The sequence below is a fragment of the Juglans microcarpa x Juglans regia genome, chromosome 3D (genome assembly GCF_004785595.1).
Source record: "Juglans microcarpa x Juglans regia isolate MS1-56 chromosome 3D, Jm3101_v1.0, whole genome shotgun sequence".
In the NCBI taxonomy this organism is placed as follows: Eukaryota; Viridiplantae; Streptophyta; class Magnoliopsida; order Fagales; family Juglandaceae; genus Juglans; species Juglans microcarpa x Juglans regia.
Window position 1 is genome coordinate 28,122,322 of NC_054598.1, and position 60,948 is coordinate 28,183,269.

At 38.8% G+C, this 60,948-nt stretch overlaps 2 protein-coding genes across 3 annotated transcripts; both read right to left on the minus strand.

The window, feature by feature from the left end:
* Positions 1-28,458: 28,458 nt before the first annotated feature.
* On the minus strand, positions 28,459-29,493 carry LOC121255189. Its single transcript, XM_041155467.1, has one exon. The coding sequence runs from the start codon at positions 29,491-29,493 to the stop codon at positions 28,459-28,461; it is 1,035 nt and encodes a 344-aa protein (XP_041011401.1).
* Positions 29,494-37,379: 7,886 nt separating this feature from the next.
* Positions 37,380-60,261, minus strand: LOC121253929 (protein ESMERALDA 1). 2 transcript variants are annotated; one of them, XM_041153849.1, is made up of 10 exons: positions 59,599-60,259; positions 58,639-58,708; positions 55,672-55,739; positions 55,488-55,576; positions 49,061-49,258; positions 44,562-44,766; positions 44,275-44,442; positions 39,010-39,177; positions 38,729-38,919; positions 37,380-38,117 (listed from the first exon to the last, which is right to left on the minus strand). In XM_041153849.1, exons 1-10 carry the CDS (start codon positions 59,965-59,967, stop codon positions 37,970-37,972), a joined length of 1,674 nt encoding a protein of 557 aa, XP_041009783.1. In that variant the 5' UTR covers positions 59,968-60,259; the 3' UTR covers positions 37,380-37,969. The 2 variants fall into 2 exon arrangements, with proteins under 2 accessions (XP_041009783.1, XP_041009784.1); XM_041153850.1 differs by lacking the exon at positions 37,380-38,117 and having other exon boundaries at positions 38,788-38,928; positions 59,599-60,261.
* Between the last annotated feature and the right edge of the window lie 687 nt (positions 60,262-60,948).

Sequence of the window (60,948 nt, forward strand, 5' to 3'; positions counted from 1 at the left end):
TTTAATTTAGATCTAAAAAAAGTAACTTTCACAGGTATTTTTTTCTTCTTTTTGTCCTTCCTAGTGGGAGGCTGAGGTGAAGTGGGGGGAGGGGGGGGGGGACCACACTTTTCCTAACGAAATTGTGGTGGGACGAGGGTACGTACACAACAGGAGAGTGGTTACATAGCAGTGATGCAGAAGAGCACGGTGGGGTGCGGAGGAGTAGTATTCATTGAGCTGCTTGACATGGAGGAAACTGCAGAGGCAGTCTTAGGTGTGAAGGTGAAGAAGAGCCTTCCATGATGAATGACCTAAGGGAACAATGGGGGAGGTTTTGTCTGACAGAGGAGGAAGGGGATGCTATAGCCATTGATGATGATGTCAATGAGGAAAAATGTTTCAAAGGTGACTGCAGTGTAGTAGGAAAGCTTTGTCTGGAAAGGAATATCGGCAGGATGGTTCTTGAGGATACAATGGAGAAAGTCTGAAGAGTTAGCCAGCATGCTAAGTTCGTTAAGCTAGGTGGTAACATGTTTACCATAACTTTTGCTAACCAAGCAAACAAGCAGCGTGTTTGGAGTGGAAGACCATGGCTATTTGATTCACATCTAATAGCTTTGAAACTGTTTGATGAATACACACCCCCACAAAGAATGAGGTTTGAGAAGGAAAGTTTCTAGGTCCAAATGCATAATATGTCTCTCGCATGCATGAATGAAGAACATGGTAAACAGATAGGGAAAACAATAGGATGAGTAGAAGAGGTGGACATGAAAGAAAATGGGAGTGGGTGGGGCAAGTTTCTAAGGGTCCTTATCAACATTGATCTTATGAAACCTTTAGCAAGAGTTAGGACAATCACGATGAAAGGTGAAAAGTTATAGATCCCAATTAAGTATGAAAAATTGCCCAGATTCTGCTTTGAATGTGGCTGCTTATTACATGGCACAAAGGGATGTCTTGGGAAGGTGGGTGAGAAGATGCAATATGGAGTGTGGTTAAGGGCTGAAACAAAAATGGGGTCTAAGTCGAAAATTAAGCAGATGGCTTAGATAGCAAGTGGAGAGTAGAGAGTAAGGGAGCTGGGTGGGTAAGGGTAGACCAGAACAAGGTAGAGGGAGAGGATACTAAAAAGGATGAGGGAGAGCAAAACAATGAATAGGGGTTCAATGATAGGGAGAATATAGAGTTTGCAGATAGGAGAGAGGAAGAAAGCAATGAAGGAAGGAGTAGTTACACTAAAGGCACAACTGATAAAGGAATGGAAGGGGTAGATGGAAGGTTGGTGGAAGTAAGTGGGGAAGATAGGTTTTTGGAGCTAAAAGAGACTGTGAAAATAGTCACATCTGATAAGGGCCAGGAAAAGTTTAATACTCGGATGAATGGAGGGTGGAAAAGGAGAGATAAAGAGAAAGGGGAGGATACAAACAAGGGTGGAGGGTATATCACTTGAAAAAGAAAAAAGGAAAAGGTGATGAGGGGAGAAACAGTACTAAAAAATATAAAAAAAAGGGAAGTTGTGTAGTGAAGGATCAGAGGACATCTCTCAACAACTATTGGCGGAGGCTAGTCACCAGCCTCGGTATTCCCAGTGAAAATCTTAAGTTGGAACTACCGAGAGCTTGGGAACCCTCGAACAATTCACGATCTCTACCAAATGGTGGAGGAGAAGAAACCCGATGTTGTTTTCTTAATGGAAACTAGACTAAAAGCTGTCAAGTGTAATGGTTTGAAGGAGAGACTTAAGTGTGAAAGATGTTTTGTGGTAGAACCAGTGGAACAAAAATTTAGCACTTTTATGGAGCATTAGGGTCCAGTTAGAAGATTCAACCCACAAAGATAGATAAATGCATGGATATCAGGTGAGGTGGATAGTTCGAGGTGGTTGTTGACCTATTATTATGGTCATCCTGAAACTCACAAAAGGGCTGAAACTTGGGATTTACTTTCATCTCTAAATCTAAGAGGCTCTCAAGGGTGGTGTGTGCTAGGAGATTTCAATGAAATTTCAACTCAAGATGAGAAGGAAGGGGCAGACCTAGACAAGATAAACTTATGGAGAACTTTAGAAGGGTATTAGAGAAGGGGAACTTGTCAGGGCAGCAAGTTCACATGGAGCAACAGGCACATGGATGTTTTTTTCACTAAAGAAAGGCTTGACAGGATAATAGCTAACCCATCCTGGGTTTAACTGTTTAAGGAGTGCTGGGTGGAAGTGTTAACTCGCAATAGTTCTGATCACAGGCCAATTTTGTTGACAATGAACAGAAGGGACATAATCATATGGAAGGCATGTAAAATCTTTACATATGAAGCAAGTTGGTTTAAAGAAAAGGGATGTGAAGAAGTAATTCAAGAGGCATGGAGGAAAAATGAAGGAAGGAGAGGGCTACAAAAATCCATAACAAAATAGCTGGAAAGCTACAAAGGGGCACTTATGGAATGAAGTAAGCATTTCAAAATGGATAGAAGCCAGGAAATATAGGTAAAATTTGAGGCACTAAAGAGGTTACAAGATGAAGAGAGTAGTCATAATTCAGCTGAGATAAAGAAGCTACAAAAAGAAGTTGGAGCTTTGCTTGAGAAGGAGGATATCAAGTGGAAACAAAGAGCTAAAGGAAACTGGTATGCATTGGGGGACAAAAACACAAAGTATTTCCATGCATGTGCAAACTAGAGGAGGCATAACAACAACATTAAACAGATTAAGGATGGGCAAGGGATGATCTATAAAGGTCAGGATGGAATTGATAGGGTTTTCAAGTGTTACTTTGAGAACCTATTCTCTTCAACTCAGCCAAGTACAAAAGAAATGGAAGACTATTTGAAACATATAGAACCTCGAGTTACAAGGGAAGTAAATGGCAAATTGCTCAAGCCATTATGCAAGGTGGAGATTGAGGAAGCTATTAAGAGCATGGCACCATTGAAGTCATCAAGTCCCGATGGTTTTGGAGCTTGTTTCTACCAAAACCATTGGGGAACAATTGGAGATGATGTGTGTGCAGCTGTGCTTGACCACCTAAATGGTAACACTCCTTTCCAACCTATTAATTTCACCTATATTGCTCTAATCCCCAAGAAGAAAGACCCAAAAGTAGTTACTAAGTTCAGGCCCATTAGTCTTTGCAACGTTTTCTATAAAATTGTTTCCAAAGTACTAGTTAACAGATTCAAAGGAGTACTGACAGAAATCATCTCAGGCAATCAAAGTGCTTTCATACCTGGAAGAATTATTACTGACAACATCATCATTGCTTATGAGGTCTTGCATACCATGAAGGTTGGGAAGAAGGGGAAGAAAGTGAATATGGTCATTAAGCTTGACATGTCAAAAGCTTATGACAGAATAGAGTGGCCTTTTATGAAAGCAGTTATGAAGAGCTTGGTTTCTGTGATGAATGGACAGAACTATTCATGAGTTGTATCACCTCAGTTTAATACTTTGTGCTAATCAATGGAAAGCCACGAGCAAAAATTCTTCCTTCGAGGGGCTTGAGACAAAGGGACCCATTATGTCCTTATTTATTCATAATGTGTGTTGAAGGACTAAGTTCACTGTTTAACCATTTAGATTTGATTGAGAATACCAAAAGGGTCACAATTGTGACAGGGGGAATAGAGTAAATCATTTTCCTTTTGCAGATAATTGCATTTTATTTGGGAGAGCTTGTGTTGAGGAATGGAGGAGATTGCAAGAATTGTTACTAAGGTATGAAAGAACTTCTGGCCAATTTCTAAATAAAGATAAGAGAGAAGTTTTCTTTAGTTCAAACACTCCTTTGGCAGACAGGAATCTAATTCTAAGTGAAGGGGGGTCCCTGGTACAAGGCAGCTGTGAAAAATACCTAAGATTACCCACCATGGTTGGTGAATCTAAGTATAATACTTTTAGATGTCTCAAGGAGAGAGTGTGGCAGAAAATTAATATCTGGAAGAATTGCTTCCTGTCGGGAGCAGGCAAGGAGATTTTGATCAAGGCAGTACTTCAAGCAATCCCTTCTTACACAATGAGTGTGTTTAAGTTGCCCAAAAAACTTTGCAAGGAGATCAATATTATGCTCTCTAAATTCTGGTGGGGAAATCAACAGAAAAGCAATGGGATTCAATGGAGGAGTTGGAAAAAATGAGGAAAGCTAAGGGTAAGGGAGGTTTGGGGTTTAGAGACTTAGCCAATTTTAACTTAGCTCTCTTTGCTAAACAGACTTGGAGATTGTTACAAAGTCCTCACTCATTGGTTGCCAAGATCTACAAAGAGAAATATTTCAGGAACACCTCTATTACAGAAGCAAGCTTGGAGAATGCCACCTCTCTTATATGGAGTGTTTGGAGTTCATTAGGGTTACTGAAGGAGGGGTTAAGATGGAAAGTTGGGAATGGAGCAAAAATCAGTATTTGGGGACAAAAATGGTTGCAAACCCCTTCAACTTTTTGTGTCCAATCCCCTATTTCGAAACTAGAAGCAAATGCAAAGTTTATAGACCTGATTGATGATGAATTAAAGGAATGGAATGAAGACATAATCAAGTCAGTATTCAACAAAGAAGAAGCTGAGCACATATGTAGTATCCCTATTAGTACAATGGGGGTGGGGGACAAACTGATATGGGGTCCCTCCAGAAAATGTGTTTTTTCAGTTAAAAATGCATACTTTTTGGAAGAAAATAGAAAGAAGGCAGTGGTGGGAGAGTCTTCAAGGGAGGCTGAGATGGATAGTAGGTGGAAGACCATAGAGGACATGAAAATTCCTAGAAAGGTAAAGTTTTTTATGTGGAAGGCAGGGAATAACCTCATTGCTACCAGAGGTAACCTTTGTACAAAAAAAGTTATTGAAACCCCTTTATGCCCCATCTGCTTGAGAGGTGATGAGACTGTTATGCATGTTCTTTGGCATTGTCCTGTTGCTAGTGATGTGTGGGCTGAGTCTCATAGAGCAATTCAGAAATGGTGTGCTAATGAAACTGACTTGCTAAAGCTATGGGAGGATCTGTCGGGGAAGCTTAATAAGAATGAATTAGAGGAAGGTGTAGTCATCATGACGGGTGTGTGGATGCGAAGGAACATATTCATTTTTGAAAATAAATTTTCTAGCCAGAGTAGTGTCATCAAAACTACCAAAGAATGTTTGGAAGAATACCATTCAGTAGAGGAGGGGACAGCAGATACCGGCATGCCTAACCATCGAACTTCAACTGAAGTTACCTAGAAATGGTTACCACCAGGAGCAAATAGCTTCCAAGCCAATTGGGATGCAACATGTGATATCAAATATAGGCAAATGGGGATAGGAGTCATCATTAGAGATGAAAATGGGGAAGTCATAGCAGCTTACTATGGAGCAAGAGGTAATATGAATCAACCAGTAATAGCAGAGGGCACTCAGAAAAGCCATGGAACTTTGCAGTGATTTGGGACTCAATAAAGTGACATTTGAAAGGGATGCTCAGAACATTGTTAAAGTTGTTTATAACCCAGGTGAAGATTTGTCTTGCTATGGAAGTATCATTGAAGACTCAATGTCATTTTTATTTACTTGGTCCAATTGGGCAATTCAATATACACACAGAAACACAAACACAGTAGCACACAATTTGGCTAATGTAGCTATACAATCAAATGTAGAGCAAGTATGGATAGAAGAGGCTCCAACTTGTATTTCTTCCTGTTTACATAAGACATGGAAGGCTTTGTAGACACTGTTCTATGAATGAATGAAAGAATGAGGTATTATTTTCAAAAAAAAAAAAAAAAAGGCCTAAATAATCATGTGTGGTGCATTCTTTTCAAACGTTGTGCATCCTTGACATCTTGCAAGTCGAGTGTATAAAAGTCACCCCATTCCGACAAAAAAATGCACTCAAAATAAAAAGACATTAACAAATTATACAACAAATACGACTTTTTAGAGTTAATTATAAAATTAGTACTTGGGTTTTCATATTGTACAAATCGAGACCTAGATTTTTCAACATTTGTAAAATTAATACCATAATTTCAAAAAAATTGTAATTAAGTATCTGTGGCAATCTCTTGATAGAAAACTAATAGAAGATTTTCACGTGGCATACTAATGCCTCGTATCAGTCTTTATAGGTCTAACATGTGACATCTGTATGCCACGTCAGCAAATCAATGACGGGCACGTTGCACACTAATGACACGTGGCAATCTCATATTAGTTTTCCAATAGGAGATTGATTATCATACCCAATTGCATATTTTTTAAAGTTTAAATATAAATTTTAAAAAAAAAATTGAAGACCTAGATCTCAATTTGTAAAAAAATATAGTAAGAACTCAAGTACTAATTTTGTAATTAGACACACTACAACTTGTAGATCACTAATTCACTCTTCTAAAACATCATTAAATAGTAAAATAGTTTGTCATGTATCAAGAGGAAGTGGTGATAGAGAAAGTGAGGGAGAAGCTGGTCAGAAGGTTGTAAAAGCCCACTTAAAAAAATCACTTTAGGACTTGAGTTTAGCACCTAAGATCCTAGCTAGTTTAAGATGTGATTATTTTTATTTTATTTAGTTTTAGTTGGCTTGAGGTTCACATATTGGGATTAGTTAGAATTAATAGAAGAACTTAGAGTTTTTAATATTATTATTATTATTATTAGGATGACGACCAAGAGGCCAATAGTGGTATGACACATGGTCTCGTTTGTTTTCACAATCATTCTCGTCTCATCTCATCTAATCATTACAACTTTTCCGAATTTCCACACAATAAAATAAACAATACAACTTTTTTAAATCTCAAAACAAAAATAATTTTTTTTAAAAATAAATTCTAACAATACTTTATTCAACTTTCAACTTTTATTTCAACTCATCTCATCTCACTTCATCTCATCTGCAAAAACAAACGAGGTTAATCAAAGTTGGATAGATGTAGAAATAGCCTAAGAGTGTTTTATTTAAGGCCCTAATTTACTAAAAATGAGATGGGCTAAGAATATGTACCATAAGCCCTAGACCCATTTGGAAATTATAAGGTTCTAGGCTTTTTCTTGAAAAACCTTAGAAATTAGGCCTAATATGTGAAGGGCATGAAGCCATTGGGCCTAACTTAATGAGAGCAAAGGCCATTGGCCCAACCTACGAAAGACTTAAGATTGGCATCAAACTTAGGCTGCGTTTGAATGTTGAATTGAATTGAGTTTTTCATGAATAGTGGTAAGTTGAAATGGTAGAGTGAATTTTGTGGGGTCCACCTAAGATGAGTTTAAATGTATTTAGATGTTAAGATAAGTTTAGATATATTTATGAAAAGTTAAAAAAGGTTGTGAGTCTCACGTGTAAAAAGGTTTTGAGCTGAAATGAGTTTAATAATTTAAGAGTCGAGTGTTTAGATGTTAGATTCAATTTAAAATTAGACTGAACTGAGTTGATCTCAGCTGAGTTTGTTAACCAAACGGGGCCTTAGTAGACCTTTGAGTCCATAGGTAAGCCCCACAAATATGGACATAGGGTCCATATAATAACTCTTACCAAAGCCAATATCCAAAACCTACACAAATGGCCTAACAAGCTGAACCCATGAAGCCCAACAAGCCCTGCCTTTTATTTCATCCTTTCAAATGAGGCCCACATACACCATATCATTAGTTTCTCTTGAGCTCAAAATGAACCACACGCCCGTAGGGTTCCTAACCAACCATGGTTAAGCTTCTAACTTGAGTTAAGAAATACTATTCATCCCACACATGAATAGTAATCTCAAAACCATGAGTTTTGCATAGTTTTCTTTAAATTATTTTTGTCACATTTATGATCTGAAATTTTTGGTTGTTATTATTAATTTGCATTGTTCTTAGACTAACCTAGAAGGTTAGGATTGACCCAACACATGTCAATTGGAATCAAGCCATGTCAATGCCCAAATAACCACCAATCGGCACCTAGGTGCACCACCATGTGTACTTCATCAAACTAGCCCCTAGGCCAAGTCATTTCCACCAAATTTCCAAGGGCAATTCCACTATTCATACATCACCACATCACTCAAGGGTTAGACTTGGCATTGGATGCAATGGCTCTAAGAAACCAAACCAAAACCCAACTAATTCCTTTGGAGGTGTAGTTGAGTCCCAACCGAATGCCCTTAGTTTCTTCATGGATTTTTTGCTCCTTATTGAGCCACCTCCACATGCCACCACCCCTACCCTCCAATGCCTAAGAGTTCCCTCAAATCACTCATGAGCTTGTTGACCATTTATTCCCTAAAGAAATGCCAAACCGATTGGCAATGATAGTACGTTCCGCATGTCACTCAGCTACCCTCATATCTTTGCTTCCCTTCCATTTTCTGCTCATGATTGATCACATTGCAGCCAATCAAGCCTTCTTTCCTAACCTATAAAGGCTTTAAATGAAGATCATCATACCTGCAAAATAGATCACAAAGATGAGACAAACAAATAAGCAAAAACCGGTCAAGCTTGGAAGACCTCACCCGTCAGCTAGCATGATTCCCTTTTGGAATTGTGATTTGATTTTTTTACTATTATTTCTAAACCAAGCCAGCCCCTGCACCCATAGACACATTACAGCACCTCGCCTTGATGAAATCATGAACTTATAGGGCACTATTCACCTGCACAACGATGACAAAAGCTGGATTTTTGTACCTCCACACTCCACCACCCATCTCCACTAATCTCAAGCCTCACCATTGGTGTGCCTCTCAGCCCTCCAATGAACCCTATAATTACCCCCCCCCTTCACCCCTCAGTTCCTCACACCACTCCTCAAAGTATTCCTCTATCATTCTTGTGAGTCATTCCCTCTTAGTGTGAGAATAGAGTGAAACCGAGTGGATTTGAGAGTGTTCTTGAAGTGAGTTGCGTTTGGGAGATCAAAGGGCCACGATTGTTTAACTAATCTTGCCCCATATTTTGTTAAGTATTAGAATGACATGTTAGGTTTTAATTTATGGCATGAGAATGAGGTTTTGATTGGGTTTAATTAAGGTTTAGCATGAAAGATACAAACCGAGTTAGATTTGGGGTTTTGATGAAATAAATTGCTTTGGGTTGAATTTTTAGCCATGGCATGTCGTAATATGATTTTATATGATTTACTGATTCTTGGAATAAACTTTGAAGGTTTAAATTTGAGGTTGAAAGCATGCCATGATAGGTTATAAATTCAAATCTTGTGTTGATCATCTAGCATGCATTGGTTTTACTTGATTTAAGTTAATTTGTGGAGTTTTTCTTAAATTACTTAGGCTTGAATAATGAGCATTTATAAAAACCTTTTGATTGGGATAAGATTGGAAATGCATAATTTAGTTAGGTTTTAAAACATTTCTTGGTAAAAAAAAAAAAGCTAAAAACATCATGCATATGCTTAATGGATAGTTTAGTAGTAATTTGGCCTTAATCGATACTTAAGTGTTGGGATGAATTTGTATGACCTGAAGCTAAGTTTTTAAATTGTCCCTAACCTTATATTTATAGTTGCCACTTGATGAAATCTGATCATACATGCATCAATAGAGGTTTTAAACTTGAAATCAAATATAGGCCTTAAGAGAGTTGGGTATGTTTGGCATAGTTTTAACTTGAATCTTGCAATTCTAAGGGTATAGATGATTTTAGAACATAGAAATATGAGATTTGTAAACTTTGGTTAATTTTGGGGCTCGATTGCAAATAGTAAAAACTTAAGACCGTAGTGGCAATTTTGGAAAGTTTAAGGACAGTTTTGTAAATACTAATTTTTTAACCCTTTTAATTATGAACATTTTTCTTAGTGGTTCAAATCCTAACTTAAAATAACATTGATTACAACTGCATTGATCCTCTAACTTCGGAAAGTTTGTAAGTTTGCATCTAATTTATACTTTGATAATTTATTTATGATTTATTGATAAATGCCACATTCATGATATAAATGTCATTTTGAATATGAAACATCATGTTATATGATACATTGAATATTGGTTACTTGCTTACATAACATGTGTAATTTCAACCATTTTAGCATATTATATGAAATTTTCATTTTCACATAAAGCATACTTTACGAGCACATGTTGAAAAATATTTTCAAGCATTGCATGAAAAGAAATTTTGTTATGAGCCCAAAGGCTAGGATGGAGAATTATCCTAGTGAAAACTAGAACTCCTCTATCCACTCTATAGTGAGTAAAAATGGAGTAGTAACCCTTGGGTTGAGAAAGAACGGTCAACGGGTTTCAAATTGATTCTTTTTAAAGAATCCTAAAGTGAAGTCAAATTTATGGCAGTTAAGACTGGTGGGTGCGTATGTATGATGTTGTGATGTTACAATAATGATATTATGATGAAATGTTATATTACTAATGCATTGAGAACGAGTCTGCAGACAAAGTAGTTGCAACATGAGTTGTACTACGGTCACCAGCAGATACTCACAATACATATGGGGAACTGTGATAATATCATACGTTATGATGTTAATGTAATGTTAATGATGGCTTTAATGATGATGAAAGGTTATATTTTTTAAAGATGAATTGGAAAATGCTCTCTATAAGAAAATGTGCATCACAATGTTTTTCGTGTGACTTGAAAGAAATTTTGAAAAGCTGGATGGGAGAATAATAGAAATTTCCCTGCATGCATACATGTCATATTTATCATCTGTCATGCATAATTTATCTTTGTGCATGTTGGTTGTTAACTTACTAAGATTTCAAAGAATCTCATTGTGGTTGTCCCACTACCATTCCCCCTGGAATGGTAGAAGTTGTTTCAGGATAGGAGGAGACCGACCAAGATGGACCAATGGATACGATTGGTTGATGAGGAGCCAGACCTAGAGCGGAGATTAGATTTGATTATGATGTTCATAGCACTAACTTTTCATACCTTAGAGCGTATGAAGAGTTGATCTAACTGTTGAAACTTGGTTTTAAGTACTTATATTAACGATGTGTTGTCCTTTAGTCCGAACTTATGATGGTTATTAAAGCAATTTAGATGTTTAGTTCATTCTGGCATGAATTTTATTTTAGTCACCTTTATTCCTCCATGATTTTTGCATACTACTAGTTGCATACAAGGATGCATTACATATTAAATGTCATGAACGAGGATATGTAACCATGTGTTTCATGTCCCGATGCTCCAAGTCTCCGTCACATCCCAAATGGTGATTTGGAGGCATCATAGGGCGGAATAAGAGCAATTACGTCTCTGGGTAAAACCACATGTCCTTAGGAATGATATGATAGAGTGTAGGTTTGAATCTTTGGTTTGGATAGGTGTGAATCTTGAAGCTGGAGCTAGATTTGATATACGTGCCTCTTAGGATGTGGACGATTGAAGCGAAATGGCACGTGACAGAAAGGAAAGAAACCTCGAAGGATCCAATGTTCGTAGAGAACAAGAACACCCGTTGGATGGAGGACACAACATAGTGGATGCAATTCGCCAAATGACGGAAACAATGAAGCAACAGCAATAGATTATCCTGAGGCAGAACCAACAACAGCTACGCGCTCAAGCAGAAAGGCTGGAGCGGGTGGAAAACAAAGGTTACTCGTATAAGAAGTTTCTAATATATAGATACCCTAATTTCATAGGAATCAAATTATCCATGAAGGCCAACAAGTGGCTACTCAATCTCGATAGGGCCTTTGAGATCTGTGGTTGTACTGAGGAGCAGAAGGTGCAGTATGCAGGACATCTGCTACAAGAGGAGGCCGATCTCTGGTGGGATACCAAAAGACAGCTGCTGATAAGAGAACTAGGAGACATCGCAGCTTTGACCTTGGAAAGTTTCAAGGAGGAGTTTGACAATTGATTCTTCCCAAAATCGATGAAACAATAGAAGGCCCAAGAATTTGCCACTCTAGTGCATGGAAACTTCATGATTGAACAATACCTTGCAAAGTTCATGGAGCTAGGAAGGTTTGCTCCACACCTGATCGCCACTGAGAAGATGTAGGCACAGAAGTTTCAAGGAGGACTACAACCCCGGATTCACAGTTACGTTGCCGGATTTTGCATTAGTAACTTCCAGGAGTTAGTTAATTGGCCGCTATAACGGAAGCAAGCAATGAAGCATTATAGTCCAAATTAGCCTAGAACAGAAGAGGGCTTCTCCCTTCACTGCAGGAGGGAATAATGCCAAAAGGAAGATAATACAAGGAGCCAACAAGTTCAAAGGTATCATGTCAGCCCCACGTACTACTTGTAAGAAGTGTGGGAATATCTGGCATTCATAGTAGAAGATTCTGGTAGAAATAAGGAAATTCAGGGGATACCCATAGTTTAGGATTATCCTGAGTTGTTCATTGACGACCTACCAGGTTTACCCTCCGAAAGAGAAACAGAATTCATAATAGAGCTAGAACCTACTACAACCTATATTCATGGAGCCCTTACCGTATGGCCTCGTTAGAGTTAAAGGAATTAAAGGAACAGATAGAGGAACTTCTGGAGAAAGGATTTATTCGCCCTAGTTTGTCACCTTGGGATGCGCCAATTCTATTCGTAAAGAAGAAGGATAGGTCATTAAGAATGTGTATGGATTATAGAGAATTGAACAAGGTAACAATAAAGAACAAGTATTTGTTATCGTGTGTCAATGACCTATTAGATCAATTGCAAGGTGAATCGATGTTCTCCAAGATAGATTTAAGGTTGGGGTACTATCATCTCAAGATTCAGGAACATGACATCCCTAAGATGGTGTTTCGAACTAGATATGGGCACTACGAATTCTTAGTAATGCCCTTTGGTCTAACTAATACTCCTGCCGCATTCATGGATATGATGAATAGAGTATTCAAGCCCTACCTGGATAGCTTTGTTGTCATTTTCATTGACGACATACTGATCTACTCTAGAAGCAAGGAAGAGCATAAGCAACATCTCTGCTTGGCATTAGAAACATTAAGGCCCATAGTGAGATGAGATGAGATGGTTTTAGATTAAAGTTGAAAGTTGAATAATATTGTTAGAATATTATTTTTTAATATTATTATTATTTTGAAAATTGAAAAAATTGAATTGTTTATCATATTTTGTGTGAGAATTTGAGAAATTTGTAATGACGAGATGACTTGAGATGAGATGATATGAAATACTTTCATTATCCAAACAAGGCCAATCGTATGCCAAATTCATCAAGTGTTAATTTTGGCTTAAGGAGGTGAAATTTTTAGGGCCTGTAATCTCGAGCGAAGGAGTAGCGGTTGATCCAAGCAAGATCGAAGTTGTAGTGAATTGGAAGCATCTGACAAATGTGCATGAGATTCAGAGTTTCCTAAGATTAGCCGGTTACTATCGAAGGTTCGTAGAGGATTTCTCTAAGCTATCAAGACCGCTCACTACCTTAACCAAGAAGAATGCCAAGTATGTCTGGACGGAGAAATGTGAGCAAAGATTTCTCAAGCTCAAGGAAAGGCTCACAACCGCACCGGTGTTAGCACTAGAAATTTGAAAATTTGAAAAAGTTGTAATGATGAGATGAGATGAGACGAAACGAAAAGAAACGAAACACTTTCACTATCCAAACAGGGAGTTTCAGTTATGTTTGAGGTATTTTAATTATTGATCCTCTTTTTTATTGGATTGCAATTATCGATCCCTTATACTTGATGCTATCTGATGTTATGACCAAACCCTAATGGAAGGAGGTGTTAGAAGTTTGGTACGAAAACTCAAATTTAAGAGAATACTTAGACTCATATTAAGAGAGGAGAAAAGACTTTTTAGGACAAAGGTGTGCCCTGGCATGCTTTAGGGATTCGTATAGGACTCATATGCTTTATGTTTAAATGTTTGTTTCACTAAAACACACTTCAGAGATGGCACCCACAACCTAGAGCCAGGCATATCACAAGGAATCCTCAGACTCTTACTAGAGAACTCAAAAGCCCTTGTTGTCTCAACTACACGCTTCTTTGAGGCCATTGCCAACGGTCAAGTCATGGGTGCTAGGAATGTTACGGGGATATCCCCCAACAAAGATGGAAAGACTGATGTTATGGATGTCGAGAAATGGATTGGTATATATCGACGCATCTAAAGCAGGGCTTGGATGCATGCTCATGCAAGAAGAATGAGTTGTTGCCAATGCTTCACATCCATTGAACAACCATGAGAAAAACTACCACACCCACGACTTAGAACTAGCTGCTATAGTTTTCGCCTTGAAGATTTGGAGACACTACTTGTATGGAGAAATTTGTGAGATCTATATCGACCATAAGTGAGTTAAGTACTTATTCATCTAAAAGAATCTAAATATGAGGCAAAGAAAGTGGTTGGAAACAATTAGCGACTACCAGTGTGAAATCAAGTCTCACCCTAGAAAGGCTAATGTTGTGGCAGACATGCTAAGTCGTAAAGCACAAAAGGGTGATTCTTTAGAATCCACCTCGAAGATGGAGTCACTTCTACATAGTATGAGAAGTTTGTTAATTAAAGATCCCCATCCTGATGCAACTCTCAGTGCAATACAAGAGATTATACCTATAGAATGAGAGGAAGTGAATAAGCAACAGATGGAAGATCCCAAATAGTCAAAAATCAGGTAGAATATTGAAAAGAAAGAAGGACCAAAAGGGTTCACAATTAGGAATGATGGGTTGTTATACTATTAGGACCGAAAGGTAATCCCAATTGATCCTAAGATCAAAGAGAACATATTGAGGGAAGTGCATCAAACTTCGTAAACCAATTCATCAGGGAAGTAGAAGGATGTATCAAGATCTGAAGTGACATTTTTGGTGGGAAGGTATGAAGAAGAATGTGGCCGAATATGTAAATAAATGTTGTGTTTGTAAAGTAGTCAAAGTAGAGCATCAAAAACCCGTTGGTGAGTTACAACCACATCCAATCCTAGAATGGAAATGTGAGGATATTTCAATGAACTTTGTGGTCAAATTACCAATGACGTCAATGGGTAATAACTTTATTTGGGTCATGGTGAATCGCTTAACAAAAGGTGCTCATTTTTTTCCAGTAAAGAATACTAACCCTATGGAGAAGTTAACTCTGTTGTTTGTAGCAAAAATAGTATGACTACATGGAGTTCCAAAAACAATTGTATCAGTTAGGGATACACATTTTACCTCTCATTTTTTGCAAGGTCTTTAGGACGCAATGTGCACCAAGTTGAAATTCAGTAGTGCCTATCATCCTCAAATTGATGGGCAAATTGAACGAACGATCCAGACTCTAGAAGACATGTTGAAAGCCTATGTCCTACAAGGGAAGGGCGACTAGGTAAAGCACTTGCCACTAATAGAATTATAAGCTATAATAATAGCTTCCAGGCCACCATTCAGATGGCGCCATATGAAAGTTTGTATGGAAGAAAATGTAGATCTCTCTTATACTGGGATGAAGTGGGAGAAGGAAAAATTTATAGTATGGAGATTCTACAAGAAATGAAGAAACAAATTTTGTTAATAAAAGAAAGGATGAAAGCTACTCAAGATAGACAGAAGAGTTATACCAAACGTCGGAGGATGAGCATTTTGTTCGAAATTGGTGACTGGGTCTATGTCAAAGTATCGCCAATGAAAGGGGTAGTTCGATTCGGGAAGAAGGGTAAGCTAAGTCTAAGATAGGTGAGACCGTATGAAATATTAGAAAAAGTGGGATCAATTGCATATAGACTTGATCTTCCTGCTGAATTCCAAGGAATCCATGACGTATTTCATGTATCTTCTCTTAAGAAAAGTTTTGGAAAGCAAACGCTAGCAATCGTAGGTGCGGAAGATATTTCATTATAACCCAACCTAACTTATGAGGAAATTCCTGTTCAAATTACTGATTGGAAGGAGAAGGAACTCAAGAATCAGAAAATTCCTCTGGTTAAGGTGCTTTGGTGGAATCATGACATTTAAGAAGCTACATGGGAGAAAGAAGACGATATGAAGACCAAATACCCTTACTTGTTTGGATTGTAATTTGTGTGGCATCAAATCGCATCATAACATCCACATTTATTCATGCACTCATGGCATCCATTTCTTTTGCACATGAAACACGAACTCCCTCGTTATTTATAGCATCACCATGGCCGGAAATGGAAGAGCTGCACAACGATTCTCCATGATACCTAGTCGAGTTTGGAGACTTAGATCCGAGCGCCAAAGAAGAAGACTGAACCATATGGTTGATACCTATTGGACCCAGCAAGAAAGACTTGAGTATCATCGGACTCATATTTTACATCACGATAGGAGAGGCAACATCAAGAAAAGGAGAGCCCTACCCCATGAAAGGCATCAACCTTTTGACCCCACTAGATGGATTGGTGAGACTAGGACCCGTTGAATAGCTCGAAGTAAGTCTATTTAGGCATTAGAGTTTCGCCAAGCAGAGCAAGAGTGACTGTATCCTACTCCCCCTTCCACTGATACTTCAAAGATGTCTGATTCTTCGATGAGTGAGTGTGCGACCGATAAGAAGGTATTCTAGAAGTCAAAAGCATTGAAATTGTGCAACGGAGGGCGATTGAGAAGCGAGTGAACGCCTATTATGTTTCCACTAACTAAGATCCGATTTCGAGGTTGAAATCTTCTTTTAAGGGGGGAGGATGTAACACCTTGCTTAAAAATCACTTTAGGACTTGAGTTTAGCACCTAAGATCCTAACTAGCTTAAGATGTGATTATTTTTATTTTATTATTATTATTTTAGTTGGCTTGAGATTCACACATTGGGATTTGTTAGAATTATTGGAAGAACTTAGTGTTTTTAAAATTATTTTTTTTAGGATGACTACCAAGAGGCCAATAGTGGTATGACACATGGCATATTGATGGGTTAAGCTAAAAGGCTAAGTGTTGGATGGATGTAGAAATAGCCCAAGAGTGTTTTGTTTAGGGCCTTAATTCACTAAGAATGAGATGGGCTAAGAATAGGCACCATAAGCCCTAGACCCATTTGGAAATTAGAAAGTTCTAGGCCTTTCTTGAAGAACCTTAGAAATTAGGCCCAATATGTGATCGGTAGAAGCCATTGGGCCTAACTTAATGAGAGCAAAGGCCAACGGCCCAACCTAAGAAAGATCAAAGATTGAGACCCAACTTAGTAGACATTTGAGTCCATAGTTAGGCCCCACAAATCCAGACATAAGGTCCACATAATTACTGACACGAAAGCCCACATCCAAGACCTACACAAATGGCCCAACCCATAAGGCCCAACAAGCCTTGCCTTTTATTTCATCCTTCCAAATGAGGCCCACATACAACATACCATTAGTTTTCCTTAATCCCAAGATAAACCACATGCCCCTAGGGTTCCTACCCAACCATGGTTAAGCTTCTAACTTGAGTTAAGAAGTACTATTCATCCCACACATGAATAGTAACCTCAAAACCATGATTTCTGAATAGTTTTCTTTAAATTATTTTGTCACATTTATGATCTGAAATTTTTGGTTTTTATTATTAATTTGTATTGTTCTTAGACTAACCTAGAAGGTTAGGAATGACCCAACACATGCCAATTGGAACCAAACCATGTCAATGCCCAAATAACCACTAATCAACACCTAGGTGCACCACCATGTGCACTTCATCAAACCAATCCTAGCCCATGCCATTTCCACCACATTTTCAAGGAAAATTTTTCTATTTACACCTCACCATATCACTCAAGGTTTAGACTTGGCATTGGGTGAAATGGCTCCAAGAAACCAAACCAAAACCCAACTAATTCCTTTGGAGGTGTAGTTGAGTCCCAACCGAATGCCCTTAGTTCCTTCATAGATTTTCTGCTCCTTATTGAGCCACCTCCACATGCGTCCACCCCTGCCCTCCAATCGCTAAGAGGTCCCTCAAAGCACTCATGAGCTTGTTGACAATTAATTCCCCAAAGATATGCCAAACCAATTGGCAATGGTAGTAAATCCCGCATGTCACTTGGCTACCCTCATCTCTTTGCTTTCCTTCCATTTTCTGCTCATGTATGATCACATGGTAGCCAATCAAGCCTTCCTTCCTCACCTAAAAAGGCTTTAAATGTAGGTCATCATACCTACTAAACAGACCACAAAGATAAGACAAACAAATAAGCAAAAACTGGTCAAGCTTGGAAGACCTCAACCCGTTGGCTAGCATGATTCCCTTTTGGAATTGTGTTTTGTTTTGTTTTTTTTGTTTTTTTGTTTTTTTGCTATTATTTCTAAACCAATCCGGCCCCTGCATCTATAGACATATTGTATCACCTAGCCTTGATGAAATCATGAAGTTATAGGGCACTACTCACCTGCACAAGGATGACACAAGCTGGAATTTTGCACCTCCACACTCCACTGCCCACCTCCACCAATCCCAAGCCTTATCATTGTCGTGCCTCTCATCCCTCCAATGAATCTTATAAATACCTCCCTTCACTCCTCACTTACTCACACCACTCATCAAAGCATTCATCTATCATTATTGAAAGTCATTCCCTCTTAGTGTGAGAATAGAGTCAAACCGTGTGGGTTTAAGATTGTTCTTCAAGTGAGTTGTGTTTAGGAGCTCAAAGGGCCACGATTTTGTAAGTAATCTTGCCCCATATTTTGTTAAGTATTAGAATGACATGTTAGGTTTTAATTTATGGCATGAGAATGAGATTTTGATTGGGCTTAATTAAGGTTTAGCATGAAAGATGCAAACCGGGTCAGATTTGGTGTTTTGATGGAATAAATTGCTTTGGATTGAATTTTTAGCTATGAAATGTCTTAATATGATCTTATATGATTCACTAATGTCTTGGAATAAACTCTTAAGGTTTAAATTTGAGGTTGAAAGCATGTCATGATAGGTTATAAATTCATATCTTGTGTTGATCATCTAGCATGCATCGGTTTTACTTGATTTATGTTTAATTTGTGGGGTTTTGCTTAGATTGCTTAGCCTTGAATAATGAGCATTTATAAAGCCTTGTGATTGGGATAAGAATGGAAATTCATGATTTAGTTAGGTTTTAAAACATTTCTTGGTAAAAGAAAAGCTAAAAACATCATGCATATGCTTAGTGGATGGTTTACTAGTAATTTGGCCTTAACCCATGCTTAAGTGCTGGGATGAATTTGTATGACCTGAAGCTAAGTTTTTAGATTGTCCCTAAGGTTATATTTATAGTTCCCACTTGATGAAACTTGTGCACACATGCATCCATAGAGGTTTTAAACTTGAAATCACATATAGGCCTTAAGAGATGCATGCCATGGGTTGGGTATGCTTGGTATAGGTTTAAATTGAATCTTTCAATACTAAGGGCATAAATGGTTTTAGAACATATAAAATATGGGGTTTGTAAAATTTGGTCAATTTTGGGGCTCGATTGCAAATAGTAAAAATTTAGGGCCTTAGTGGCAATTTTGAAAATTTTAAGGGTTGCTTTGTGAGTACCGATTTTAGAAATCCTTTTGATTATGAATATCTTCCTTAGTGGTTCAAATCCTTACTTAGAATAACTTTGATTACAACCACATCGATTCTCTAACTTCAGAAAATTTGTAAGTTAGCCTCTAACTTACAATTTGATCATTTATTTATGATTTATTGATAAATGTCACAGTCATGATATAAATGTCATTTTGAGCATGAAACATCATGTTATATGATACAATGAGTATTGGTTACTTGCTTACACGACATGTATAATTTATCATATGAAAATTTTATTTTCTCATTAAGCATACTTTACGAACAAATGTCATGAAAAATATTTTTTAGCATTGCATGAAAAATAATTTTGTCACAACCTGGAAGGTTAGGATGGTGAATAATCCTAGTGGAACTCCTTTATCCACTATGGAGTGAGTAAAAATGGAGTGGTAACCCGGCCTGGGTTGACGTAGAACAGTCAACGGGCTTTGAATTAATTCTTTTTGAAGAATACCGGAGCAAAGTTAAATTTGTGGCACCTAAGGCTAGTGGGTGCATATGTATAATGTTATGACGTTACGATAATGATGTTATGATGAAATGTTATGTTACCAATACATTGAAAATGAGTCTGCAAACAAAGTAGTTTCAACATGAGTTTATACTATAGTCACCAGTAGGTACTTACAATGCATATGAGAAACTATGATAATATCATATGTTATGATGTTAATGTTAATGTTAATGATTGCTTTAATGATGATGAAAGGCTACATTTTTTAAAGATGATCTGGAAAATGTTTTCTTTAAGAAAATGTGCATCACAATGTTTTTCGTGTGACTTGAAATAAATTTTGAAAAGATGGATGGGAGAATAATACAGATTTTTCTGCATGCATACATGTCATATTTATCATTTGTCATGCATAATTTATCTTTGTGCATGTTGATTGTTAACTTACTGAGATTTCAAAGAATCTCACTATGGTATTCTCATAACCATTTCTCCTGAAATGATAGAAGTTGTATTAAGACCGGAAGAGAGCAACCAAGATGGACCAATAGATATGATTGGTTGAGGAGGAGCCAGACATGGTGCAAAGATTAGATTTGATTCTGAAGTTCATAGCACTAATTCTTCATACATTAGAGCATATGAAAGAGTTGATCTAACTGTTGAAACATGGTTTTAAGTACTTGTATTAAGGATGTGCTATTTTTAAGTTTGAATTTGTGATAGTTATTAATGCAGTTGGGATGTTTAATTCATTCTGGCATGAGTTTTATTTTAGTCACCCTTATCTTGCTGCGATTTTTGCATATTGCTAGTTGCATACTAGGATCCATTACATATTCACTGTCATGAACAGAGGTATGTCACTATGTGTTGCATGTCCCAACACTCCAAGTCTCCGTTACACCCCAAGCGGTGATCTGGAGGTGTCACAAAGGCGTAGCTAGACGAAGAATTGTACACTGGAGTGAAAGGAGAAGAAAGAATGTAGAGGAAGATGATAGTTAAATTTGTAAGTGTTGAGAAATACGGCATCATGTGTATTAATAAAAACGTTGTCGTTTTGTGGATGTAGGTAGTGTAAATAAAACATTGTCATTCCAAGTGTAATTCCAGTATAAACTATAGTGTGAAACAAGGTCGTGTAGAGATAAGAAGTGATAAAAACATAATCAGAGGGAAGAAGATCATCACTAAAGTTTACAAAATTGAATTCTCTCTCTCTCTCTCCATTTTCTCTATTCTTGGAGAGTGACGATCTCGAACTCAGTCATCGAAGGATCCATTACATAGTTAATCGAGAGGGGGTGGAAGAAGGGGTGGGGTTCCCATTCTCCTCCACTAGATGACTCCCTCCTCCCATCATTTTTAAACCTCAATGATTAACATGTCAATTAAGTAAATTATATGAACTATTTTAGTATTTGTTCTACAGGATTGAACTTTCCTCCCTTAGGAAACATGGCACATGATCCAATTCAGTTGAAAGGGAACCAATCATGTTGAACCCAAAAATCCTACAAGCCCAAAGATCTCCATCAAGCATCCATGGGCTCATGGCCCATATCTTAGTAGATTTGTGGTCCAATGCCCATTGTCCATAATTTAGTGGATTCATAGCCCAATCAAGGTCATGACCTCGATATATTAGTGGACTAATGGTTCAATTGGGTTCATGAGATATATCTTATCATGCTGACCAGTTGTTTAGGATGATGGCCCATATCTTATTGAACTCACATGGTCTCTAATTGGGCTCATAGCCCATATTCATTCAACTCATAATCCATTCAGGCTCACGGCCCATATCATTTCTAACTCACTCATAAAGGTAATCATGGCTCATATCACATTTTATAGCATAACACTGGAACTCTTATCTCACTCTCATTCTGTCACTTCCTTTCCTATTATCAATTGACTCTCTCTCCTTGCTCGTTTTTGAAAAAAATAAAGGATGATCTAGAAGTAATAAAAATGTTACATAATACTAGTGGGATGAGAGTGTGGGATGTAGAATTTTTCTTTGAACATAGCTATCACATTATATTAACTGCATTGCTCATTTCACATTGATATTCGGTTGATTTGTTTACTGAGTTTTAAACTCACATTCTCTTAACCTTGTCTAATGACTTGGTTACCTATGACATCCAAAATGATTATAAAAATGAAGTTTTTTGTTTTATCATGAGCTCTTTCATTTTGGATAACTGGTACGAGGGTACGTGCAAGGCAAGTGCTCGATTTCTCCTATACAGAATACTTCAAATTTGAAGAAAAAAAATTATGTTACAATGGGAGCTCAACTCCCAAGCATGTATAGCGTGCCCATTCTCCAAAAGTATCTGACCCCAATCAAATTGGTCGAATTAAGGGAGAACTTGGCTCTCAAGCATGTATAAGGTATCCATTTGCTAAAAGTATTCAATCCCGATCAAATTGGTCGGATATATTGGAAGCTCAACTACCGAGCATGTACACCATACTATGATCTAAAAACGTACCCGACCCCCATGGTGAACAAAGGGTGTTGGAAGCTCGGTCCAAAACAAACAAAGGCTAACTGCACCCTCGGGTGAGCAACTTCAGAGCTCTGGAGCATATAAAGTGTACCTCATTCTCCAAAAGTATCTGCACCCTAGGCAAGCAATGAGTGCTCAAACCCCGGGACGAGCAACAATAGCTCTCACACAAGCAAGCAAAAGCACTCGTGCCCAAGGTGAGCACCAATGCTCGCCCCTTGAAGAGCAACAAATCTCACTCCTTGAAGAGCATGAAGGGGGAGTAAGGAATGTTTGAACCTCGAGTGAGCGACAACTACTCGAGCTTCAAGCAAGTGACAATAGCTCGAACTCTGGGATGAGTAGGGGAGACCAAGTAGTTATCACACCCCATGGTGAGAAAATGGTGGTTGATCTAGGGCTAGCAACAACAACTTGCCTCTTAGTGAGCAAAGTGCTCCTCCTGAAGGGCGAGCAAAAGAGACCATCTTGGGAAGTGCTCCTCTCATGTGCGAGTATTCAAAAAAATAAATGAAGTGATATTTTCAAAAGTGCTCATCCCGCACGCACAAAAGTGCTTGCTACCCTAGGCGAGCAACAACATCTTGTGAGCACTTTGCTGGGTGCGAGCAAAAGTCCTCGCATCCAGAATGGCAACTTAAGCACTCGAACCCCAGGCGAGTGACAATACTAAATAATTGCTCATCCTCTAGCAAGGCAAGTGCTCACACTACAGGGGTAAACACAAAGTGCTGGAAGCCCATGGTGAGCAACTATGCTTGCACCTCATCTCATTACCATGACCACGGTAGCGCAACAACCATAAACATCTTATCTCAGAACCATCAAGTCCAAGGCAAATATTCCCACCAGAAATCTCCATCTCAAAACCATCAAGTAGAAGGTACAAATACCCACAAATAGTCTCCATCTCAAAACTATCAAGCCAACAGCTGAAATACCCATTAGAAATCTCCATCTAAGACCCACAATAACAACAACGCCATGGGTCTCTGGTGTGAAAGTGAACATTTCTTATTGTTTCTCTATATTTCTGTCTTTGTCATGGTTATGAGTCTCATCGTGGTCAAATCGAGTCACGTCGAAGTGGTCGTCCATCTTTGCCATGGGTCACACCATGGTCGACGAATAAACATGACTCTGCAAGAATATAAGAATGAAAAACAAGAAGAGGGTAGATGGATGAGGGGAAAGAGAGAAAAGTTAAGGATGAAGATGGTTCTTGAGAGTTTTGGAGATTTCTAATTATCATCTGCTGGTTTGATTTGGATCATAGGTGTTTCTATCTAATTCAAATTGTTGTATAGGTATTTTAGTCTGTTCAGATATATAGCATGGGCACTTTAGCCCAACCTAGGAACTATAGCAGGGTTACTTTGGTCGGATTAGTATCTGTAGCAGGATCATTTCGGTCCAATATGAAATCTGTAAATAGATATTTTGGTCTAAGTCATTACATGAATTTTTATTGAGATAAAAAATATATATATAGAAGCTAAACTGATAGACTTGGAGCATTTGGTTACAATAAATTATTCCCAAGAGTGTGAGTCAAAATTATTGCTATGCAAGCAAAGACAAATCCAGTGCCTGCATCGGGAAGAAATATTGGGTTGCCAAAAATCCAGAATTAAGTGGTTAAAGGAGGAAAACTCAAACACAATATTTTTCCACGCATCTAAGCGAAGTAAGAAAAAAAGAACAAGCTCATTGATCACATGACTCTTGCAAATGGGTAATTTTTAGACACGGCTAAAGAGGTTCATAATGGGGCCATTGAATTTTTTAGTGAGCTCCTATCCACGTCTAGTGTTGAGTTGGACAATTCGGCTATGAGTTTGCTCACTCCTCTGATTTTGGATTTTGAAAATGCAGCTCTCTGTGAACTGCCTTTGTTGGAGGAGGTAAGAGCGGTCCTTTGGTCAATTCCTCGAGACAGTAGCTCGGGTCCCAACGGGTTCTCGGCTAACTTCTTCGTCCTTACTTGGGAAATTATCAAAGAGGATTTATTGGCTATGGCCAGAGAAATTTTTGAGGGGAAGCCTATGTCCGCTTTCTTTGGCGCAACTAATATTGTCTTGATCCCAAAGGTTGATCCTCCAACTTTGCACAATTTCGACCCATTAGCTTGTGCTCGGTGGCCTATAAAATCATGTCACCGCATGGCACCGCTTCTTGAGGGTATTATCTCTGCTGAACAGGAGGCCTTTCTCCGTGGGCGTACAACTTTTGATAATATCACGCTCACGCAAGAACTGGTACATGGCATGAATCGGAAGACCAAGGGGCAATGTCATTATTAAAATCGATATGGCCAAAGCTTACGACTGGGTGAATTGGCATTTTTTTTATGGAAGTGTTGAGAAGGTTGGGATTTTCAGACAAGTGAAGAGCCCTTATCTTTAACTGCATCTCTTCACCAGTGTACTCTATGATGCTAAATGGTAGTTCTCATGGATCCTTTAAGCCTTCTCGTGGTCTTAGACTAGGCGATCCTTTGTCCCTGTACCTTGTCAGAGTTGGCTCGAAAGAGGGAAGTTAGTTGGTGCTAAACGAAGATGAAGAAGAAACAGCGCATGAGAGACACGTGGGAAAGCATTCTTTCATTTGATAAATTTTGTAAAAAGAAGTGTAAAAAAGCTATGTTGTATAGTGTCCTACTTATAGAAGAAATGGAATGTTCTATACAATAATGATAATACATAAATGCCCTTAAATAACCGTATATGCTCCTACTTGCTTTGTTTGTTATTTTTCTGATTCTTTTTGCTGAGTGCTGAGAAACCTGGCAGCTTGTATATTAGCTGGTAACATCCCCCTGCAAGATGGAGCATAGATATTTTCTATCACCATCTTGGATAACAAAAAAGAAAATTGAGCTAAGGGCAATGCTTTGGTGAAAAGATCTGCGAGCTGGAATGAGGATCGGATGTGGCAAGTGTGAAGAAAACCAGCTTGAATCTTGTCACGGATAAGGTGGCAATCCATTTCTATGTGTTTGGTGCGCTCGTGGAAGATCGGATTTGCTGCAATGTGGAGCGCGGCTTGATTGTCACAATACATGTCAATGGGTAGAGGAATGGACAGATGTAAATCACTGAGAACATAAGACAGCCATTGTAGTTCACAAGAAGTTGTAGCCATGGCTTTATATTCGGCTTCGGTTGAAGATCGAGAAACAACAACTTGTTTCTTTGATCGCTAGGAGATAAGTGAGGAGCTGAGGAAGATACAAAATCCCATGAGTGATCGACTGGAGTCGGGGTAGGAGGCCCAATCCGAATCTGAGTAGGTTTGAAGACTAAGTGAGGAGTTGGAAGAGAAGAGCAACCCCTGGCCAGGTGCACTTTTGACATATCGAAGAACTTGGTGCGCAGCATGAAGATGAGATGATGTGGGGGTTGTCATAAATTGGCTTAACCTTTGGACAGAATAATTGAGATCAGGCCGTGTTATTGTGAGATAGAGCAAGTGGCCAATGAGTCTTTGATAAGGTAAAGGATCCTTTAGAGGCTGTCCATCATCCTTACTAAGTTTTAGATTCTGTTCCATTGGTATTTTGAGAGGACGAGTGCCAAGAGAACGGGCATCGGCTAATATATCGAGAGCATATTTCCGTTGACAAATGGAAATACCTCTTGAAGAACGAGCAACCTCAATACCGAGAAAGTATCGTAGATCACCAAGGCATTTGATTCGGAATTGATAATTGAGAAAGTATTGAAGAGCAGCAATAGATTCCATTGTAGAACTAGCCACAATGATGTCATCAACGTACACAAGCAATGCCGTGAAGGAGTCATTTGTTGTATGAGTGAAGAGGCTATAATCCGCCTTCAATTGCTAAAAACCAAAAGTGAGCAAAGCATTAGAAAATTTTTCATACCATTGCTGCGAAGCTTGTTTCAAGCCGTAGAGACTTTTGTTGAGTCGGCAAACATGAGAAGATGGACCCTTGGAGTAGCCGGGAGGTTTGCGCATGAAAACTTCCTCCACTAAGTCCCCATGGAGGAAGGCATTTTGAACATCAAATTGTTTGATAAACCAGTCTTGGATGGAAGCAGCGGCAAGTATGGTGTGGACAGTCACCAATTTTGCCACGAGTGAGAAGGTTTTGTTGTAATCAATGCCCTCTTGTTGTGTGAAACTTTTGGCTACCAAGCATGCTTTGTATCTCTCTATACTGCCATCAGAGTGATGTTTACTTTTGTAGACCCACTTGCAGCCGATAGCACGTTTTCTCAGTGGTAATGCAACCATAGTCTAAGTATTGTTGAGTTCAAGAGCAGCAATTTCAGATTGCATAGCCTTGCACCAGTCAGAATTTTTAATAGCTTCACCATAGGATGATGGTTCAATGGATGAGGAAATAGCGAAAGCAAATGCATGATAAGATGGTGACAATTTATGAAATGAAAAAGTGGAAGAAAGAGAGAATGGTTTACCTGATGGGCATGGAGTATCCTTGGACAAAAATGAAGAGGAAGCATGAGAATCACGGGAAACCTGCAAGGAGTTAGAAGTCATGGTTTGAGGTGGAGGTGCTGTGAAAGGGGAGGGACAAATATATTGGTTGAGGTAGGCAGGGGGACGTTGGGTGCGAGTGGAGAGTCGGGGTTGTGGTGGAGGTTGAGATGTTGCGGGAATGACTGCTGGATGGGGTGGTGTCTCTATGGAAGGAGAGGCAGAATTTTTTGTGGATGAGGAATCAGGGTCGGGTAAGTGCAGATTTGTGTCTTATGGAGTAGAAGATATTGAAGAAGAGGGAAAGAGTGAAGGGGTGTGGAAAGGAAACAATGATTCATGGAAGATAACATCACGCGAAAGAAAATTTTGGTGATTATCAAGGTCAAGTAATTTATAACCTTTGACGCCAAATGGATATCCAAGAAAAGCACAACGACGACTATGAGGATCAAATATGTGGCTGTAAGTATACATTCAGACCAAAATTTCAATGGAATGCTGGATTGGAAACAAAGTGCACCAGAAACTTGGAGAAGGTGGCGATGCTTACGCTCAACTAATCCATTTTGTTGTGGTGTTTCAACACATGATTTTTGATAGATGATACCTTGATCGGAATAAAAATCAGACATTGAAAACTCAACACCATTGTCACTACGCAAGACTTTTACCCGAGAATTAAATTGGGTAGCAACTAAGTGACAAAAGGATTTAAGACATGGACGTGCATCAGATTTATTTTTCAAAAGATAAACCCAAGTGCAGCGTGAGTAGTCATCAACAATGGTGAGGAAAAAACGACTACCATCATGTGCAATAATTGAGTGAGGTCCCCATAAGTCACAATGTATGATCTCAAAACAAGCATTTGTATTATGATTGCTAAGGGAAAAAGGTAAGCGAGTCTGTTTGGCAAGGGGACAAATAAAACATGGTAAAGTATTCTTTGTATTCATTTGAGAAATTACATTGGAATCATGGAGGAGTTGCATTCGAGAATGGGATGGATGACCCAACCGACAGTGCCATAAATCAATAGCACAGTCAATGGGTTGTACAGCTGCAGAAATAAAATTTTGAGAATGGAAATTCTGTGATAAAGTAATGTCTAAAGCTTGAGGATCAACGGTTTCTTGTAGGAGGTGGTAAAGCCCATGCGCCATGCTACCCTTCCCAATCGTTGTCCAAGGAGAAAGGCCCTGTATGAAACAAGAATTAGAGAAAAAAATGAGGCAACAATTTAACTGCTGAGCAAGTTTAGAGGCAGACAGCAAATTAAAAGCAAAGGATGGGACGCAAATGACATTATGTAAAATTATGGAGGTGGATATGTTGACTGTGCCGATGTGAGTTACAGGGGCTAATTCCCCATTAGGAAGCTTGATAGAATATGAAGTGGTGGAAGTGATAGTGGTAAAAAGGGAGGGGCTACAGATCATGTGATCAGTGGCCCCTGTGTCAATGATCCAAGAGGTGGAAAAATAAGAAGAAGTGGATAAACAAAAAGGTTACCAGCAGCGGAAGAGGATTGAGGGTGAGTAGAGATAACCGTCTGGAGATGATTTGCGGATGGTGTGCAATTGGAATCCTTACTGTGCAACAAGGCTATGAGATCATTGTACTACTCCTTTGTCAAGAAATTACTGGAATCAGGTTGATTGCAAGAAACAGGGGAATCAAAGGACACGGCATTCCCACGTGGTTTGTGCATTTTATGCCCTGGAGGGTACCCATGGAGTTTGTAGCAACGTTCCATGGTGTGGCATGTCATCTCGTAATGGGTGCAGACTGGAGCAACGGCGTTTCCAGATTTGAAGCATGTTTGCAAAGTGTGACCAGTAATCTTGCAGTGTGTACAATAAGGCTTATCTTTATTGCCAGAATTAGAAGGTGGGTTAGGGGATGGTTTCCGAGAGACTAGAGTAATAGAATCTGGGTGGGGAATTGAGGAAGTAACCATTCGATGTCGTTCTTGCTGCTTGATATACGAGAATACCTTGGTGACTGAAGGTAATGGGTCAATGAGCATTATCTGGTCCCGGACGTTGGAGTAGGAGTCGTTGAGACCCATTAGGAACTGAATCACGCAATCGCGTTGGTAGCGGTCAGAGAGAGTTTTGGTTGAGCCACAAGAACAAACATGTAGTGGGTCATGGATGGATAGTTCATCCCAAAGGGACTTGAGTTTGCCGTAATAGCCATTCACAATATCATTTTCCTGAGACAAATTAACCAAGGTTTTCTTAAGTTCATAGATTCGGGGTCCATTTTGTGGGGAGAAACGTTCTTGTAACTCAGTCCATATATCATGGGCATCGTCAACAAAGGCTAGCGAAGAGCGTAGGGGAAGGCTTATAGAATTCTGGATCCAAGATACAACCATATCGTTGCATCTATCCCAGAGGTCAACTAGAGGGTCAGCCGGGTTTGAAGGTTTGCTGAGTGTTCCATTGAGAAAACCGATCTTGTTCTTTGCGCGAAGAGCACGTTGGAGTGAACGAGACCAGGTGGAAAAATTTTCAACATGAACAAGATCGGTGACGAGGATGGTTCCTGGGTTATCAGATGTTTCGAGCCGACAGGGATTTTGTGGGTCTGCAAGATTTGTGTATTTGGTGGGAGGAGGAGGTGGTGGGGGAGGATCGTTGGAGGCCATGCTTCACCTCTCTGATACCATGTCAGAGTTGGCTCGAAAGAGGGAAGTTTGTTGGTGCTAAACGAAGATGAAGAAGAAACAGGGCATGAGAGAGATGTGGGAAAGCATTCTTTCATTTGATAAATTCTGTAAAAAGAAGTGTAAAAAAGCTATGATGTACAGTGTCCTACTTATAGAAGAAATGGAATGTTCTATACAAGAATGATAATACATAAATGCCCTTAAATAACCGTATATGCTCCTGCTTGCTTTGTTTGTTATTTTTCTGATTCTTTTTGCTGAGTGCTGAGCAACCTGGCAGCTTGTATATTAGCTGGTAACATACCTTTTTTATTTTATCGGTGGAACTTCTCTCACGCATGCTTCTTCAGGGGTAGATAAAGCCTTTTATGCTGATGACCTTCTTGTTTTCTCAAATGGTGGAAAGATCTCAATCCGTAAACTCATTCGGCTACTCCACAAATTCGAAAGCACTTTCAGGCAATTTGTAAGTCCTACTAAATCCTCAATTTTTTTCCCTCTAATTACACTCCTTCCAGGAAATTGGAGATGATGCGCATAACCAGCTTTGAGGAGGGGACTTGGCCTTGCAATTATCTGAGGGTCCCTCTACACGTGGGGTGTCTCACCATACGTATGTTTGACCCATTGATTACCAAGCTACAAAAAAAACTAGCTAGTTGGAAGAGCAAGCTTCTCTCTTTCAAGGGAAAAATTACTCTTATAAAATGTTAGATGATAAAGGGTAAAACAAAGCTACAAGTCGTTTTGTATTTGTATTTTTATTCTTTTATTCTTTATTTTTACACAACTGTAAATATAGAATTGTTACTCTTACTTTCTGTTAGTTTGTTACAAAGCAGACTTGTATAAAGGCTACGGCCTCCTTTCTTCTTTTTACATGAACAGCATAATACACAGAATCATTTATCCAAGCCTCCATCAACACTCTCTGTTTCTTGCCTTCTTCTTGTTACCAAAAGCTTACATGGTATCCAAGAGCCAGGTTGAGAAACGATGGAGCTCTTCGATTCCAATACTCCACCCGATTCACCAACCCACTCAGACCTCCATACAAACCCTCCCTCCCGATACCTCAATCTTGCAGATCCCACAAACCCTTACCGTTTAGATCACGGCGATAGTCCTTCAATCACTCTCGTTGCTAATCTACTCACTACCGAAAACTACACAACCTAGTTCCGTGCGATGAAACGTGCCTTACGAGCTAAGAATAAGCTTGGTTTCATCGACGGCACCTTAACCAAACCCAACCTTCCTAATGACCCCTTAATCGACCTCTAGGATCGTTGTAATGACATGGTAGTGTCATGGATTCAAAATTCCATCACTCCCTCTCTCAAATCCAGTGTTGCCTTCGTCGACGATGCATACGAGATTTGGCTGGATCTTCATGAACGGCTGTCTCACCAAAATGGGCCCCGAATCTTCCAATTGAAGAAAGCTCTGTCTTCTATTTCCCAAGAACATGACTCGGTAAGCATCTATTATAGCAATCTAAAGACTCTTTGGGATGAAATGGCAATTTATGACCCCCTCCCATCTTGTTCCTGCGGCACTATGAAGATCCTTTTGGTCCCAACGGGATTGTGTTCTTCAATTTTTAATGGGTTTGAATGATTCTTATTCACCCATTCGTGACCAAATCATGCTTCTAGATCCTCTTCCCCCTGTTTCTAAGGTTTTTTCTCTTGTCCAGCAACAAGAGCGCCATCACCAGCTCACATCTCATCCCCAACCTTCTGAAATCCTAGCTCTTGCTGTCAAGAAACCCTATAATCCTTCCAAACCATTTCCCACAAATCAAACCAATCCCAGAAAGGACCACCTTTATTGCACTCACTGCAAAATTTTAGGCCACACTGTTGACAATTGCTTCAAACTTGGCAATGCCGAACCTCCCCTTTGCACCCATTGCAATATGACTGGTCACTCGGTTGAAAAATGCTATAAGCTTAAAGGATATCCACCGGGTCACAAATTACATAACAAACAGCCTCCTAGTTATCATGCTAATCTCTTTATTGCTCTTGAATCTGATGGTTTCGGTGAGGACAATGTGGGTTTGACAAAGCTACAATATCAGCAGCTGTTGGCTCTTCTACAACCTTAGGATCCTATCTCGGCTAATGTCTTGCGTTCCAATAACCAAGCCTCACACTCCAACATGTCTGGTATACTCAATTGCTTTTCAACACACACACACGCCCCTTTGGCTTCACCCAACACAAATTGGATAATTGATACTGGTGCTACAGACCACATGGTCTGTAGCACCTCCCTGTTTTCATCAATTACTTCCACAGTTTCATACTCTGTTAAGCTTCCAAATGAAAGCTCAGCATCCGTGACCCATGTTGGTACTGTCCATTTAACCAATACTGTTATTCTCAGAGAAGTTCTTTGTGTCCCTTCTTTCAATTTCAATTTTATTTATGTGCCAAAGTTGACCAAGTCTAACAACTGTTGTTTTCTTTTTTTTTCTTCTCACTGTTTCATTCAGGACCTGCATTCTTGGACAACGATTGGGAAGGGTGACCTGCTGCATGGACTCTACCATTTTCAATGTTCAGATGTGTCAACCACTGCCCTTACCAATTATTTTTCCATTTATAAACACAAACCACACACAGATCCCACACATTTTGCTTTTGTTGCACAGAATCCCACCCCATACAACCTATGGCATTGTCGCCTAGGTCACTTATCCAAACATAGGCTTCAATTGATCAATGATCTCTCTGTAAACACTCACAACTTTCTTACTAATGAAATACCTTGCACCTTGTGTCCTTTAGCAAAGTTCAATAAATTGCCTTTTCCTGATAGTGCTCATTCTTCTTCTAATATATTTGAAATCATCCACTGTGACATTTGGGGACCTTCCCCAACCATTGCACACGATGGTTCCAAATATTTCTTAACTATTGTGGATGATTTTTCCCGTTCCACGTGGCTTTATTTACTCAAAACCAAGGCTGAAACCCGCAAGTGCATTGAGTCTTTTTATCATTTAATTGAAACACAATTTAACATGAAACTTAAAATCTTAAGAAGTGACAATGGTGTTGAATTTCAAATGAAATAGTTTTTTAACAACAAGGGTATTATTCATCAAAGAAGTTGCGTGGAAACCCCTCAACAAATGGCATTGTTGAGAGGAAACACCAACACTTATTAAATGTCACTAGAGCCCTCATGTTTCAATCTGGTTTGCCCCATAAATATTGGAATCATGCTGTCCTCACAGCAACATACATCATCAACAGACTCCCCACACCCCTTTTGAACAACCAAACACCATATGAGCTCCTTTTTAAACAAAAACCAACCTATGCTCATATGAGAGTTTTTGGTTCTTTGTGTTTTGCTGCCACTATCTCCCAAGGCAGAACCAAATTTCACCCTAGAGGCTGTGTCTGTGTTTTTATTGGCTATCCTTTTGGAGTTAAAGGATATAAACTTTTAGATATTCAAAACAACACCATTTTCATTTCAAGAGATACTATTTTTCATGAATTTGTGTTTCCTTTCCATACCATTAATTCTAAGTCTTCTCCCCCTACAAATTTCTCACCACCTTCTTTCCATACCATTAATTCTAACTCTTCTCCCCCTACAAATTTCTCACCACCTTCTTTCCATTTTAATCAACCTTCAACAACACAAATTAATTCCTCTTTTCCCCCATTCACATCTCCTTCAGTTTTACAACAAAACCACCACAACACTTCAGATCTTCCTAACCTTCTCCCTACTGTCCAAATCCAATCACCCACACACAACCCCTCGCCTACCCCTGCACCTGTCCATACACCTACACAACCCAACTCGCCACACAACCCTACAACTACACCTTCAACTCCACACTCCAGCTCACCACATCATCCTCTTCCTCTAACACATCCTGCCATTGCTCCACAACCTACCCTTAGAATATCCTCTCGGACTAGAACAGCCCCCCAATATCTCAAGGATTACCACTGCCACCATGTCGTGCAGCACCCTTATGAACAATCAAGTTCCAAGCAGGCTCCTACTTCAAATGGTAAACCGTTTCCCTTATCTCTTTGTTTATCTTATCATCAATTTAATCCTATTTTTCAAGCATTCACCACTTCCATTTCCTTGCATACCGAGCCTCACTCTTACAAACAGGCCATTAAGGACCCTGCTTGGTGTAAAGCTATGGAAGCTAAAATTGCAGCTTTGGAAACAAACCATACTTGGACACTTACTGATCTACCACCAGGTAAAAGACCAATTGATTGTAAGTATGTTTACAAGGTAAAATTCAATTCTGATGGCACTTTGGAAAGGTTGAAAGCTAGGTTAGTAGCTAAACGCTACACCTAAGTAAAAGGTGTAGATTATGTTGATACCTTCTCACCTGTAGCTAAGTTGGTAACTGTCAGATTTTTACTTAGTGTGGCAGCCATTAAAGGCTGGTTTTTACATCATTTCGATGTAAACAATGCTTTTTTGAATGGTGATCTAACCAAGGAAATTTACATGAAAAAACCACCCGGATACACCAAGGGTGAACCTCACCAAGTGTGCAAACTCCTTAAGAGTCTTTATGGCCTTAAGCAAGCTTCAAGACAGTGGAACTCTAAGTTGACATCATCTCTCCTTATTTTTGGTTTTATTCAATCCAAATCAGATTATAGTTTGTTTACTAAACAAGAAGGAGATTCCTACATTGCCATCTTAGTTTATGTTGATGATATCCTCGTTGCTAGCAACTCCAATAATTCCATCTCTTCTCTTAGAACTTTTCTCAATACTCAGTTCAAAATAAGAGACTTGGGCTGCCTAAGATATTTTTTGGGTTTAGAGATTGCAAGATCCTCCAAGGGTATCCACTTATGTCAAAGGAAGTATGCCTTAGACATCCTTTCAGATTCGGGTATGTTGGGTTGTAAACCTTTGAAACTTCCCTTGGAACAAAATTCCAAACTTAGCAAAGCAGATGGCACTCCCATTTCTGATCCTAGCATTTATAGGAGACTTATTGGCCGTTTATTGTATCTCACAATCACTCGGCCAGATATCAGTTTTGTTGTTCAATTGCTAAGTCAGTTCATGGACAAGCCTATGTCCACTCATTTGGCTGCTGTATACAAACTTCTGAGATATATTAAAACCTCCCCTGGTCAAGGCATTCTCCTCTCCTCCTCATCTCAACTTCAGCTAAAGGCATATTGTGATAGTGATTGGGCCTCTTGTCCTAACTCCCGTAGATCCACCACAGGCTATTGCATCTTCTTAGGCCAATCACTAATCTCTTGGAAGTCCAAGAAACAGAATGTAGTCTCTCGGTCTTCAGCTGAATCTGAGTATAGATCAATGGCCACCATTTGTTCAGAGTTGACTTGGCTTCGCTATTTATTACAAGACCTCAGTCTACATCACCCACAGCCTGCATTTCTTTTTTGTGACAACCAAGCTGCATTATATATTGCTGCCAATCCAGTATTTCACGAGAGAACAAAACATATCGAGCTTGATTGCCACTTAATTCGCGATAAAATCCAAGATGGAAGCATCACCACTGCACATGTGACTTCTCATACACAATTGGCTGATTTGCTTGCCAAAGCTTTTCCCTCCTACCTCATGCAATCACATCTATCCAAGATGGGAATAATTAACCTTTATTCTCCATCTTGTGGGGGGGTGTTAGATGATAAAGGGTAAAACAAAGCTACAAGTCGTTTTGTTTTTGTATTTTTATTCTTTTATTCTTTATTTTTACACAGCTGTAAATATAGAATTGTTACTCTTACTTTCTGTTAGTTTGTTACAAATCAGACTAGTATAAAGGCTACGGCCTCCTTTCTTCTTTTTACATGAACAGCATAATACACAGAATCATTTATCCAAGCCTCCATCAACGCTCTCTGTTTCTTGCTTTCTTCTTGTTACCAAAAGCTTACATAAAGCATGTTTTGAATAGCATGCTTATCCATGTGATTTCGGTGATTAACTTGCCAAAAGGAGTCCTCACAGCCCTTAAGTCAATCTTCTCAAATTTCCTTCGGGGAACTGGAACGGAAACAAAAAAAAAAAAAAAAAGGAAATAGGTGTCTTGGCGCAAGATCTGTTTGCCAGTGGAGGAGGGTGGCTTGGGTATTCGCGATCTCTTGGAAGTTCAGACTTCTCTCCTAATGAAGTTTGCATGGAAACTCCTCACTGGTGGCTCTCTTTGGTCAGATTTTTTCAATGCAAAATATGTTAGCAACTCATGTTACTACGCTACTGAATAACACACGGGGCTCTAGTTTCTGGAAAGGTATCATGCTGGTTATGCCACAAGTGTTAGGGAACACGAGATACCTGGTACCCAGAGGGGATATAAATTTCTGGTTCGATAACTGGTTGGCTGATGGAGCCATTACGGACACAAAACTAGTGGTGGGTGAATCGGGTCTTCAGGTTCGCTCCTTGCTGAACTCAACAGGCTGGGACTTCCAGACCTTACGGGCATTGGTAGATGATGGTATGGTGGAGAAGACTGGTGTTTCTCATATTCGGCTGCGTGAAGGCAAGGATATCCATCTATGGAAAGCCCAATGCAAAGGGTTTATTTAGCACAAAGTCGACTTGGCAGCTGATTCAAAAGCATGGTAACCTCTGTCAGTGTAGGAAATGGCTTTGGAAAACTCACGTGCCAAAGAAACTGTCTTTTGTATGTTGGAGGGCTCGGAAGAATGCTCTTCCTCCCGATGAGTCGATAAAATAGCTTGGCATCCCCGTAGGGTCCAAATGTAATTGTTTTGAAGCCCCGCAAATGGAGACACTGGACCATGTGCTGTGTGATGAGGAGGGGGCGAGGAAGGTATGGAATTTTTTGCTCCTTCGTTCGGCATTGAGCTACCTCAGGTACGTTGTTGGCCGGGAGTTCTAAACGTGTGGTGGCTGCGGGCCTCCTCCTCCTCTCAAGTAGGCATGTTAAGCGGCATCACCCCCATTCTTATTACCTGGGCTCTTTGGAGAGCACGCTGCGTAGCACGTATGGATGGTGTCCATCATGATTGGAGGGCTGCCATTCACATTGTTAAAAGTCACCCCATGGAAGTTTCAAGTACCCTTTGATCTTTCAAGAAGCTGGGCCCGAGAGATCAATCGGTTTTGCAGGAGCTTAATTGCCCCATCGCTCCGGTCTCTTCTAAACCACTGCAACCTGTAGCGTGGACTCGATCTGGGCATGGGACTGTAAAATTAAATGTGGATGGAGAGTCTAATGGCAATCCTGGGCCTTCAGGTGGGGTTGGGGGGTATCACCCAGGATGACCAGGGACATGTGGCCAATTTTGCGCACTATTATGGACATGCAACTGACACCGTCGCCGAATGTCGAGCCCTCCTTTATGGCCTCAAGTTGTGCTGCCAACTCGGATTGAGAGACTTCTTTGGTTGAGTCCAACTCTAGTGTAGTGGTGGACTGACTTCTTTCGGAAGTGTGCAAGAACTAGTACGCATGGGATTTTTAAGAGGAAGCACAGTCCCTCACTCAATCCCTTATGCACATGTTCACCATGTTTTCAGAGAAGCAAATATGGTAGCTGACTATTTGGCTAAAGAGGGGACCAAAGGACATTCAATGGTCAGGGAAATGGAATTGGATGGGATTGGCTTCGTGGTCTTTTGCATACGGATAGATGTGGACTTCCTTATTTACGCCGATAGTGTTCCCGAATTTTTGTTAGCTTGATAGTGTACCCGAATTCTTTTGGAGTCTTTCCCTTTCGTTTGGGCCTTTGCTTTGTAGAGTAATAGCACAACTTAGGTGCAGAACAATTACATACAACTATATTACATGTAACCTTGCATACAAAAGTAAAAATAAAACGAATGAGAGCTTGATGAAATAGAGGAATCGTTTCAAACAAGCAGCTTCAAAATACAGGGGCCCAAAAAAAAAAAACAGCAACAAAGGGAGAGCTACAACTTTTGGAACTGAAAAGAATCAGTATTCTGATTCCTAACAAATGTACAACAGAAACTTCAACCTGTGTCTAAAGGTTTACAAATGCAGATCAAATAATGTACAAACATGACAAAACCAGGGTGTGTATGAATGTGATGTGTCGCTTCACAGCTTTGTTAGATACAGCAGCTGCAACTTAAGATGTGAAAAAGATATAAAACAATGCTCAGTGTTTATGCCGGGGAAACTCCTGCAATGGGAAGAATGTCCGTTATATGTTCTCCTCTGGCATCATATACAAAAAGATGCGAGTCCCCGCACAAGCCAATCCCCGGAAGTAATCAGGTCAATGTAACCTCCAGCAAAATGTTCGAATCTCCCAAAAATTGAAGAGTATGCCCTCTCGCCTTGAGGAAAGGGGAAAAAATGAAAGAATTACAACACGGAATAAGGGGATCAGCAGCAAGATGTGCTCAGAAAGTCAGGTACACAACACGCAACATAGCTCTCTATCCAATCAGATCAGGTAGTGGCTTCAGATTTGTTTGTACGGCACATGCAATCTGGGCATGGAAAGGTATATATCGAGTCATTTGGCCTTTTGAGTTCATATCCCTTGGAATCGCTATGAGACCGCATGTTCAACATCTGGCGCTTGAAACTTTTCCATCTGGGAACAAAACAAAGAAAGATATTCAATCAGATACTGTCTCTTTTTTGAAGAGTTTTATTCAGTGAAAGAAACCAATACAAAATTGGGCAAAGCCCTTACATCAGTGACAACGCCAAACTGAACAGAACTACACAAAGCAAGTTGAAACTGCTAGCATAGAAGAAAAAGCCATACAAAATGAATTTACAGCAATCAAGTATGTCTGATCTCCAACCTTGGCCACAATTTAAGGGGAAGAAAGGAAAGAAAAAGGAAAAAGTCACTCAAACTTTAGTACCTTGGAGATCAGCAGTCCTACTGAATTTAAGATACTTACAATAATGTTATGTGGATCTATTAAGATGAAAATTAAAAAATCAGCTTTGCTGTCTAAAGAAGTATGCATGTCCTGAATAACTGTAGAAATTTAAAGGCCTCTGACTTGCCCAAAATATATCCTAAACTATGATGATTCTGTTCATTTTGGTTCTTGTCTACACATTTCAGCTAAAAACCCTTATATGGAAGCTCTATCTTTGGAGTGAATTTATAACAAATATTGCTTCCTTTGAGCCATTTCATTCTATATGGAATGTGCTGAAATGATTAGCAGGAGAAATAGTACATACCCAATATTTGGATTATCAAAGAGTAATGCTAACTTTCGCTTGTCGGGCCTGATTGTCTTCGAGTGTCCACCATACAAGTATCGCCGGTGGCCCATCAGAAAATGGGGGAAGTTTCCACCTTGAGTTGTCACAAAAACCTCACTATGGAGACAAACAGTGTAGTCTATAGCAGCCATCCTGGAAGAATAATTCTAGAAGAACTAGCTCAAGTCAAAACAATGACATTAAAGTCGGCCACAAAGATGGAAGGAAACACAAAAACAACCACAAATTGATCATACCTTAAATGCAGCAAGTTCCTCATTTGATGCCAGCATCTCTTTAGTTTGCAAATTTGGGAACATCTCTAATAGCGGGGCCATATTTTTTTCAGCATTGTATATCTTTCCCGATGCCAAGTAGATGTAAGTGCTTCTATCAAAGCCCATTCCCCTAAGCATCAAGCCTACCTAATGAAACAAAAGAAAACATGAAGTGAACTAGATACAAACATTTATACAACCTAAATGTAATAAGAAACCACTTAAAAGAAAAGCTCATCATAGCATTGAACAAAGTATCTTATGTGCTTAGCATCTGTAGCACAAGGAACTCCACAAATATAACAATATGGATGAGCAAATCCAATCAGTTAGTGAGACAACCTTCGCCATTCTTCAATCAATCTATCCAGCCGTTATGGTCATATAATCTTCTTTGGTTTTCAATTTTATTAATTTACATTTGGTGCAATTCACTCCGTGAGGGGTGGATTCCATGGGGGGAAGGAATCTCCCTTGTGGACTAGTCCCTACTGGGGCGTACAGAAAAGGAAAGGGCATCACTCTTTTTTCTTCAAAATTTTAATTTTTCTTTTCTTTTTGTATTTTATTTTTTTAGGAGATGCTGATGTGGCAATAATGTACATCTATTGTAAGAGGTGTCTGATGTGGATTTAATGCCCCCTGGCAGAACGCTAGTCAATATTTTGATGGAATGATCAATTTGCAAAAAATAAAGGTGAAAGCACAATGTGCAATACAATAATATAAAACAAAAAACAAAAGAGCTTTTTAAAAATGCTTCAACCTTAAGAAAATGAGATCATGCCGTATAACTCAGTCGAGCTCAAACTCAATTTCAATATAATCATGCTGAACCACCCTGCTTGCAACCTTCTATGTACTCATTTCTAATAAAAAAAAAAAAATTTACACTCATTGACAGCCTCCATTTTACCTAACTAGTTTCTATGCAATAACAGAATGATCAGACAGATGAATTTTACAGATTTGGGCAATCAATTTAATAAATTTATCAACTCTTGCTGAGTAAGTGCTGAGTTGAATGTTAAATGAAGCTTTCTATAACTGCAGAATGGTGAGATTTGTTGGTTCCCGCGGATGCTCTGGAGTTGCTCATCTCTTATGTACGCAGATGACCCAGTTATCTTAGTGAATGGGTTTAACATTTCCTTGAAAGCCGTGTGATGTATTGAAGGAATATGAAAGGATGTCAGGCCAATTAGTGCATAAATCTAAGTGTGCAGTCTTTTTTCCTCCTAGAGCTTCTGCAGCAAGGAAAATGATTGTTTTTCATGAAACTGAATTTCAGGAATAGGAGTGCAAATTCATTATGGAAGGCTAAAATCTGAAATGCCAGACCCTTTATTGATGAGGATTAAAGGAAAATTGGCTAGCTGGAAAGCTAGGTTGCTTTCAAATGGAGGGAAACTAGATCTTATTAAGCATGTGTTGTCTAGCATGCCTTTACAATTACTTTCTGTGCTGAATGTTCCTACGAAAGTTTTAATGGACATTCAGAGGCTTTTTTTTTTTTTATAAGTAAACAAATTATATTGATCAAAGAATAGGCAAAGCCATGTACAGAATTCTAAAAGAGAATACAAAAGGCAGCCCCTAGGGTAGGTAGGCGCATTATAGACAAGAAAATCATGTAGGTCCATGCCATTGAAATCAACAGTAATGGCCCATGTACATAGTGTTATAAAAAATAAATCTTTAAGCTCCTCCAGTGATCTCTCCTTGTCTTCAAACGTCCAGTCATTGCGCTCCTGCCACAAACACCACATAATGCATATAGGGATCATCTTCCAAACAGCTTTAATCTGTTGTATGCCTCCTAAATTTGTCCAGCTGGCCAGCACTGCCACCACTGTCTCCAGCATAACCCAAGCCAAGTTTAATCTACTGAACACCTTATTCCATAATACCCTAGCTGTCTGACAGTGTAGCAAAAGATGATTTACAGACTCGCCCCCTTCTCTACACATACAACACCAATCGACAAAGATTACCCTTCGTTTCCTCAGGTTGTCGATTGTGAGAATCTTCCCCAATGAGGCTGTCCACACAAAAAAAGCTACTTTGGGGGGCGCCTTATGTCTCCAAAGCCTCCTCCACGGGAACTGAATTTGGGTCCTTGTGTGAGAGCCTTATAAAAGGAGCAAACCGAGAATACCCCTTTACCAGCAGGTATCCACCACAATACATCTTCCTGCTGATTGCTCAGTTTTATGGATTATAAAAGGCTGTAAAAATCTGCAAAGCTGCTCATTTCCCAATCTTGTGCCGCCCTACTGAAAATGATGTTCCAATGGATTTGCCCCCGTGACATCTTCATGACTTCCGCAACTGATACATTTTTATGACTTGCAAAATGAAAAAGTGATGGAAATACCTCTTGTAAAGTACTTTTACTGCACCAAATATCTCTCCAAAATTTAATCCTAGAACCCTCCCCCAACTGAAGTCTAATGTGTCAATTCAAGACCTCTCATCCTCTTCTAATGTGTTTCCATAATCTCACTCCATGCACTCCTCTTCTTTAGTGCACCAACCCCCCCATAAGCCTCCATATTTGCACTCAATCACCAACTTCCATAGGGCTTCTAGTTCCTTTTGATATCTCCACAGTCATTTGCCAAGTTACGCCTGGTTGAAGATCCTCATATTTCTAATGCCCAATCCACCATTAGAAATGGGGAGGCAAATTGTCTCCCACTTGACTACGTGATACTCAAACTCCTCCCCCACTCCACTCCACAAGAAATCCCATTGGAGTTTCTCAATTCGAAACGCCACACTTGCATATATAGGAAACAATGATAGAAAATACGTTGGTAAGTTAGATAAGGTATGTTGGCGGAAGTCATGAAAATACGTTGGTAAATGACATTCAGAGACTTTTTCTGATTTTTTTCTGGCAGGATAGGGCTGGAAAAGTTGAGAAGTGGATAACTTCGGGGAAAGCTAGAAAACCTGTGGAAGATGGAGGTTTGGGGCTAGGAAGTCATCATGAAGTGAAGAAGGCACTGCATATGAACTTCATATGGAAATTTCTTCATGAGAATTCTTTGTGGGAAAACTTTTTTAGAGCTAAATATCTTTTTGCTCGGTAGGTTCTTCTTGGCGAGATTCAAATCTTTCGGTATCTATTTTGTCACTTTTACGGGAAGTGGTAAGAGGGAGTGTTTAGGTAATCAGAGATGGAATGACTAATTTATGGTATGAAGATTAGTCTGGGCATGGTGTTCTGTGAGAAAAGGTTGAAGGGGGTGCAAAAGGAAAAGCTAATGCTTGCTTATGTCAAAACCTGGGATATGGCTAGAATATAGAATTTGCAGACAAATGACTTAGCTGTTCCTCTGAGAAGTGGTTGAGATATATCAATATGGAGAGCTAATTCTGCCTGGGCATGTATTAAGGCTCGGGGTAATGTGGTAAGTTGGCATACTTGGTCTGGCATAAGTATAATCCCAAGAAAATTTCAGTTTTCTTGTGAAAATGTTTCCAGTCAAAATTTACCATTTGCTGTTAACATTCAGCAGCTGTTTATTCGTCTAGCATCAAAGTGCGTGTGACTGTTGTGATATTCCTGCTCTCAAATCAATGGATCACATTCTTAGTTTTAGTCCACTTGCAAAGCAGATGTTGAGCCACTTTACTGATTTGTTGGGTATCGGAAGCAATGAAAATCAGTCTTGGCTACAAAGGACTAATTTTTTGTTTTACAAAGCATCAACAGGTTCAAATTTGGTCTTGTGATTGTTCTTTTATCATCACTAATTTCTTGACGTCTTTGGTTGAGAAGATGTCAGCCAGAATGGAGAATCAATCATGGAGTAAGAATACATTATTAAGGAAAATCAAGGTTTTGCTAGAAGATGTGATCTCCCAAATATCCTCACTCCAAGCAATTAGGGATCATAGATCTGTTTTATGGAAGACAATTGGGTGTATCATCTACTACATGCAAAAAACCAAAGCCTATTGTTTCAAAACGGCTCGAGCATTCATTTGGTTATGTGAAGCTAAATGTTGATGTGAGTTCACTTGGCGATTTGGGGCCTAGTGGTGGTGGTGGCATCATCCAAAACTTGAATGGAGATTTTATGGCCGCTTTTCCCTCTTTTATGGATAGGGGGATCTAATACTAGGGCTACACTCAAAAGCAATCCTGGATGGGACATATCCCTGTCTTGGATTAAATCACCCTTTTGTGAAAGTAGAATTAGATATTCAATTGATAATTGATTGTCTAAATGGTGGTGGTAAGGTGCACTGGGATCTATTGAATGTTTGGGATGAAATTCTTGAGGCCAAAATGGGTTTATGTTTTAAGTTCCTCCATGTTTTTTGCAAGGTGAACTCAATCACAGATTGTTAGGCCAAGTCTGGTGCAGCCAGTAATGCAGCAGAGTATAATGATGGTAATAGCCTTCCTTGGTGAGTTAAAGGATCCATTACTTCAGGAAAAACAAGATGTCCTTGCCTGAAGTATAAAAAAGGTTTTGAAGAATGTATATTTTTTTGCTTTTTGTTGTATAGTTCAGTGATGTAGTCGTTTAATGTTCAGAGGGTAGTTTTTTAATAGATGCTTGTTTTCTTTTTCTTGGATGTTTTCTTTTTCTCTTCCTAAAATGAGTTGTTTCTGGAATAATAGAAGTGTCAAGTCTTGGGGGTTTTTTCCACCCCAGTTTTTTAAGAGTTTGGCTTTGTGATTTTTAAATCCCCTAACTCTTTGTTACAAAAGATATTTCTCTGCCATAACTGAGGGTTCATTAATAAAATTAGGGTACCACCCTCTTCTCTATATAAACAAAATTGATACAATAAAGTTTGGACCTGATGTAGGCAAACAATTATAAATTAAACAGATAAATAAAACCGTGAAGTAGGCAAACGATCATAAATTAAACAATCAAAAACAACTTTATTTTCAGACTGGCAGCAAGCACAAGGCATTGATAACAAGATATTAGGATTAGCATCCTACAGCTAGGAAATGAGAATAGAAGTCCAAGTTTATAACCCCAATGGGTGGCATAGTTGTCCAAGGGCGAGCCATATAAACTGGACGTCGAAGGTTCGAAACTACACACTCACATTCTTGGTGCCATTGGATTGAGGGAATTTCCCTTCAATTGAGGGCCTGTGCACCCCCGGGATTAGTCGGGACTTTGTCCCAAACACCCCGTGCCAATAAAAAAGAAGTCCAAGTTTATGCACAATTACATGCAATGGAACTATAACAAATGATATTACCTCTAAAGGAGTAAGTGGACATTTTCCATTGATCCTGATTGCTCCAGGACGTATAACTCGACCAGGTTTTGTAAATTTCCCTTTCCAACCTCTTTCCCTTGCTGCCCTCATGTTTGCGCTTTCCTCCTCTCCACCATTGAAGACACAGCAAGAGAAAGCAACCATATCCTGCACATGTGAGAATTAATAATAGAACTCACAGTAAAAATTCAATGATAATCTCAACACCAATTGTCATAACAAAACATTTCAAGCCACCACATTTCTATTTAATAATTGAATCTAACCTCCTCAAAACGAAGATGCACAGAAACGTATTTGCCACCATTATTTGCACTGCGTTCCTTCATTCTTGCAACCAAGCTTTCTCCTAATGTTAATATAGGACTTGAAAACCTTAAAGCTTCATAGTTTGCCATGCATCTAAGCCGTTGAACAGCTGGAGGAGCATCGAATGACAATCGATTTGCGAAAGGAGAAATCCTTATAACCCTGTTTTATTCAAAAGAAAAAGTTGACACTTCATTTTTATGCAATACTAATTTCATCCTGCATTCATGAATTAAAAAGGATACACCATTGCCTGCAATACATGAGTATGTGCTAGTGACATGCAATGACATTGACTTTTCCATGTATCAACACCGAACTTGAGATATCAAAGAAGAATTTCAAACCAAAAAATATATCCAATTCATAGAGCACTTCACTGTCATGTGTTATATCATACATTGATTCACGATGAAGTAACCACTGCAGTAACAAGTAGCAGATCTCTTTAAACACGCAAATGGTAAGTAACGGATCTCCAAAATTGGGTATTCATCAATCAATTGTTACTTACCACTGATAAGGTAGTATTCAGGTTAGAGTTTACAAATTTTTTTATTTTTTTATTTTTTATTTTTTTATTTCTTTTATAAGTAAACGATTATATTGATATAGTTAAGAGTTTAAAAAATTAAAACTAAACAGAACCTATTTATATAGCTATTATTTGGATTGACTACAATCATACAGCTCCAAGCACTAGAAAGTTGAAGCCTCTGCCGCATGTTGAGTATGTCATCTTGATTGGATGAATATAGCAATATTAGCTCTTCCCCAGTAGACTCCTTAGTGGGGGATTAATTAAGTACGACTTATAAAAAAATAAAAGAAAATCTTCCCTAAATATAGAAAACTCAGTAGTTCACGTACTAAATTTGGTAATCACCACCTAACACGGCCTCGTATCCGAGTAGTTCGAACCCTAAATTGGCATATCTGAATTGTATGTTTTGTTTGAATATTTGCTGCTTGATTATTTAGTGTTGGCTTCCTTTAAGTGTTGATTTGAGAGAAAACCTTCCATATTGGATTCATTAAGACATTCATATAGGATAAAAACCTGCCTAATTGGGACTGCTGTGCAATTCTGCCAAGTCCCTATAGATGGAAATATTACCTTAGCTGCAATTAGGGAAAAAGGGGGACTCCTAGAAGATTTACATACATGAATGCCAAGCCCCATTAAGCTTATTTTTGGAGATTTTGCCTATTCTTATGATCAATAAAATTCATATTCAACTAAGGCAACTAAAGATTTTGCCTATTCTTAATATCTTATGATCAATAAAATTTTGTTTACCAATAAAAAAAAATAATGGTTGGTTATGAGTCGTGTCAGGTATAACACATTAGGATGCATATAACAAGTCAAATACTTACTAAATTGGAAGCAAGCCAACCCACTGAGTATGATGTAAACATCAATGCGCAAGTCAGTTATTTCCTTCGAGAATACAATGGTCAACTAAAGGAAACTAGATTGGGTTTCATTAAAAAAAAAGACATCTATAAAAAGGAATTCAAACCTTCGCATGAGTAAAAAGGGGTTTGCTAGTAATGCTTACGAATATTTTTCTTCTGTTGCAAAAGAAGTGTTGACATTTAGCAAGCGAGAAAGCAAGATAAGTAGATATGATCATAACCAGCCTTTCTTTAAAATGTGAATGTGATGTTCTAAAAATTGTTCCATGTATTAAGATGTTATAGCCTTCCCTCAGTAACCTTATGCATGCAATACTATGTAAAAAAAAGTTTGAATGTAAATGATTTTATATGCATGCTTCCTCTATGTGAAATGCAACGAAAACATTATGAATACTTATGATACCTTGTGAAAACCAGATGAAAACAAAGAAAGCACATCAAAAGAAAAGAAAAGGAAGTAACTATGAATGCATGGGCAGGTTTTGAAATATATTCTTGGCCTAATGATTGATGTGCAGTGGCACCGGAACGATAGGGGTGTGAGCCACAATCTTTTATGGTCTGCTGGAATGGTTCATCCAAGTGAACCTAGTTCATCGAGAGATGTCCATATCATAGAGGCAGTTCCACCTTCGGCCATCAGAACAAAACCCTGGCCCTAGTGATCACCAGCACTTATACACAGGGTGTAAATGTGTGTTGGCCACCCGAGATTAAAGCAAAAGGTTTGTGATATAATAAATGATCTTATAAAATACTTATAGATATATATTTGAACCCCAGGTCCAAGGTTCAAATCTCCTTGGGTGCAAACAATCTCTAGAGGCCACACCCCCTGGTGAAAAGCCAGCGATTTAACCAGTTCCGTGTAGGGAAATTTCCGAGGGTGCAGTGCACGGGACCGGGGTTTACTCTGTAGAAGTGGGTTCGAAGGGCCCTGCCTTGGAGAGGTTTCCCGGCATCAAAATATATAGATATATTTTTATAGGTGGGAAAGCTTATAAAATACTTATATGTTAATTGAAAATAAAGTTGTTCTAATCTTAATGTATGATGTGTTTACTGACTAAGAATTCGACTTATTTTGCTTTTATGTTTTAAATTTCTCGGGTACTGATGATGAGGATGAGATGGCAGGCCAAAACTAGTTTTGGAGACCATGACTTAGTCAAGCTATAATAAGTGTTTGACACATAGTTGTAAGGATTTTATTATGATGTTATTACGGATATTTTGATAGTTTCATCTAAATCGAGTTTGCTAAATCATATAACATGTTTTTAGTAGGTGCGGTTTGGATAGTGAGATGAGATGAGATGGTTTTAGATGAAAGTTGAAAGTTGAAAAAAATATTGTTAGAATGTTACTTTTTAATATTATTATTATTTTGGGATTTGAAAAAGTTAAATTGTTTATTATATTTTGTGTGGAAATTCGGGAAAATTGTAATGATGAGATGAGATGAAACACTCCAAACAGGGAGTTTTCAGTTATGTTTGAGGTATTTTAATTATTGATCCTTTTTTTTTATTGGATTGTAATTATTGATCCCTTATACTTGGTGCCATCTGATGTTATGACCAAACCCTAATGGAAGGAGGTGTTACAACTTTGGTACCAAAACTCAAGTTTAAGGGAATATTTAGACTCATATTAAGAGGGGAGAAAAGACTTTTTAGGACAAGGGTGTGCCCTGGCATGCTTTAGAGTTCGTATAGGACTCGTATGCTTTATTTTTAAATGTTTGTTTCACTAAAACACACTTCAAAGATGGCACCCACAACCTAGAGTCAGGCATATCACAAGGAATCCTCAGACTCTCACTAGAGAACTCAGATGCCCTTGCTGTCTCGACTACACGCTTCTTTGAGGCCATTGCCGACAGTCAAGTCATGGGTGCTAGGAATGCTACGGGGATATCCCCCAACCTTTGAGGGAAAGTCTGATGTTATGGATGTCGAGAAATGGATTGGGTAGATGGAGAAAATACTCAAGGTGCTCAATTGCATAGATGAGCAAAAGGTGGAGTTTAGCGCCTCAATCTCGCTGAGGTGGCTAATATGTGGTGGACTTCCACAAGAGAGCTGTCAATAGGAGATGGGTGGAGAACTACCAATTACTTGGGCAAGGTTCAAGCAGGCTTTCTTTTACCACTTCTTCACCTAGGCTGCTAGAGAGGCCAAAGCCCAAAGGTTTGCTGATTTGAAGCAGGGCCAAATAACCATGCCGTAATATGCCCCAAAGTTTATTGAGCTTTCACGCTTTTCCACATACCTGATTCTATGAGTCTCTGAAGACGCAGAAGTATGAGGATGACTGAATCAGAGGATTTTTGACAGCATCATCACACTCCAGATAAGGAACTTTGCTTAATTCGACAATAGGGCAGTTATCATAGAAGAGAATCTTCAGGTGAGTGCTGACCAGAATAGTCAAAAGTAACTGGGCAGTGTGTAGCAATTACTCAAGCATGTTTGAGTGGAAGACCTTAATGTGCTTTGTCTATTGCTACGCCAGTGGGAGAGCATTTTATTTGCAACTCTGTACTTGGGGATTATCTAAAAGAAGCTCAAGGGAAAATTCTTCCCATCAACCTGATTGTGTTTGGCTTGGATGGATTTGATATGATTTTGGGTATGGATTGGTTATCCCGGCATTAGTTGTAAGGCTTTAATTACATTGATAATAATAATAAGGATATTTTGTTAGTTTTAGCTTAATTGAGTTTGCTACATTTGATAATGTGTTTTTAATAAGAATTTAAGCAAGTTCGAAGTATTATAATTTATGGATCTCTTTATCTAGTGCTACTTAATGTTATGAGGTGGCATCCCTATGGGAAGGGGGTATTACGTACACCAACACCATACATATACAACTCAGAAAATCATATTCTTTTAATACTAATATAGGAAACGATAAAGTTCCATTGTTTAAACAACCTTTCGGCAAAAAAAAAAAAAAAAAAAAAAAAAAAAAAAAAAAAAAAAAAAAAAGGCGAGTAGAAAGAAATTTCAATATTTTAACTCACTTTTCTTCAAGTAACCTTGGGAGCACTGCATCTCTATAATACTGAATGGGCGACCAAGCTTTTATTCTGAAGTTGTAAACATTGCTCATGTTCTGGTCAAACCGTTCCATTATGTATGCTGGAATCTTGTTAACCACTCGTACATCATTTTCCAGGTTACTGATGAAATAATCTTCATCATAAATGTCTCTGAATTTGCTGTTCAGGAAAAGCTAAAGTATAAGATAGGTTACATTCGAATATTAAAACAAAATGTAAAATGGAACCATAGAAGTCCTGATGAACAAACCATGATATTTTTTTTCTATAAGTAAACGATTATATTGATATGAATAGGCATAGCCCAAGTACACAAGATGATATAAAAAACTGTGATATTGAATGGATGACTTAACAATATATAGTGAGCACAATTGTCACAAACTGTTCAAAACCAAAAATTTAATGACTACTCTCATCCACAAACTGTTCAAAAACCCAAAAAATGATCTTCACCAGCCCTTTAGATATGAAACGAGAAAATAAAAAGTTCAGAAATTTTTCAACTCTTCGAATTCATTAATCCATTGGATTACCAAGGACAAATCCATCTGTAGATTCATAGAGTATGTCACAATAGTAAGAGTCACGCTATAACATTTGTCAAAATGGGCAAGCAAAAGCACAGAAAAGGAACTGCAAAATCCGCATCTCACTATATATTTAACTATAAAGAGCTGCTAGACTCGTAAAGTAGTTTACATTGCACAAAATAACTCCTTATCAAAACCAAAAAAAATGAAGGATTGCACAAAATAGCTAAAATATAAGGATGAAACAACTCACATGGCATTAATATGCATCATAAATGGTATTGAATTCTAATCAAGATACCCTTGCCATCCTCTCATGCAGTCTGTTTGTTTGTTTGGGTAATGCGATGGGATTTAACAGAAAGTTTTTCATTGACTCTAAGAATTTTTATTTCCATCGTGAGAATGATAAGTGGTGGCGGATCATGGAGAAAAGTCGTAAGGTTGTTAAGTTCATCACTGTGGATGTTTATGCGGTGGATTGGTTGGCCACTGTGGTGATTGCTTGTGGTGCGTTGGTTGGTCCGTCAGATTTTTACAAGTTTAGACGTAATGGGAATCAGGTGTTGCTTGCCTGCCAAAACAATTATGGCCGCTTTTTGACATTGTCTGAGTATGGGAAAGTGGTGAGGCATGGTTTTATCACCATTCAGGAAGGTTTGAAGGGTGAGGGCTGGAGGCGTTTTACTGCAATGTTGAAAGAGGTAGCTTCCATGTCCTCTATTTCGGGAGGGAAAAATAGAGTAGTTTCTTCAGGGGGCTTATTCATCTCCTTGTGCTCAAGCAGTGTTGGGTCCGAAGGGATCGTTTACGGAGGTACTGAAGGAGCCAGTCAACGGGGCTGATTCCTTTCACCGGGAAGGCCATTTCTTTTCAGCTTTGCAGAAGCCGGTAAATAATAGTTCTCATCTAAATCAAGATGATTGTGATGGTGTAGTTGGATCAAAAGGTCCTTTGAGGGTGGGCATGAATAATATGGGTAGTAAGTCTGGTAAGCTCAGGCCAAGCAACAGTAAGGAGGGAGGTGAAGGTTGGTCTCCCGAAGTGTTGCAGATCGTCGAAGTAGTTGAAGGGTCGCTCTGGATATACGGGCTGAATTCATGAAAGTGAAGGACTTTTCTAGTAATTTGCTCAAAATAATTGACACAGGCTTGGAGCTTATCATGGGCTTGGGTCGAATGGGCTGTGCTGGGTGCTCTAGTAGTTGTAATAAAAATGGATCTCAGCAGATGGGCTTTTCTACTGGGCCTATTTCTGTGGTTGATCGTAGGGCTCTTCTCAGGCCTACGATTTGGCAGGCAAAAAACAAGGCCTCCCTTCATCGTTGATCTCGGCCCAAGGCTATGGTCGACCCAGGGACTCGGCCACCGCCACAGAAAGGACCGACAGGCTCCGACAAACTCTCTGACGGTATCTTCTCCGGCGAACTCGATCTTGCATGATAGTACTCAGAAAGCCTCTTTCGAGGATCAGGATAACAAAATCTATTCGAATAATTTGAAGGAACCGCCACAGAAAGGATCAACTGTCTCAGACGACAACTCTAAGGGTATCTCGATGACGGTCACTCCTCCAACAACAAGGATCTTTCTCGAAAATAATCAAAAAGCCTCTCTTGAGGCTCAAGACAACATTTCTTGCTCAAATAACTTGATAGAGAGATCAGATTCTCCTTCCTCCTCCTCTCATTCTGTTAAGGAGGTGGAGGCAATGATGTTGAAGAAAGGGAATGTAGTGTGGAAAGGATGGACAATATTAGTTGATCTCTTGGGAATTTCATCTCAAGGGTTCTCTATACTCAGTCAGCTGCCTTTGATTTGCAGATGGTTATCGAGGAAGATTCTATTTTTTCTCTTAGTGGGTCAGATGGTTCAGATGAATTTGATGCAAATCCTAATCCTTTATGCTCTATTCATCCGGGGCTTGAATGGGCCAATATTTCTTCCGATTGGGTGCGTAGAAAGGTTGATGAAATTAAGGAATGCGTGAGGATTTCTTATGAAGGATTCGAAGAGGAGTTCAAAGCTCTCCTCATAGGAATGGAAGCTGGTCAGCCATCTTTGGCTAAATCTGCCTCTAAAAAAGAAAGGGAATTGAAGAGATTATCTAGCTCAATCAACTATGATGCTTGGGATTGGAGTGTGCTTAGAGGCAAAGTCAAGGCAAGGGCTGTCTCTAGTCTCTTATGAATCCAAAAATCATTTCATGGAATGTTCGGGGGTTGAATAATTCCCATAGGTGAATCTAGGTGAAGAATTTAATTTGAAAATGGAAGGTGGATGTAATATGTTTACATGAAACTAAGTTAAAGTTTATTGATCAAAATCTTATTTATAATTTATGGAGCTGTCCCTATGTGGGTTGGTCTGCTTTCGTCTCTTAAGGGGCCTCAGGAGGCATTGCTGTTATATGGGATAGGATGGTAGTGGAATTGGTTGAAGATCTAGTGGGGGACTTTTCGGTGGCATGTCATTTTAAAAACATGGAGGATGATTTTGAGTGGGCTTTCGCAGGTATTTATGGCCCAAATATAGATAGCAGTAGAAATCTTTTGTGGGATGAGATGGCTGGACTATATGGCTGTTGGGATCTTCCTTGGTGCTTTGGAGGGGACTTCAACACTATTTGTTTCCCTAATGAGTGCTTGGCTGAATCTTCTCTCTCTTCAGTGATGTCTGATTTTTCAGATCTTATTATTTAACTGAATCGTGTTGATCTTCCTATGAGTGGAGGGGATTTCACATGGTCTAATGGGAGGTCATGGTCGAGGCCGGACAGATTTTTGGTTTCCTCTTCTTGGGAGGTCCATTTTCCTGATTTATGTCAGAAACAGCTTCCAAGACTATGTTCTGATCACTTTCCTATTCTTTTGGATTGTGGGGGTATTAATGGAGGGCGTAAATATTTTAAATTTGAAAATATGTGGTTGAAGGAATAGGATTTTGTGAATAGGGTGAGGGCTTGGTGGTCATCATATCAGTTTTTGGTTCCCCAAGTTTTGTTCTAGCTAGAAAACTTAAAGCCTTAAAAAATGATTTAAAGATTTGGAATACAGAAGTATTTGGGAATTTGGATAAGCAGAGGAAGACTCTTTTTGAACAACTGCAATCATTGGAGGATAGGAAGGTGATGGGTGGAATTTTGAGGAGGATAGTGAGAAAATGTGAGGTGGTTGCTGAACTAGAGAATATTTTTTTTATTGGAGATCTCGTGGAGGCAAAAATCTCGAGTTCTCTAGCTGAAGGAAGGATAATTGCACTAAATTTTTTCATCGTATTGCGAACTCTCATCACAGAATTAGCGCCATTGAACAACTTTGAATTGGGGATACTATTATTTCAAATCCTTTGGATATTAAGGCTCTGTTAGCTGAGTCTAATATCTAAACACTCAACTCTCAAATCACTAAACTCATCTCAATTCAAAATCTCTTTACACGTGGGACCCACAACCTTTTTCAACTTCCCATAAATACATCTAAACTCATATTTATATTCAAACACATCTAAATTCATCTTAGATAGGCCCCACAAAACCCACTCCACCATTTCAACTCATTACTATTCATAAAGAACTCAACTCAACATCCAAACGGGGCCTACGGATCACATTGTTAATTTTTATGAGAAGCTTTTCCGGAAGGATTTCTCTTGGAGACCCAAACTTGATGGGCTGGATTTTGGGCATGTTGAACAGCACTTTGTGGACTGGTTGGAGAGACCTTTTGAGCAAGAGGAGATTCTTGATGTGGTTAGAGGGATGGTGTGTGATAAAGCCCTGGGTCCAGATGGTTTTTCTATGGCTTTCTTCAGAGATTGTTGGGATATTGTGAAAAAGAATATTATGATGGTTTTTATCGAGTTTCATATGTGCATGAAATTTGAGAAAAGCCTTAATGCCACCTTTATTGCCCTTATTCCCAAAAAATGGGGTAGTGGAGATGAAGGATTTTTGTCCTATTAGTTTCGTCAATGGGGTCTATAAGATCATTTCGAACGTTCTTGTCAATCGTATGAGTGTGGTGATGGAAAAGATCATTTCAAAAAATTAGAATGCATTCATTAGGGGAGAAAAATTCTTGATTCAGATTTAGTTGTTAATGAATGTTTGGAAAGCAGACTTAGAAAGGGAGTTCCAGGCATTCTTGTTAAGCTAGACATGGAAAAGGCTTTTGATCATGTCAACTAGGAATTTCTTTTATATTTACTTGGGAGACATGGCTTTGGAGAGAAATGGTGTGCCTGGATCAAACATTGTATCTCTACAATCACATTTTCGATCTTGGTGAATGGTTCTCCAGCTGGATTTATCACTAGTTCTCGAGGCTTGAGACAAGGGGATCCCTTGTCTCCTTTTCTCTTTATTATTGTTATGGATGCTTTGAGTAAGTATGATTGATGCAGTTGTGGAAGGGAATTTCATGTCGGGTTTTCTAGTGGGAGGAGTCTCTCATGGTAGTATCAGCGTCTCACATCTTCTGTTGGCTGATGATTCTCTTATTTTTAGCAACCCTAATCATGACCACCTTTGATTATTGAGAGCTCTTTTACTATGCTTTGAAGCTGTTTCTGGGCTTAAAGTCAACTTATCTAAGTCGGAAATTGTTCCAGTGGGTCATGTCTTGAATACTAGGGACTTTGCAAACATTTTGGGTTGTAGGATCTCATCTCTTCCCATGAAATATGTAGGCCTTCCCTTGGGTGCCCCTTATAAATCTTTATCGATTTGAGATGGTGTGATTGAGAAAATAGAAAGAAGGTTGGCTGGGTGGAAAAGGATCTATTTATCCAAAGGGAGAAGAATTACTTTGATTAAAAGTACGTTGTCCAATCTTCCAACATATTTTCTTTCCCTTTTTCCTTTGCCTGTTAGGGTGGCTAGTAGAATTGAAATAATCTACCATAATTTTTTGTGGGGTAGTCTTGGGGATGACAGGAAACTCCATCTTGTAAGTTGGGATAAAGTCTGCTCATCAATTACTTGTGGGGGTTTGGGGATCCATAATTTGAGGCTTTTTAATAAAGCCCTTCTTGGTAAGTGGCTTTGGAGATATCAATTAGACAGGGACGCGTTATGGAAAAATATTATTGATGCTAAACATGGGGAGGGCTTGGGGGAATTGGTGTTCTAACGAAGTTAGAAGTGTGTATGGTGTGGGCTTGTGGAAGTACATACAGAATGGGTGCGGGGAATTTGCTAACCACGTTTTGTTTAAAGTTGGAGGAGGAGATAGAATTCGCTTTTGGCATGATCTTTGGTGTGGGGATTTGGCATTCAAGAATGCTTTTCCTTCTCGTTTTACAATGGCGAGGGATAAAGACACCATTGTAGCTGATTCTGTATCATTTTCCAATAATATTCCCCAATGGAATGTGAGATTTATTAGAGATGTCATGATTGGGAAGTGCCGATAATATGCCTTTATAAATGTGCTTGGCAGTTAATATTCAGTAATAAGGTAATCAATAACCATGTCCATCATGATACTGTTATTCGTGTGCATTCTTAAAGTATACAACATATACTTTATTGCAACATATACAACATATACTACATTACTACATATACTATACAACATATACTACATTATTGGGATACAACATATACTACATTATTTGCAATTTGCGAGGTAGTAACTGATTCCAAACATACTCGGACCATTTGACTGCTTACTGGAACCCAATTCATCAAAGTACCTAATAATGAATGATATAGTGGTTGCATATTCAATTTTTAATCCAATTCCATTCAAAATTCAGATTTATATATGAGAAATTATACTTAATTACTACAACTGCATATCAGGCACCCAGTACACACAAGCGAACATCAAAGAAACATAATAGCTAACAAACCTAGGATCTCTCCAAATGCTATGAAAATGAAAATTGGGGATTACAAGGGTTGCATTAAGGTATCCCGCCACAGCAACTGCATTGCATATCTACAAAGAATCAACAACCATGTGGAGAAATGAGTCAGAATGATTGTCAAATAAGCAGTCCTTATATAAAGAAGCAAAAATGGAGTAAAACTAACCGACGTCCTTTGCTGATTCAGGCCACCATTCGCCTCAACATAAATGTAACCATTTGTATCAGGTAAACCTATAATAGTGTACACAACAACCACAGATTCAGATTTGAAAATTGTATCCAGCTTATAGTACTGCTTTACTCATGCATATATACTTTTATGCAAACATACATGATACATGTAAGCATATTGTAAATATTGAATAGGCAGGGGATAGAAATACAGGATTTGTATAAATATATCCAGGGAAGTTGGTATGATCAAGACAAGATGATCTGCCGTCTCTATTACTTTTTTTATTTTCATAGAGTGATAACAGCTACTGTTGATGGAGGTTTTCTTTCTGGCTTTTCTGTGGGGATGTAATCTTGGAGTACTTAACATTTCTCACCTATTGTTTGACAATGATACTCTGATATTTAGCAGGGTGAATCAGGGCTACATCTACTCTTTGAGGACCCTTTTCTAGTTTTTTATGCTTGGAAGCTGCCTCTGAGTTGAAAGAGAATTTGGCCAAGTTAGAGCTGATTCTTGTAGGAAATGTCTCTAATGTGAAAAGTCTAGCTAGCATATTGGGATGCATGGTATCTTCTTTGTCTATGATACATCTCAGTCTTCCTTTAAAAGCCTCATTTAAGGCCATGTCTATTGGGGATGGTGTGATTGAAAAGATTGAATGCAGATTGACTAGTTGGAAGAGGATGTATTTGTCTAAAGGTGGCAGAATAACCTTGATCACTAGTATTCTCTCCAATTTGCCTACACACTTCCTATCCATGTTCCCCTCCCCTACTAGCATGACCAATCGAATAGAGAAACTACAAGATGTGTTTTATGGGGTGGGCTAGGTAATGAGTTCAGCTATTACTTGGTAAATTGGGCTAAGGTGTGCTCTACACTTTCTGATAGAGGCTTGGAAACTTGAAATTCCCTCTTGTTTAATCATGCCTTAGGGAAGTGGCTTTGGCATTACCAAACATGAATAAGAGGCCTTGTGAAAATACGTGGTGGATTCCAAGCTTGGTTGTGACTGGAAAAAGTGGTGTCTGAATAAATTACGTGAGTCAGAGTGTGGGATTGTGGAAAAATATCAGAAGGGGATGGGAGGTTTCTTCCAGTCAGACTAGACTTGAGGTTGATGATGGCCATATGATTAGATTTTTTGCACAACTTATGGTGTGGAGACAAGGCCCTCAAGGAAGATTTCTTAGAGATGTATAGTATTGCATGAGTGCATGAAGCTTTAGTGGCAGACCTACTGGAATTCTCTGGCGGTGCCACCTAATGGAATGTCAGTTTCTTTTTCTTTCTTTCTTTTTTCTTTTTTTGATAAATAAGATGTAAATTTTATTGATACAAATGAAATAGACAAAGTCCGTGTACACAGGAAGTATATAAAAGAACACCTAAATACATTCTAGGATCTATGAATGTCGGTTTCTTTAGAGCAGCCCATGATCTTAAGGTAGATACCTACACAAAATTTTCCAACTTTTTGTGCTCTACGAGATTTTTTTTTTTTTTCTGATCAGTTCTTGTGCTCTATGAGATTATCACTAGGAGCTGTAGGTAGAACACATTAGAACCCGTCCAAGAAAAAGAAGTTCACAGTTTGTTCTTTCTATCAAATCCTTATACCTCATGATAGAAACTCTTTCCCTTGGAGGAGTATTTGGTGAGCTAGGTTGCCTCTAATACTAGTTTTTTTTGCTTGGACAACCTCCTTACAAAAGACCCTCACCATGGATAACCTAAGGAAGTGCCATATCATAGTGGCTGAATCCTGCTGTATGTGCAGAAATAGCATGGAATTTGTAGACCACCTCATTCCCACTATGAGGTGGCAAGTGCCTTATAGAATGACTTTCTTGATAAAGTTGGGATGGGTTCAGTAATGCTAGGAAGGTTAGCAGAACTCTTTGCAAACTGTAGAGAGTTATATGGCAGCACACAAATTGCAGCAATGTTGAAGATTGCTCCTATCTGTGTAATGTGGTGCATTTGGAGGGAAATGAACCATGGAAATTTTGAAGACTGCTAGCGGACAGTGAAAAAGCTTGAGTTTTTGTTCTTCACTACTCTACTTCTCTGGGCAGCTGCTATAGGTTTGAATGTGATAACTCATCATGATTAACTTATATCTTTCTCGTTTTATAATCAAGTGTTCCTCTTGCATACATCCTGTGTAGTTTGCTTCTGCTTTTGCATTTTTCAATAAACTTTAAAAAAAAAAAAAAAATCCACAACCGAAAGTGTTTTCGGTTCTAATAATAATATGAGGGACTGTTTACTGATTTTTAGTTTACCGATACAACTAAAAATAAATATAATGAAGGTCTGTCCAAGATGGAAGTCAAAACGGTCGCAATAGCAGAAGCAATAATGATAGCAAATGACAGTGGGTTATGCTGCCAATAGTGCTAATGAGAGCAGTGCAATAGCAAAAGTTTGCACCAACCATGATGGGCTGGTGCATGGAGAAAATATTCATACAGTGTGATGGTGGGTAGCAATCATATAAGCAAAAGAAAAATTCTTGCATCCACAAACAGTTGCATTCTGAATTTCTGATAGACAATGGATGCTTGAAATTTCTTTTTGTATCAGGTTTGTAATATTTACTTCAAAAAGATCACGTGAAAATAGTGAATAAAAGCAATATGAGAACAAGAAAGTGCATTGATATTTCTCAAATTGAAGAGATTAGTTAGCAAAAAAGTTTAAAGAGATGGAAAGTTGAACATATCACCAAAGGCAGCACTAACAACCAGAACTGGTCAGCTTTAAATATGATATAGAACGGCTATAGAAGTATACTGCTTTTTAATAAAATTCTTATTTACTGATAAAAAAAAAAAAAGGAAGTAAACTGTTTTTTATCAATGAAGTAAAAAATGAGAGCCTGTATGCATATAAATTGAGCAAGGAAGATAATCATGAACTCTCCAGAGTAAAATACATGTTCCATACCTCCTAAAGACTTGTTAGTACATGGTCTCCACCCGCCACCTTTATAAGCGTGCTTCCATATAGTTGATATCTAATGAGATGTGATGGCTTATGTCAGCATTAAGTAACACATGAGCAATGTATTCTGAAATTGTGAAAAGAATCTATAGACTGAACAATATCTAATAACAACATGGCAAAGAGAGACTGATGTTGATCAGGAATCACCATCAGGTTTTGAAAGCCATTATTCCAGCAATGGATCTTGGTATAGGTCAACATATGGATGAGAACCCCTCGGTAAACGATTAATTGTATGCTTGTCCAAATGATCTTGGAATCAAATATAACCATAACCTAAAGCTGATAAAAGGAATGTTATGGATGTTTTCTCTCCAGAAATAGCTATACACTCAAGGTATATCTCGCTAGATGGAAAAAAATGGATACATGACTGGACATCAATTACAAGATTACACCGGAATATTATCCTTCAGATTTCCCCGGTTCAGATTCATATTCTAACCCAGCAATCCCAGCCGTAACAGTTTGAAGTGCAGCAATAAAATAAGACATAGGTGTCTCGATTTATATGAAATAAATGAACTCAAAGCTAATAAACGATTCACTAAATTTATTGCGAGCCAAAAACCTTGATGGATTCCCCCTTCCTCTTCTATCCTCAGTACTAGAGATGAATGGATTCCATACGATACAATTACAACCGTACATGCAATGAGACTAAACAAACAAAGTGCAATGCCGTATACCAACGGAAAACCAGGAAATCTAACCGGCCCACTTCACAAATCCCAATGATTCACCAGAACTCACCCACAAAACCAATATACAAACCCGACCCACATCTAGCTCCCCATAAATCACTAAATGGTTTCGCATACGAAATGGTACCCACATCCAAAAACCCGACAAACGCATCACAATTCAGATTAAATAACAGAAGTAGCATTGAAAACGTACCGCATCGGCGGATGAGTTGTCGGAGTCCATATCGGGTCGGAGCTTAGAATAAAGCTGGGGGCTCCGGTAGACGGAGCCGGGCGCAGGGCGATGGGAGATAACGGGAACGACGTCAAAGGAGACAGAACCCATATAGAGGAGCATACCCGAGATATAGATGAGAGGGGCAAATAGGAAGATGCCCTGGCGGCGGAGAAGGACGGAGAGGAGCAGCCAGGCGAGGCGCTGTGGCAGTGTGCGACCAGGCTGAAGCTGGGCCGGCCCGAACCTCCCCGCCTTCGACCGGCGGTACCGGGGTGACCTGAGCGGCGACGCAGGCGGGGACGGTGTGTTGTGACCACTGCTCGGTAGCCTGTTGTATGCGTGCATCCTTTTCTCTCTCTACGACGTCGTCATATGATCTGGCTTGCTTGCTCTATCTCTCTCTCTCTCTCTCTCTCTCTCCCTCTGACCTTCTGTATGTGTAGAGAGAGAACAAATGGCAGAGACACAAAGAGACAAGGGAACGTTTGTATGGTTTGAAAAGAGAGAGAGTTGGGGGTGCACAGCAGGGGTGCACGTGCTGTGAAGATTGATGAATACGGATGGTGTTTGGAAGGAAGGAAAGTATTTTCCTTTTGGGCAGGAAATATGTTGAGAAATGACTTCTCCTTTGCATATTGCATTTGCAGACGGTTTTGTCCAGATTTTGTAATTGCATTCTGTTTCATTGAATTTCGCGTCTCATTGTCAATTCGTGGTGAATTTCGAGGTTTAACCCCAAATCTTTTTTTATGTTTTAAGAATTATAGCTATTTGAATTCCATCAATATTAATTAATTTTTTTATTTTTTATTTTTTATATAAGAAATAGGGGCTTCGAGTAAAGATTTTCCGGGTTATATCTCATCAGCCTTTTGATATTAATTGTTTTTATCTGATTGGTCACTCAGTACAAAATTCCTTTTATGGTAAATCTCAATATTAAGAATTATAGAAATATTTAGTTAAAAATATTTATAAATAATAAGTTTAAGAATTAATATAATTTAACGAGATCCTCACATTATGATTAAATTTAAGAATGCTTTATTAAACCCTTCAATTAAATTTTATATCATTAAAAATTTGGGAAATAGTGGTATATATATCAGCTTCTTTATAATAATAATATGGCTTCAAAAGATTTTATCCAAAGTTTTGAGTTACATTTGGGTGAGTTGTTACATTTTGATTATGGCACTCGAATAAAATATTTCAATATCAATAAGTTTAGTGTACCATTTCAAAATAATTATTATATAAATAATTATATATACAAACCCTAGATTTCAAAATAACTAGAAAACAAATTAACGACTAAGAAATAAT

Bases quoted from the DNA above. Each gene is read 5' to 3' on its own strand.
- LOC121255189 (XM_041155467.1), bottom strand. From the start codon at position 29,493: ATGGCCTCCAACGATCCTCCCCCACCACCTCCTCCTCCCACCAAATAC.
- LOC121253929 (XM_041153849.1), bottom strand. From the start codon at position 59,967: ATGCACGCATACAACAGGCTACCGAGCAGTGGTCACAACACACCGTCC. The intron at 44,767-49,060 runs GTGAGTTAAAAT...TGAATAAAACAG, and splicing joins CCAAGGTTACTTGAAGAAAA to GGTTATAAGGATTTCTCCTT. The intron at 44,443-44,561 runs GTTAGATTCAAT...TCACATGTGCAG, and splicing joins TGCATCTTCGTTTTGAGGAG to GATATGGTTGCTTTCTCTTG.